This window comes from Dama dama, chromosome 22 (assembly GCF_033118175.1).
Source record: "Dama dama isolate Ldn47 chromosome 22, ASM3311817v1, whole genome shotgun sequence".
NCBI classification, from domain to species: Eukaryota; Metazoa; Chordata; class Mammalia; order Artiodactyla; family Cervidae; genus Dama; species Dama dama.
In genome coordinates, this window is record NC_083702.1 from 20,570,219 (window position 1) to 20,642,307 (window position 72,089).

General features: G+C 36.2%; 3 protein-coding genes across 12 annotated transcripts in view; all 3 read right to left on the minus strand.

Annotated features, from left to right (window-relative positions):
* Positions 1 to 5,707: 5,707 nt before the first annotated feature.
* On the minus strand, positions 5,708 to 19,731 carry LOC133043764 (killer cell lectin-like receptor subfamily I member 1). 4 transcript variants are annotated; one of them, XM_061124980.1, is made up of 7 exons: positions 19,713 to 19,731; positions 14,696 to 14,968; positions 11,499 to 11,597; positions 11,280 to 11,348; positions 7,161 to 7,312; positions 6,682 to 6,785; positions 5,708 to 5,882 (listed from the first exon to the last, which is right to left on the minus strand). In XM_061124980.1, the coding sequence occupies exons 2-7, from the start codon at positions 14,898 to 14,900 to the stop codon at positions 5,771 to 5,773; spliced, it is 741 nt and encodes a 246-aa protein (XP_060980963.1). In that variant the 5' UTR covers positions 14,901 to 14,968; positions 19,713 to 19,731; the 3' UTR covers positions 5,708 to 5,770. The 4 variants fall into 4 exon arrangements, with proteins under 4 accessions (XP_060980963.1, XP_060980962.1, XP_060980961.1 ...); XM_061124979.1 differs by lacking the exon at positions 19,713 to 19,731 and adding an exon at positions 19,236 to 19,363; XM_061124978.1 differs by lacking the exon at positions 19,713 to 19,731 and adding an exon at positions 17,075 to 17,251.
* Positions 19,732 to 28,384: 8,653 nt separating this feature from the next.
* LOC133043765 (killer cell lectin-like receptor subfamily I member 1) lies at positions 28,385 to 50,537 on the minus strand. 7 transcript variants are annotated; one of them, XM_061124985.1, is made up of 10 exons: positions 50,404 to 50,537; positions 48,945 to 49,011; positions 47,762 to 48,044; positions 44,498 to 44,596; positions 44,284 to 44,352; positions 43,011 to 43,124; positions 35,054 to 35,205; positions 34,593 to 34,696; positions 34,050 to 34,081; positions 28,385 to 28,894 (listed from the first exon to the last, which is right to left on the minus strand). In XM_061124985.1, coding segments are annotated over exons 3-10 (777 nt in total). In that variant the 5' UTR covers positions 47,967 to 48,044; positions 48,945 to 49,011; positions 50,404 to 50,537; the 3' UTR covers positions 28,385 to 28,892. The 7 variants fall into 7 exon arrangements, 5 of the variants coding, with proteins under 5 accessions (XP_060980968.1, XP_060980966.1, XP_060980967.1 ...); XM_061124983.1 differs by lacking the exon at positions 28,385 to 28,894 and having other exon boundaries at positions 33,850 to 34,081; XM_061124984.1 differs by lacking the exon at positions 28,385 to 28,894 and having other exon boundaries at positions 33,850 to 34,081; positions 50,408 to 50,528.
* An 18,011-nt stretch (positions 50,538 to 68,548) lies between these two features.
* LOC133043766 (C-type lectin domain family 1 member A-like) overlaps positions 68,549 to 72,089 on the minus strand; it is a 10,636-nt gene continuing 7,095 nt past the window's right edge. The window contains exons 7-9 of the mRNA XM_061124988.1: positions 71,770 to 71,876; positions 68,781 to 68,946; positions 68,549 to 68,686 (exon numbers count right to left, since the gene is read on the minus strand). Coding sequence (XP_060980971.1) covers positions 68,817 to 68,946; positions 71,770 to 71,876 — 237 coding nt within the window. The 3' untranslated portion in view covers positions 68,549 to 68,686; positions 68,781 to 68,816. The remainder of the gene's footprint in view (positions 68,687 to 68,780; positions 68,947 to 71,769; positions 71,877 to 72,089) is intronic.

Here is a 72,089-nt window from a genome sequence, read left to right on the forward strand (position 1 = left end):
ATGAAAGGTGTGAAATAATGGACAAAGTCTTTTATTTTTCCTAATTTCTTTCTCAGAACAAATATTATATTTGTCTAGATGTTATTCCAGAGATATTGTAGGAACATAAAATTATATACATGCTATATGCTAAATCAAATGTTATGTAATCATGGAACAACAGACTGGTTTCAAGTACGAAAAAGAGTACATCAAGGCTATATATTGTCACCCTGCTTATTTAACTTATATGCAAAGTATATCATGAGAAATGCTGAGCTGGAAGAAACACAAGCTGGAATCAAGATTGCTGGGAGAAATATCAATAACCTCAGATATGCTGATGACACCACCCTTATGGTAGAAAGTGAAGAAGAACTAAAGAGCCTCTTGATGAAAGTGAAAGAGGAGAGTGAAAAAGTTTGCTTAAAACTCGACATTCAGAAAACTAAGATCATGGCATCTGGTTCCATCACTTCATGGCAAATAGATGGGGAAACAGTGGAAACAGTGTCTGACTTTATTTTTCTGGGCTCCAAAATCACTGTGGATGGTGATTGCAGCCGTGAAATTAAAAGACATTTATTCTTTCAAAGGAAAGTTATGACAAACCTAGACAGCATATTGAAAAACAGAGACATTACTTTGTCAACAGACATCCATCTAGTCAAGGCCATGGTTTTTCCAGTGGTCATGTATGGATGTGAGAGTTGGGCTATAAAGAAAGCTGAGCATAGAAGAATTGATGCTTTTGAACTGTGATGTTGGAGAAGGCTCTTGAGAGTCCCTTGGACTGCAAGGAGATCCAACCAGTCCATCCTAAAGGAGATCAGTCCTGGGTGTTCACTGAAAGTACTGATGTTGAAGCTGAAACTCCAGTACTTTGGCCGCCTGATGTGAAGTACATTGGAAAAGACCCTGATGCTGGGAAAGGTTGAGGGCAGGAGGAAAGGGGACGATGGAGGATGAGATGGTTGGATGGCACCACCGACTCAATGGACATGGATTTGGGTGGACTCCGGGAGTTGGTGATGGACAGGGAGGCCTGGCGTGCTGTGGTTCATGGGGTCACAAAGAGTCGGACACTCCTGAGCGAATGAACTGAACTGAATTATAAACAATAGTCCTGCTTCTTTATTTTTTTATTTAAGTACCTTTCTTGCAAATTGTTCCATGTCAGCATATAAAGAACTAGCTCACTTTTTGTAAACAATTGTAAGTATTATGATAAAATTTAACTGCTTACTTGATAAAATATTCTCAGAGAAATGTTAACTTGTCTCATTGTGATTATATATTTTTTCTTTTCCCTTTTATTCCTTCTGATGTTTGCTTTATATATCTTTGTTTCTTTGCTGTTAAGGTAGCTAATAGTTTATGATGTCTATCTTCTTTGTGAATTGTACCTTTTATCATTAAAAATATTTATCTTTGTTTCATTTAAAATAAATTACTTCTAAAAAATTTAACTGCTTATTTCAATGGATATTTAGTTTCATCCCAGAATTTGGTAATTATAGAAAAATCCTCCAATAAATAGCATGACATACCGTATCATTTGCCATAGAGCTTATCCATAATATAAATCTCCTGCAGTGCAATTTCTGTGTCCAAAAAATATGTAAATTAAGCTTTGATAGATATTTAATGTTTAATAGAGCTTGTGCCCTTACTATCCTCAAATAGCATCATTCAAAAGTGCCTGATTCCCTACATCTTTACCAACAAAGTGTCTTATGAATCTGTTTGATTTTGACGATAAAGCCTTTACCAATGGAAACAGTTGTCTTGAGTCATTTAAATTTACAATTTCCTATTATTTGTGACACCAAGCATCTCTTTTTGGTATTTCTTTTATTTAAACTATCTGTTCATGTCATTGTGGATTAATAACACAAACACAATTTTGAGCAAAAAATAAGACACAAAATAGTTTTTTCTATAAAATTCCATTTATTTATACATAACTCTAATCTCTGCTGTTATAAATTAGGACAGAATTTATTTTAGAAGGAATTTATTTCTAGAAGGTATAATAATGGGAATGAATAATAGTTACCATGGTTAGAAGTCATTGCTAGAGACAAAGTCCAAGAGGCATTTCTCAAGTGCTTGTGATATTGTTTAACACAATTGACCAGGGGATGTTTGCAGATACTGACACCTGTGGTTGGTGATTTGTTACATAAGTGAACACTGAAACATCTTCAGTCACTAAAGTTTCAGTAACAAAAGATGTATCAATATGTTTCTGGTCAAAACCTTGTTAATTATCTGGTGCTGATTACTTGGATGTTGTATTTGTTTCCTAGAGCTTCTATAACAAAGTAGCACAACTTGAGTGTCTTAAAAGAACAGAATTTTTTTTTTCACAGCTCTGGAATATAGAAGTTCAAAATAAAGTGGTCAGCAGGTCCTACATATGAGCATATTTGATTAGGCTTCTCTCTAAAGAGAGAACTAACTTTAACTTGATTGTATCCACCAAGACCTATTTCAAATAAGTCCATATTCTCAGGTACTGGGGGATTAGGACCTTGACATATATTTTGGGTTAGGAACTTAACATATATTTATATGTTAGGATCTCAACATATAAATATACAAGTATATTTATTTTGTGAAAATTAGACAAGCTCTACATTAATAGTCTGTGCAGTTTTTCTGTGTGTTTTATTTACACTATGAATTTGTTTAATATAATAGATGATTTCATTTACATTAGGAAAAAAATTAAATACCTAGAAGTATCTGGAGTAAATATCAGAAGATATTCATTATTTCTATGTAGAAAATTATGAAGTTTACTGAAAATTATTAAAGAAGATGTAAATTACTAGTGATATCTCTTGCCAATTCATTGAAATATTTACTTACATTGTAAATATGCAAACTCTACCCAAAGTAATCTAAACACTTAGTGTAACTAAAACAAACACCCTATCATTCATTAGACCTTAATCAATTATTTCGAAAAATTTATATTAGGGCAAAGAGCCTAGAATAGATATTTTATTTCTAAAACTGAAGAATGGTAGGAAAGAATTTGGCATGGTAAATACAAAGCTACATATTATAAAGCAACCTTAATTTAGATACTTGATAATGAAATAAGTCAGAGACAAATAAATATTACATGATATCACATACATATGGAATCTGAAAAAGCCAAATTCAGAAAACAGAGAGGAAGTGATTGTCACCAGGAACTGTGAGTGGACTGTGGAAATACTAATCAAATGATATAAATTTCCAGTTATAAGATTAACAAGTTATAGGGATCTAATGTACAGTATGATGAATAAGGCAATAATATTGTAGTATATACTTGGAAGTTGCTAATAAACTAGATCTTCAAAGTTTTCATCACAAAAAAGAAATATATGTCTGTGATAAGAGAGATGTGCTAGTTAACGCAATGATGATAGTCATTTTGCAATACAAATGTATCAAATCAACATGCTTGACTTACACAATGTTGGACGTTGATTATATCTCAGTAAAACTTTGGAATAAAGTCTTTGGGTCTATCAGGAAGATACTACTTAAAAAGTAGAAAAAAAAAGTGACAACATGGAAAAATGTTTGCTGCAAATATAACCAACAATATGGGGACAACCCCACCTAACAGTGTCCCCAAAGTAGTCATCCTATGCTGTCCAGAGTCACCCCTAGAACATATGGCTCTGGTGACCAGAAGAGTCTGCTGCTGGCCCCATAGGACATCTCCTACATAAGACCACTTCTCCAAGAACAAGAAATAAGACCAAACTACCTAATACAGAGAAATAAACACAGAGAATTAGAGGAAATGATAGAGACAAAATGTTCTAAATGAAAGAGCAAGGTAAAATCACAGAAAAAGAAGTAAAATGGATATAATCAATCTACCTGACAGAGTTCAAGGAAATGATCATAGAGATACTCAATGAACTCAGGAGAAGAAAGGATAAGCACAGTATTTTTAACAAAGAGAAAATAACAGAAGAAACACACAGAGCTGGAGAATTCAATAACTAAAATTTTAAAATACACATGAAGGAATCAACAACAGATTAGATTACACAGATGAATAGTTCAGTAGTCTGGAAGAGAGAGTAGAGAAAATCACTTAAGTTGAAGAGAAAAAGAAAAAAAGAGAAAAGACTTTCAAAAATCGCGGACAGTTTAAGACACACATTATGCAATATCAAGTGCACAAACAACTGTATCATACAGATCCCCAGTAAGATCAGAAAACTCATATGAAGAAATAGGAGCAGAAAAGTTCCCTAACCCAAGAAACAAGTAGCCCTGTCTGGGAGGACAGATGGTGCAAAAACATATGAACCCAAAGTGGTCCACAAAGAAATACATTATAAAGATAGTGGCAAAAATTACAAATAAAAAGAATATTATTAATAAAATCATCAAGGGAAAAGCAACTGGTAATGTACAAGGGAGAGGCTTCCCTGGTAGTTCAGCTGATAAAGAATCTGCCTGCAATGCAGGAGACCTGGGTTCAGTCCCTGGGTTGGGAATATCCCCTGGAGAAGGGAAAGGCTACCCACTCCAATATTCTGGCCTGGAGAATCCCCATGGACAGAGGAGCCTGGCAGGCTACAGTTCATGGGATCGCAAAGAGTCAGACAAGACTGAGTGACTAAGCATAGCACAGCAAAGTACAATGTATAAGGGAACTCCTGCAAGACTATCATTTGGCTTTTCAGCAGAAACTTTACAGATCGAAAGACAGGGATGCTATATGCAAACTGACTAAAGGAAGTTCAGATCAATATGATGGAGTAAAAGGGCATAAAGCTCACCTACTCCTTCACAACATGTCAAAAATATATCCACATGTGGTACAATTCTCACTGAAACCTAACTGCTGCTGCTGCTGCTGCTAAGTCGCTTCAGTCATGTCTAACTCTGTGCGACCCCATAGACGGCAGCCCACCAGGCTCCACCATCCCTGGGATTCTCCAGGCAAGAACACTGGAGTGGGTTGCCATTTCCTTCTCCTAACTGGAAACTGGCAAGAGGACTCCTGTTTAACCAAGACTGTAAGAAAGATACACAAATAATCAGGTAGGAAGGAAAGAGAAGTGGTTGGGTCAGGACTGGTGCATCTTGGAATGGACTCAGAGGAAAAGGGAGATTATACTGTTGGAGACCCACTCTTGGGATTGAGCGGGTCAAGCCATGAATGGGGTGTCACAGTCTGGAGTCCTATGTGGGGGGGACAAATACCTGTGACTGATTGTAAGACTGCTGAAACAGATGGAAGGGCTGTGGGAAGCCTGGACTTTGTTCTTAAGGAGTGTGCATGAACATGAGCACACTGGTTTGCCTCCAAGACTGGACAGACAAAGGTTTATAAATCTTGCTATTTTCTGTTTTTCCATTAAACCTCACCCATTTGGTTTACCACTGCAAACCTCTCGAACAGTCTTAAATGTCTGTTTCATGCCAGAACCCTAACTGATATAGGTAGAAGCCCTTTTTATTTTTATATCCCTATTTTACAAATTTTTTAGTTCACAAAGGATGTTTGCTAACTTTATTAAATAAATAATTACTAATATGAGCTCTCATAAGGAGACTACTCACTCCCAAGGAATTTATGGGTGGTAAATTTTCCTCACTTTGAGTACATTTAAAATTTGGAAATGTAACTGAAGTATTCTGCATGCAGTAAAAAAAAAATTTTTAAGTCATAACTAATAAAATTTTATAAAAGCAGCAACATATTTTATGCTCTTTAATTAATTAGGATTCACTAACAACTTGTATTAGCAAAATTGAGCTGCTATACAGTAAACTCACACACGTAACTTTTTCCAGATGAACAGTTAGCAGGATAAACATAATTTCCTTCAATATATGCACAACCATCTTTCTCCATTTTCAGGAATCCAAATCTGTAAAAAAAATTAAAGCAATAAAATCTTCAAATGCCAATTTTATCTCAAGCTTAAAATTAACAAAACAAACAAAATGAGAAAGAGTAAAAGAACAAACTAAACAAATAAAATAAGAACAAAACCCTGAAGATTGACAGTCTTTAAGCCAAGTTTAGCAGATAATACTAAACATTATCTAATCCTGTTTGTTTAAATAGAATTATAAGCCAAATGACAATTTATAAACCAAACGAAATCAATCCTGAATATTCTTTGGAAGAAGCTGAAGCTCCAATACTTTGGCAACCTGATGTGAAGAGCTGACTCATTGGAAAAGACCCTGATGTAGGGAGAGAGTAAGGGCAAGAGGAGAAGAGGGTGATAGAGGATGAGATGTTTGGATGGCATCCCTGACCCAATGGACATGACTTTGAGCAAACTCAGGGAGTTAGTCAAGGACAGGGAAGACAGTCCAGTGGGTCACAGAATTGGAAATGACTTAGCGGCTGGACAACAACAAAATCAAATCACAAAAGATAAAACTATGATAGACACATATAGATTTACAAACTTGGCTAAAACTATGCCCAAATTTCTTCTAAGAGTCCAGTAATGTTAACAATGTAAAGGTTCTAAAGCTGAGATTATTTAGAAAGAACTGACACTTCTTTTCCAATTAAATCACATAGACTGATCCTCAAAACACATAATGATTTCCTTTATCTTGGTTGCTCTTTCTGTTCCTTACACACATAACACACACACACACAACCACATATAATCTAGAAAAGTTCAGTTATCAAAACACCATACTTACAGGTTTTCAATTACTGTGGTGCCATCTTCCCATAACCAGGATTCACTGGTTTCATTGATTTTGAGACCTATCCATCCTTTTACTTCAAGCATTGATAAAAGTTCCTATTTGGAAACAGTCATAAACCATAAATGTGAACATATTATAATTCACTTCTTTCTGATTCAAAGACTATTGGTTAAATTTCTCCCAAGGGCTTGCACACATCTACTTAGTATTAATAAGATTTTTTTCTAAAGATATCTCATTTATTAATGTGTTTTTTTTTCCTAGCATTAAATGTTCAAAAAGTGGAGTTTCTCCAACTTCTCCCTAATAAAACAGAGTCAAAGAAAGAAAATATCATAGACTTTTGAGAACTTCAGTTTTCCCAAATTATAGCATCAATCACTAATATTTTCAAACCAAATACAGTTACAGTATAACAACAACAACAACAAAAACAAACAAATAAACAAAAGCAGAAGTGTCTCCCCTACCAGCTCTGCCTTGATATCAATCTTTAGAAGGTGAGTGTTAAGCTCTTCACAGGCAGCATGGCTCTCCACCCAGGTTTTGGCTTTACAGGAAAGATAATAAGAACTACTTCCAAATCCAATCCAGTGAGTTGAACAACGGTCACAGGAACATTCTAGAAAGTAAAAATATATTTAATGTGTACTCTGTACAACAAGTCACTACTACTAACACAATTCCCATATCTTCCTGTTTGTTATACAGATGGATATTAGGTAGAAAGCAAAACAAACATTTTTTGGTAACATTTCTGGGCAAGTTTTAAACAAAACCATAGCTAACAATAATTAAGATTTAGCTCATGTTTTTAATTTTTCTACTTAAAATCTGTTATAAAATTTTATCTATAGGGAAAACACATTTCAAATATAAGTTTTTTGATGTGATCAAAACTATACATGCATATTTAAAAGGCTAGGGTCTCCCCTCGTACTCCGGTGACTAAGACTCCGAGCCCCCATGCAGGAGGCCCAGGCTTGATCCCTGGTCAGGGAACTGGATCTTACATGTTGCAACTAAGAGTTTGCATGTGGCAACTAGAACTATCCCACATACCACAAAGAAGATGGACAATCCCGTGTGCTGCAACTAAGACTCAGCACAGTCAAATAAATAAGTGAATAAATAAATGTCATAAATATAAAGCTAATCAATATATAATCATATGGACACAAAAAGCAACTAATGAGCTATTTCACTTTTGTCAAAATTTTTGCTATTAATTTAAATATTCCTTGCCATTTCCTTCTCCAGGAGATCTACCCTACCAAGGGATTGAACCTCAGTCTCTGGCATTGCAGGCAGTTTCTTTACCAACTTAGCCACCAGGGAAGCGATTTAAATCCACAGAATAAAATTCAGTAAGTAATTTTTAAAAACTTATACTTTAACAATTTAATAATCATGTAATTTGTGTATTTTAATAATTTTTTATAATCATAAAAAATGTAGACTTAGGGAGGGGAAACAAGATGGTGGAGTAGGAGGACAAGGAACTCATCTTCCTACAGGCACATCAAAAAAACATCTACATGTGTAACAATGCTCATGAAAAACTAACTGGAAGCTGGCAGGACTGCTATAAAACCAAACAGCAGGAAACGTGTAACTCGGTACGAGGGGGACAAAAGGCATCGTTTCAGGTCCTGCTCCCCCGGGAGGGGTCTGATACGAGGAGAAGGACCTTCACCCTAAAGAGCGAGCAGGGTGAGCCACAATCTGGGCTTTCCGGTCCTGAGTCCTGTGCTCCGGAGACAAACCCCCTCGTCTGCTGAGACAACTGCTGGGACAGATAGAAGTGCTGGAGAAGCCTAAATAGACTCTACTTATGAGGGGTGTGCATGGGCTGGTTTGCCAACAATCCAGGTGGAGAGAGCCTTGGGCTTGTGGCTACTGCATCAACACACTTTTTAATCCAAAAGGGTGATCACCCCACCCCTGCTCACTCCTCGTCACAACCTGGTGTGATATCTGGGACAACCAGACCCTGGGAAAAGACTGTCTAGCTACACAGAGAGAGACTGGGAGGCCTAGGGAGTGATGGGCGAAGAGAGGGGGTAGTGATCCCTGTCAGCGTACACACAGGTGACAGATGGGGCAGCTATGAATATAACTGCTACAGGGGTAGCACCCCAGGAGTCTAATGGCCCAATGCTGAGTCTCAGGCAGACAGGTGTTGGGAGAGGACTTGATGCAGCAACGCAGAGACTGCCTGGGGGGCTGAGCTGTGTTTTGGGTGGGGCAGCAGCAGCCATTCTCAGCACCCAGAGGAGTACCTAGTGGTTCCTCTCCCAGGGAGAGCATCTCAGCTCCACCCACTCTGTACCACATCTTAGAGGTCCATCCGCGACAGACTGGCCTTGGGGGGAGAATGCCACAGAGACTGTCCACATCTCTGTCAGCTGCACTTCCTGCGGCCACGATGCCCTGACCCCCAAACCCAGCCTTCTGCACTATAGCCTTGCGCTAGATCAGGGATGAACACAACAGAGGAAGGGATGCAAGCCCAGGTTGCCTCTGAGCCTGGGAAATCCCATGGACAGAGGAACCTGGCAGGCTACAGTCCACAGAGTTATCATTTACCCATAATAAAAGACAGTTTTGAAATACACAATTTGATAAGTTTTGATAAATGAATATACCTCTGTAATTTCTCCTGCAATTAAATTTTAGAATATTTCCATCAACACAGAAGTTAATTTATGTTACTTCCCAACTAATGTTCCACACCCCTACTTCACCCGAACAATCATGGATCTGATTTATATCACTGCAAATTATTTTTTTTACCTTTTTAAGAAGCTCGTATAAACATAATCCTTCAAGATCAATTCTTTTGCATCTTTTCCCACTCAGTATGTTTTTGAATCTTATCTATTGTGTGTATAGAGATTTCATTGCTTTTCATTATTGAGTAGTCCATTATTTACTAACCCACAATTTGTAATCCATTCATCTGGAGGTTTATATTTGGATTGCTTATAATTTTTAGTTATTACATATAAAGTGTCTCTACTAGATATTTTTGTACATGTCTTATGTGGACATATGCCTTCATGTCTCTTTTTTAAATGTCTAAGAGTAGGCTTGTTAAGGGCTTGTGTCAGTACAGTTAACTCCACATCCTTACTAAAGCTTGTTACTGTCAGTCTTTTCAAATTCTAACCATATTGGTGGTTGTGTAATGCTAACTCACTGGGGTTATAATTTTCATTTCCTTAATTTCCTGTTTGATTGCTTTTTATTTTCAAATTAGGTGAATGAAAGGAAAACAAAAACACAAGCAATGTGAATGGCTAATATTTGACATTGATTTTTTTTTTTTCCTGAGAGACAACAAGCAGTTTCTCAAGTCAATCACTAATTTAAACAAAAAATTAACAACTGATGTGTCTAGTCTCTGTTTATTGCATCTGTTAAGATTTTCTCTTTTTAACTCAAAGAATTTATTTTTAATTAGACTTGAAATTAGTTCTTTCCATCTTTTTTAATCTTTACTTAGACTTCCTCTTTCATAAATGTTTGGTCCTTTTTAATTTCTTAAGGAGTGTTAAACCAAAATATTTTTATGTCATGCAAAAACTACAGCATTATTTTTATTATTTTCCTTTTTTTTCTTTCTTTATCCCCCCTGCTTATAGGAAATGTTCATCAGGAATACTCATGAGGAATGTCTTTGGCCTCAGTGACAAAGGGACCCTACCCTTTTGGTTTTAGTGTATGGAAAAAGAGGTACCTTTCTTGGCAAATGCATCTGTGCTGAGAATCTAACACTGTTCTTGAAAAAGGAAAGATTTCCATGAAAAAAATCAGAGGGGAACCATCCCAACTTCCTGAAAAAAGAGACAGAAACATTCTCTCCCTTTCTCTCACAGTCTTTCTCTTTCCTTTAAGTGCTGGATTTACTGCTAGGAATTTGAGTAAACTGGCAATAAGTGAAAAAAAAAGACAAAGAATTCAAAACAATAACAGCTTTCTATATGATAGCCATTGTATCAAAGTATAAATAAAATTAATGTATTTTAATAAAATCAAAATGCTTCTAACTTCATAAATGCTAGAGAAATCATCTCCATCAGGGAAAGCTAGAAACAAAACTCCTTTACTTTTCATTTGTTTTCCTTTCCTTTTTGCCCTCTTCACCCATTTCTCTTGCTCCCACCTTAATATAATTTATACTCCATTTTCTCCTAGAAATAATCAAATCACAAACAATACTTATCTATTATACATAATACTTTGGGTCTTCTTGCATTCTCCTATGTCATCTTTCTCATCTTGCCCAATATTAATAGTTCTGTGATAAAAGATTGAACATGCCATAAAAGAGGATTTTTCTATCTGATTCACTGAAGTTTTCTGAATGTTAGGAAAACAAACCTTTTAACCCTAATAATCAATATTGCTGCTGCTACTGCTGCTAAGTCGCTTCAGTCATGTCTGACTCTGTGCGATCCCATAGATGGCAGCCCATCAGGCTCACCCATCCCTGGGATTCTCCAGGCAAGAACACTGGAGTGGATTGCCATTTCCTTCTCCAAATAATCAGTATTAGAAGTAGATAAAACAGAGAGAGTACTCACCATCATTTTTAGAAGATGGAGTGGGAACAGGTGATATTTTTTGGTTTGGGTCTTCTTTGTTGGAAAATACTATGGCAAAAATCATGGTAATAATTAGTTTTGTTTAGGATAAAATAACGAGGACAATAAAAATTCACTCTTGATTACAAGTCATTGAAACATATTATGTTGTTGATATATTGACTGTACCAAGGACAGATTATTTTCTTAATTACTTACAGTTTGCAAGCAAGACACACACTGTTATCAATAAGACCACACACAGGGTCCCCAGACTCCCAGTTATCACTTGCCAGGCTGTAGATTTGTGGTGTAACACTAAAGGAAATAGAAACAATGATGGTTTCATCATTTCCCACAAACCATCAAATATGAAATTTAAATCCATTATGTTTCACTCTCAGAGGGCAGTCATTCATTTCCCAATCCTTGTATGAATTCTTTGATACTCAGATTGCCTCCTTTTTAGCTTTTTCTTGACCTCAATTCTTTCTGATCCTGTTTAAGGCCCCAGAAATGTCACCTGACTCACCAGCATCTTTGAGTATCCCTCGCCTAGTCATCTATAAATTATTAACTCTGAGCAATTTGAAAATATACTCTCAGCTAGGAGACTTAAAAATGAAATACACCTAGAGAAAACAATGTTGTCATGTAAAAAAAATTATTTTCACAATTCTATGTGAATATTAATATTCACTCATTAGCCAACCAATCAGTCAAGGGGGAAATAGCAAAATACATTTTTGCTCTTTGTTGAGATAAGGAATAATTATCATAAATTTTGCAAAGTCATACAAGTATGTTCACCAAGTTTTAACCTGGACACATGAGAACAGGAAATACATTTATCAAAAAAAAAAGACATTTCACTGAAAGCTGGTGGAAAGTAAGAGCTAATTATTTCTTGAAATACGAAAGACATGGAGGAGGTCTTCCAGTTGGGATTGTTGTTTAGGCTCTAAGTCCTGTCTGACTCTTTTGTGACCCTGTGGACTGTAATCCACTAGGCTCCTCGGTCCATGGGATTCCCTAAGCAACAATACTGCAGTGGGTTGCCATTTCCTGCTCCAGAGGATCTTCCTGGCCCAGGGATCAAACTCGAGAAGAGTCATCAATAAATGGTTTTAGATGACAGGAAGTTTGATGTATTCATGGAACTGAAATTATAGTCTGACTGGAATTCAGGGAGCAAAGGGGGAATGGAAGTGGAGAGATAACCTGTAAGACTATAGGATTATTGTTGTTTCTAACTTTAAGAATGGAGAAGGCAATGGCACCCCACTCCAGTACTCTTGCCTGGAAAATCCCACGGACGGAGGAGCCTGGTAGGCTACAGCCCATGGGGTCGAGAAGAGTCGGACACGACTGAGTGACTTCACTTTCACTTTTCACTTTCATGCACTGGAGAAGGAAAGGCAGCCCACTCCAGTATTCTTGCCTGGAGAATCCCAGGGATGGGGGAGCCTGGCGGGCTGCCATCTATGGGGTGGCACAGTGTTGGACATGACTGACGTGCCTTAGCAGCAGCAGTAGCAGCAACTTTAAGAACAGTATGAAATCTTTGCAGACACTGATTTTAAAAAGATATGACCATTTTTATTGAAACATAAGAAAGGATTGAAAAATGTGTAGAGTGGAAGATGAGAAACTTTTAGAGAGTCTGTGTCAGTATCTTCATGAAAGCAGGTAGACATCAATCCAAGAGAGAAGCAGGTTATTTGAACACATGTTCCTTTTCAAGATTGCTTGAATGTGTCATAGATGAAAGAGTGTAAGGAGTCAAATTTCCAAGTTTAGAAATTAAACAGTGTGGTGGATAAATATTAGCATGTCTAATCTTAGTTTTGCTCAACTTCTGCCCAAAGTCCGTCTTTGACTACCAAAAAAAAAAAAAAATTATCAAGCCTCAGTAAGACTCTAACTCAAGCACCAAGAAATTTATTATTTACAAGGAAGTTGAAACCATGAATTTCCTTATCTTGACCACCTTCCTGAATGTATGAATATTCATATATTCTACCTTACTATATGGATATTCATATATTCAACCTTATTATCTTCTTTTCAATTCAGAGGAAAAGCAATTTCTTTTCCCAAATTAAAACCTACTGTATGCCCTAATTACTCCATGCCACCCAGTCTCCTTTAGAACATTTATTTTCTAAGAGAAAGTTTCTCTTTTTTGCCAGCTTCTTCATCATCTCTTTCTATAAATTTTTTCACATCTGTCCACGTATGGGCTCAGACCTCTCAAAATCTAATGTAATTCCTTGTTATTCATACAGGTCTTTCATTTGTTATCATCATTTCTTTTATATTGTTTTTTTCTCAGTGAAAATTGTAAAAATGTTTTCTGGACTAATTTTATTCCCATAATAAATTTCTTTCAACCTCATAACCCTTAGTTGTGGCTTATATGCTTTTCTTGGCACTCAAAGAGAAATCCCAATTTTTTGGACTTTGCCAAACCCCAAATTTTTGGACTTTACTAAGTCCAAAGAAATAATTTTCCACTTGTCATTTATTAGACATAGTTTATTTTCTCCTTCTCTCTGGACATGCATTTCGTATCCTTCTTGAATCTTCCTCTGCTTAAGTCATAAATGTTCTTTTTCTCTGTGATAGACTTTTCACCCATATTGCCTCTGTTTGCAATCTTACCTACTAACATAAGTCTTTCCTACCCTTTTCCATCCTCTTCTGGGACATCTAGCCTTTAAAATCCAATTTCTTTATGGACATTTTCCTCTGAACTGATCAAGAGACAATTCAAATTTCATATATGATCTGCCTTTACTAGATTAAACATATTTTTCTTAATGATGAGTAAGATGATTAACTACTCAGTCACTTAGGTTAGGAACATTGTTATCATATTCTACTCATTTTTCAGCTTTAACTCCAATATCCAATTAATCATTATTATATTTTTCTGTAATCTATTTTTCCTCTAACAAATTCTGTTAGTTTTTTTGAAGCTAAGTGGTTATTGCAGCTTCATCTTTATAGGTATCATAGGTTTGGATCAGGGTCACAGCAAAAATTCAAAAACAGTTGTGGGAGTGAGTTACATTGAACTGAATTGAAGACTAAGAACAAGAATTATTTTTAAAATTATTTTAAAAATAAGCAGTAGAATTTACACAATAATTCTCACAAGTAATACAATTCTGTAGGAATATTTTAGAGAAAATGAACATAGTGAAAGATTATTTAAGAGGCAAAAAATTTCATGGTAATATCTAAAATAACTAAGGAGAGTGCTGAACATAGGTAATCAGTGTAATGAGGCAAATTTATTATACAAAGGTGTTGAAAGAAGTAATTTTCTAAACCCAAGAATCAAGATCTAGCAAATAGCAAAATATAATACATATAAAAATGTACCTTTTCCAAAAAAAAAAAAAATGTACCTTTTCCTTTTTTCTGTTTTCTGTGCTGAAGATGAGAAGATCTGGGAAATTTCAGTTCCATGTAGTCTACTTGCTGTTCTCTTGACTGGACATTACTCTGATTTGTCTCGGATGTTTTTTGCTGTTGAGACTTGGAAAATTTTGGTTCTGTGTAGATTAGCTCTTGCTTGTTTACAATATCTTTGTTTTGCTTACTCTTAAGCATTTTTTCTTTTTTTAAACTTAGACTGCTTCAGCTCAATCTGGGTATCTTTCTGTGTCTCTCTTTAATATCTGTGCAGTAGAGAAAAGTGAGGGAAAAGGTTAAGTGGTGATTACATCAAATCAGACAGTGAAAAATGCATTCATTCTGAAGTACAAGTAAGCTTTTAGGTATAACATTAAAAGGATAAAAAAGGGAAGAAATGAGAGATTAAACTTCCCTCTCACTTTGCAGTCCTTATTCAGAAAAATAGTTTATTCTCCTTTAATAAGATTAGTAAGATACATTTCATTTCCTTTCTGAATCAGGGTTTCAAAGGAGTAGGTTTAAAATAGATATGTTTTCCCTAATCAACATTTTCGATATAATGAATAGTGTCAACAATGTGTGAACTATGGTTAAAACACAGCTATATTAACAAGACAAAAGAAATTAAAAGGTCATGCATAAAATTTTTAAAATTTATTAGCTCATTAATAAAGAAAGAAATAAAAATGAAAATAATAGAGCACATTTCACCTGTGATAACACTAAATAATTAATATTTTGTTGAATTGGCACATGATTGTGAGTACAAAATTATCAATATTTATGAAAGCATAAAGTAAGTAGAATTTTAATCAGCAATTCTATCTTAAGTAATTTATCTTACAAAATATTATTTAAATATTCAAAGTTATGCAGAACCTATCTTTTATTTTTATTTACTAAGAGCTAAATTGGAAAAACAAAGAGCAAAAAGTTATCAACAGAATTCACTATTAAGGAAGGTGTTAAAGCTATGGTACATTTATACCGCAGTATACTATTGTTTAATGTAACAGATATTATTTTTATATATTATTATATTGTATAATGGAATATATATTTTTAAAGCAAAATAATAGATTTCTCAACAGGCTGTATTTTCAGTGGTTACTTGTAGGTAGAGTTTTGGCATACATTGCTCTCTATTTTATTGAAAATAAAAGAATGCATGATACAAGCTATTTATTTTTTTGTTATTTATTTATTTATTTTACACTTTTTAAAAAATTTTGAATATTTAGAAGTATTGAATAACAAACAATTTTATTCATAAAGCTTTTTCCATATCCTATATTTATCCTTCTATAAATTTACTAGGAGTAAATTTTGAAAAAACTGGGATAAACTTATTTTCAAATTAAGAATTTTTCTCACCTCCTCAAATTGTTTTCTGAAAGTTTTGACCAATTCATTTAGCACCAGCAAAAACTTGATATTTAAGAGTATACTGACATTGTAAGAATGTTGCTGTTTAAGTGTTTAGCACAATTAAACTGCCTTTTTCTTTGTACCAAAAAAGAAAGAAAAATGAGTATTGTTTTTGAGAGTTGATAATTAAATAAGTGTGATCTAGGAAATGCTAAAAGTGATAGAATCAGATGGAATATTAGTTCAAATTGAAGCAATACATAGACTTAGATTGCAAATTTCACAACATATACTTGAACAAATTTCAGATAAATCAAAATGTTAAATGCAAACCATGAGATGATAAAATTAATAAAACATTCAAAGAAAGTATAAGTAAATTGTTGTAAGTTTCTAATCACACATAGACAAGAAAGTTAGGTTGAATTATAAAAAATCATTTTATTGCTAATGTAAAGACTTTTTTGTCAATAATAACCACATGAAAGACTTTTTCTTCATCACTTAACAAAGAAATACAGACTAACATATTAATGATATAGATGTTAACCTACAGAATCAGTAAATCAAATTCAACCACACAGAGTTGGACAATGTGCAGGAAAACAGACATTCATTTACACAGACCTTGGATTAATTTAAATCTTTCCCTTCTGGAAAATAATTAGCCAGTATGTATGGAAACCCAATAATGAAAACATCAACTGATCCAACATTTTAAAATAATGAGAAAAATATGGGTTATTTAGTAAAAGAGGCTAAACAGTTGGAGAAAAAAACAACAGGAAAATTCCAAGGCAAAGAATCAAAAAATACAAAAGATAGCTGCATTCATACTCCACACCATTGTTTACAAAATGAGAGTGTAACATAATTTTACAGAAATGATTTTCTTCCTAAACTGCAGTACATTATGAGTTGACTGTTGATATAACTGTCAAAAATTATATACAATTTTAACTTATTGAGAGAAGGAAATAAACAGAAACAATCATACTCACCAACTTGAAGAATAAATTTAAAAATAAACTTTGTAGGAAAATCAAAGATACTAAACAATACAAAGATACTAAACAATATAAAATTGCTATATGCTGAAAATAAAGTTATACAGTAGATAATCTGGTGTAAGAACCTTCAAGGAAGATTCTTGGTTGAAAAATAATCTAATAATGACTTATAATCACTTGCTATTCAAAGCATGTGTGAAAAACTACAAAGGAAGTTTTCATGAAACTACTCATTTGTAGTTTACCTCCCCCACAAAAGACCAATCAGAAAATAAAAAATACCTTTGGTATTTCAAAAAGGATTTCATAAATTACAAATTTTCAACTTAAAATGTATAAGAAAAATATTACTTTTAAAGACTGCTTAATAAAAGTATTTTAATATCAAGCCTGAGGCCTTAAAGGAAAAGAAAAATGGGCCAATTACATATTGTATTAGAGATTACACAAAATAAGAGTACCATGGGATACATGGGAAAGTATGTAGTTGTGACAATAAAAATTATGTTTTAGGCTTTCCTGGTTAAATTATAATAGATAATTCTTAATTCTTGGTTACTACTTAGTGATAGTTGATATCACCACCCAGAAAATGAAGTTTATTTTTACATTGTGTTTATTATAGCATACAATATAGTTTGTCAGCTTAATATCAGCTTCCCTGATGGCTCAGTTGGTAAAGAATCAGCCTTCAATGCAGGAGACCCCAGTTGGATTTCTCAGTGGGGAAGATCCGCTGCAGAAGGGATAGGCTACCCACTCCAGCGTTCTTGGGCTTCCCTTGTGGTTCAGCTGGTAAAGAATCCATCTGCAATGCGGGAGACCTGGATTCAATCCCTGGGTTAGGAAGATATCCTAGAGAAGGGCACAGCAACCCACTCCAGTATTCTGACCTGGAGAATTCCATGGACTCTATAGTCCATGGAGTCCTAAAGAGTTGGGCATGACTGAGTGTCTTTCACTTTCACTTTCATAATATAGTTTAATACAGTCATATAAAGGTCCATCTAGTCAAGGCTATGGTTTTTCCAGTGGTCATGTATGGATGTGAGAGTTGGACAGTGAAGAAAGTTGAGCGCTGAAAAATTGATGGTGTTGAACTGTGGTGTTGGAGAAGACTCTTGAGAATCCCTTGGACTGCAAGGAGATCCAACCAGTCCATCCTAAAGGAAATCAGTTCTGGGTGTTCATTGGAAGGACTGATGCTGAAACTGAAACTCCAATACTTTGGCCGCCTGATGCGAAGAGTTGACTCATTGGACAAGACCCTGATGCTGGGAGGGATTGGGGGCAGGAGAAGGGGGATGACAGAGGATGAGATAGCTGGATGGCATCACCAACTTGATGGACATGAGTCTGAGTAAACTCCGGGAATTTGTGATGGACAGGGAGGCCTGGCGTGCTGTGATTCATGGGGCCACAAAGAATCGGACACGACTGAGCGACTGAACTGAACTGAACTGAACTGTGTGTGTGTGTGTGTGTGTTTGTGTGTGTTAGTTGCTCAGTCGTGTCTGACTCTTTGTGACCCCATGGACTGTAGCCTGTCAGACTCCTCTGTCCATGGGATTATCCAGGCAAGAATACTGGAATGGTTAGCCATTCCCTTTTACAGGAGACCTTCTAAACCCAGGAATCAAACCTGGGTCTCCCAGGCAGGCAGATTCTTTAATGTCTGAGCCACTTGGGAAGACTGGTGTGTTATAATAAATAACTATACATATAATTTGAAAGACTTCCATGATCAGCAGCTTATGGGTAAAAAAGAAAACATTTTAATATAAAATTCCAAATGTGTCTCAGTACCTGATGACTGAGAAACACAGTACAGACACATCTTTTTCAAGTCTCTTCCACTTATTTATGACTCTAACATTCATTTTCCCTCCTCTCATCATGGCTTATGTGCTCCCAGGCATCCTCATTATTGACCAGGCTGATGAATCACAGTATTCTGATCCATCAATGTCCATATGAACCATCCTCTTATATCCCGATTACACAATTTCTCTGTCTCCTCATCTACAGTAACTTCCTCATTCTGCCACAGTCAAGTCCTCCTATGGGAACACATTGGTCTTTGAATATCTTTAAGTATTTCATCTCAAAAAAAGTCTTAAATAAACTTAGCACCCTCCACAAACACTCTTACCTTTCAAGATTGCTCATTTATCTCTCTCCAAAATGAAAATGCTCTGATCTCATTGATGTCTGCAGCCCATTTGACCTCATTCCACTCTATCAGTATACTTTCTTCACCTTCTTTCAGGTCAACCTTGATTCTCTTCTGCCAATCACTAACTTCCTTGAACATTTTCTGGTCCCACTTGTTCAGTAAAATCACCCTATGTATGAGATAAATTATCTGTTCCTCTCCATCAACACCTGAGAAGCCAAGTGCTTTTTAGAAAAGATTAGATTTACTGCAATATAAATTCACAGTCACCAACATGAAATTGCTTTAATGCTGCTGGGAGTCCTGTTGCTTTCTTCAAGTCATCATTCTTTCACATTCTCTGAAACTAATTTTATCACACATTCTCCATTGTTAACAAATGTCTCCTCCACACCCTTTCTTTGTTCTCAGAAGATGACCTATATCACAGTAAAAGAAAAAGTACCAGATTACCTCATCTTTCTCCACGTATATGCACGCATCTTATTTTCTCTCCTGTTCAACAGAGGTGATTTCCTTCCTCTTCAATAAAGCCAATTTCAACTATATTTGAATCTGTCCACTCCACTGCCCGAGAATCACACACTGTTTATCACTCTGCTTTTTTTTTTGAATATTCAATATCTTCTTAGTACTATCCTTCACATAAGTTTAAAATTAAACACAATTTTCACCATCATTAGACCTCAATCCCAATAAAAAATACTATCTTTGCTCTCTACCACACTTAGAAAAATTCTTAAAGTGCCATTGAATTTCATCACCATTTATTATATTTTATTCTCACTACTCAAGCCATTGCATTCTAACTCCTACCTAATGACTCCTCGGCATCAGCACACCGTTAGATCATAAGTGATCTCTGCTTCACTAAATGGATCCTTTATTTCTCTTTTAGTTGAACTTTTAATAGAATTCATTACCATTCACCACTTCTTTCTTCTTAACCATTTCTTCTTTATATTTTCTTGGTCTCTTCATCCACCGTCCTTGTCTCAATTACTACTTATCACATGTTTACACATGTGCACATGCTGAGATTTCTTCTTTAGGTTTCAGCTCACTTATTCTTTGTCAGTTAGCATCTCCTCAAATGTCCAAAATATTAACAACTGAAACTGCACACCTCAAAAATGAAACAAAGTAAACAATATCATCATCCCGCATATGTTCTTATTTTAGTGAAGGTCACCATTTTTCAACTTGTTGAAAGAGCAAGGAATCTGGAATTCCCCCAATTTATTGTTTGTATATCTATGTCAGTTACAAGATTTGACCTATTTTAAATAAGAAATTATTCTCAAATTGCCTGCCTCTGCTCTGGCCTTGTCTTTGAAAGCGTTATACACTTTCTTCTATCTTTTTGCTCTTGCCGCATCATTCCTCTTTAATTAAATGAACTATTTTTCCTAACATCACTGGGTCTTCACACACCCTAATATTCTTGCCTAAATTGTTCTTTGTCCTTTTCTTTACCTAACTAACTGAAATAATTCAGTTTGTAAAATATCTGTACCAATCTATACTCCCTTAGAATTCTTCAGGGAACTCTGACACTAGGTTAGTTACCTGTATATTATTTCTCACAGTATCAGGTTGATAATTTACCTTTTTTGAGGCAATAATCAATACTGAAAGCTAAAAATAATTTCTGTAGTTATTTGACTGATATATATTTTCTCCAACAATTCTAATTTCCGTAAGAATATATCCATTACTATTTATCATTTTAGGTCCTGACATAGTAGACAACCAGACATGTTACTTAAATGGGTGAATCAGAAAATAAATAATAGAACACTCTATAAGTTGTGCTTAAACAGCTAGATATACATATGTATATACGTAATGTATATACATATACATTAAACTTAGCTCCCTATATCAGGCAAATGAAATGCTAAACATAAGTATATGTATAAGGCAATAAAGGGCTTCCCAGGTTACACTAGGAGTAAAGAACCTGCCTGCCTAGGCCGGAGACCTAAGAGATGAAGGTTTGATCCCTGGGTCAGGCAGATCCCCTGGAGGAGGGAATGGCAACCCACTTCAGTATTATTGCCTGGAAAATCCCATGGGTTTTTCTACAGTCCATAGGGTCTCAAAGAGTTGGACACAACTGAAGTGACTTAGCATGTACACATATAAGGGAATAAAACATAGAAAATGTATTTTTAATCTTTGAGAAAGGTAAAAAAAATAAAATGAAGACAAATTTTTTTAAATGACATGCTTGTCCAGAAAAAAGGGAAAAAATATTTTAATTTATATACAACTATTTATTAAATATGAAAAATATATAACCTATATATATTACATAATATTGTTGTTGTGTTACTAAGTCATGCCTGACCCTTTGGCCATCCCATGAACTGTAGCCTAACAGGCTCCTCTGTCCATGGGGTTTCCCAGGGAAGCATTCTAGAGTGGGCTGCCATTTCCTTCCACATGGGATTTTCCCAACTCAGGGGTCAAACTCATGTTTCCTGCATTGCAGGCTGATTCTTTACATCTGAGCTACCTGGGAAATCCATATTATATAACATTTATATATATATATATATCTAAATACAACATGATGAAGTCTGATAAAAATACAATATCTTCTTAAAATGACTAATCAGAAGTTTCTTCTACCATGGACAATACCACAGACAATATCAATTCAGTTTTGAAACAATGTTTGCTATTTTCTGACAAAAGCTTTGATTTAGTTCTTATGCATGCATGCCTGCTCAGTTGCTTTAGTCATGTCTGACTCTGTGAGACCCCATGGACTACTGTAGCCCGCCAGGCTCTATCCATGTGATTTTCCAGGCAAGAATACTGGAGTGGGTTGCTGTGCCCTCCTCCAGGGGCTCTTCCCAACCTAGGGACAACCTTCAGATAAAGATGTGAAAATCTTTTTGACTGCGGCCTGGCGTCTTTTCTGTTCAGAAGATCTGCTTTTAAGTATAAAAGATACACCTGTGTTTCTTATTTCCTATGTCTACCTCAAAACAGGGAATAAGTTAGAATCTTGTGAAATACATCAATATAAACCAAATTAATTAAATAGATCAATTTTCACATTCTTTTCATATATAAGTGGCCCTCTGTATCTATGAGTTCCACATCCATAAATTCAACCAACCACTGATGGAAAATATTTGAAAAATAAAATTTCAGAAAGTTCCAAAAAAACAAAACTTGAATGTACAGCAAACTGGCAACTATTTACAAAGTGCGTACATTGTACTTGGACTTCCCTTGTGGCTCAGATGGTAAAGAATCTGCCTTCAATGTGAGAGACCCAGGTTCAATCCCTGGGTTGGGAAGATTCCCTGGAGAAGGTAATAGCTATCCACTCTAGTATTCTTGCCTGGAGAATTCCATGGACAGAGAAGCCTGGTAAGCTACAGTCCATGGAGTCACAAAGAGTGGGACATGACTGAGTGACTAACACTTTCACTTTCCACATTGTACTTAAACTATTTATACAGCATGTGCATTGAATCAGGTATCATAAGTAATATAGAAATGATTTAAAGTATATGTAGGATGTGCTGAGATTATATGCAAATGCTATACAATTTTATATAAAGGGCTTGAGCATCTGCAGAATTTGGTATCCATAGGGTTCCTGGAACCAATCCCCCAGGGATGCTAAGTGACAACTGTATGCCCCAATTTAAACCTGCTAAAATCCTTGGAATATTTCTTGAGGAAAAGTAGCAAACAGAAAATTCCTAACAAAAGCTACTCGCAATCTGAGCATTTAGATTAATATAATATTTATTTTTAATGGGCTTCACTAGTCACTCAATGGTAAATGATCTTCCTGCCAATGTAGGAGTCTAGGGTTCCATCCCTGGGTTGGGAATATTCTCTGGAAAAGGAAATGGCAACCCACTCCAGTATTCTTTTCTGGAGAATCTCATGGATAGAGGAGCCTGGCAGGCTACAGTCCACAAAAAACAGTCAGACATGGCTTAGTGACTAAACAACAACACAATATTTATTTTTCAGGTCTAAAAATTCTTAGCCCTGTAACAAAATGTATTTTAATAATGAATATTTTCTTTTTCAATAAGCATCTCTAAGTAAATAAATTTCCAGTAATAAGATTCTCTCCAACTGATAAATAAATACAGCTGATTTTCATTAATTAAATCTCCAATTTTACTGGGTTCTAACATAGTAATTAAAAGGCATGCAAAAATTTGCTCTACATTTATGAGAGAATAGAACACTTTGCAATTTTATTCTGAACTTATACTGACATATATTATTCTTTTACATTTTTGAACTTTAGTATTAATCTTTGAAAACTCTAAACTTTTCCCAACTTCCCAAGTTCACACAGTCCTACAAACTGAAATGCCAGTGTCTACAGTAGTGGATCAGAGGTTTGTTCTACATATTTTTAAAACTTAGCTAGTCCAAACTTTCAGGAATGTAGTCTTGTATTTTCTATTTCTTTCTCAGTGAATCTGTAGTTGATTTTGGACTTCTAAGACCTTCACTTACCTAAGGCAACAGGAATTTTGACAAATCTGTTTTCAAAAAATTGGAATCAAAACAAAGATCTAAACATTAAACACAGAATTAAATACAAATATTCAGTAAAGTAAGTTGCTTTTTTATATACTAATATTCCATAAGTCTTATCCTTGTGTGTAAAGTCCAAGTTTATAAAATATAATTCTTTGGTCTATAATTGAAATGCTACTTAAAAACACAAATACTTTTAAAGTGCATCACTTTCAACCAGAAAAAAAATGGGGAGGTAATCCACTCTGTATGGACTAACAGACCTTAGTATACACACACTGTTTACAATGTTTAGTAAAATAATTACAGTTTTAAAGAAGTCATTCCTTGGTGGAATAAGATTTTCAATATTTGCAAGATTCTTAAAGTCACTTTTAGTCATTAACTTGCAATTAGGTTCAAAATTCTTACTGGCATATCTATTTTGTAATACCAAATTTTACATTTGGTAACTCATAATACCAAATTTTACATTTGTGCATGTGAATGTAACCATTAATTCAGGGGTACTAATATTATTTCTAGTATTAATAAAAAAGTAACTGAATTCTGATACAATCAATATTAATATAATTCCTATGCTTTAAATTTGCCTTCACATGTGTATGAATGGATAGGTTTTGTATGCTTTTAAGTATTAAAGTGTAGTCTTTCTCTTTTCTAGAATATCTGTGAATATCTTAAGACCAGTCTCACTTTCTCTACTAATGTCTTCTTCACTTTATTTCCCTGAAAACGTCCTCATTTCACCCACTTTGTAGTATTTCCTTTGTTAAGAGATGTTAATATGTTTACAGGGAAAAGGCCACTGTTTCAGCCACATAGAGAACAGCACCTCCACCCATGTTGACCTCACAGGCTGAGTGCCATCTCCCCTGGAAGCCACAGTGTCCACCACAGCCTCGCCGAGCTAGAGCTTCCTGCGTAGCTACAGGTGTGAGCAGAGTCAACTGCTACACACTTCACCCACTCACACGCAGTCATCTTTCTGTGTTCTGTTACTAGTTTCTTTGTGTATTTAATTCTATCGGTCATATTTCACTTGTACGGTGCTTCCTGAGTGTAGGAGTTACACCACCTCTCAATTCAATTTTTCATAGCATCTAAGAGCCAAGCAATATTATTTTTGGTGTGGTGTTACTTGATAGAGCTTATGAAAAACATTAACAGAAAATAAGTAAGTTCAGTACGTGAAGTCATCCAATCGTGTCTGACTCTTTGCGACCCCATGGACTGTAGCCTACCAGGATCCTCAGTCCATGGGATTTTCCAGGCAAGAATACTGGAGTGGGCTGTCATTTCCTTCTCCAGGGAATCTTCCTGACCCAGGGTTCGAACTGGGTCTCCCGTATTGTAGGCAGACGCTTTACCCAAGTACATGCATGGGATCTTTTGAGGGAGGTCACCATTATCTTCATTACCCCCACCATAATTTGAAAGCAAAAGCGAAAGTGAAAGTGAAGTCGCTCAGTCGTGTCCAACTCTTTGCGACCCAGTGGACTGTAGCCCACCAGGCTCCTCCGTCCATGGGATTCTCCAGGCAAGAATACTGGAGTGGGTTGCCATTTCCTTCTCCAGGGGATCTTCCCAACCCAGGGATCGAAGCTAGGTCTCCCACATTGCAGGCAGACGCCTTAAGCTCTGAGCCACCAACAGAATATCTTTAAACCTGTCCTGTCTTATCAGAAATATACTTAATCTTCTTTCATTTGTTTAACCTTAAGTATCACACACACACACAAACATTTCCACACATGCTACATTTTTGTCAGGGCTATTTTATATACTCTTAATGCACCCCAGGTTCCCCTTACCCTTCTTTCTACCCTTCATTGTAATGTTTTTTTTTTTTTTTTTTTCCTATCCTTTGATAGCATCAGTAAGCTATCTAGCTTTTTTAATACAGAAATTACAGTCCTGCCAATCTATTATGCATTTGATTGATAAAGAGTAATTATACTGTGGAAAAGGCATTTTATAACAGTAAGGATGGAGAAACACCTTCAACCAAGAGAATGAGAACAGTTAGATCATTAAGTTGATTCTCAAAGCAAAAATATAATGATGTCAGAATGAGCCAAGGCCTTTCATGATTTCTTTATTTAGATATCCAATTCTTTGACACTGCATAATAGCCTTCACTGCTTTATTTTGCTTATTATCATCATGATCACTTATTGTATATAATTTACTTCTTCACTGTCTTTGTCATTTTTCCACTTTAACGTCAGTCCGTGTGGACAGTGACTTTTCTTTGTTTTGTCCATTTATGCAGCCTCAGGCCCTCGAAGAGTGACAGACACAAAGGAGAGGCTCAAGAAATATTTGTTGCTATGCTGTGCCAAGTTGATTCTGTCATGTCCGACTCTTTGCAACCCTCCAGACTGTAGTAAATCAATGAATAAAAACTATAATCTTCCTTAAATTTGGTGAAGCTTGCAAGAAAGAGTATAGTTTGTCCCATCTGTTTGGACATTTGCTCCAGTACAGCTCTTATTAATACTTCATTAAAATGACTGTAGAGAAATTAGGGAAATGCAGAGAAGTAATCCCTAATACAAGGCTTCCCTGGTGGTTCAGTGGTACAGAATCCACTTGACAATGCAGGAGATGTGGATGTGATTCTTAGGTTGGGAAGATCCCCTGGAAAAGGAAATGGCGATCCACTCCTGGGCTCTTGCCTGGAAAATCCCATGGATAGAGGAGCCTGGCAGGCTACAGTCTATGGGGCCATAGAGAGTTGGACATGACTTAGCAACTAAACAACAGTTACTCATACAAGCAGCCAATGCTGCCTTCTTCCATCTGGGTTTCCCTGATAGCTGAGTTGGTTAAAAAAAAAAAAAAAAAGAATCTGCCTGCAAATGCAGGAGACCCCAGTTCGATTCCTGAGTGGGGAAGATCCCCTGGAGAAGGGGCAGGCTACCCACTCCAGTATTCTTGGGCTTCCCTTATGGCTCAGCTGGTAAAGAATCCACCTGCAATGTGGGAGACCTGGGTTCAACTCCTGGCTTGGGACGATCCCCTGGAAAATGGAAAGGCTACCCACTCCAACATTCTGACCTAAGAATTCAATGAACTGTATAGTTCATGAGGTTGCAAAGAGTCAGACATGCATGAGCGACTTAAACTTTTATTTACATCTGCCAAATACTCAGCTCCTAGAGCGAGATGGTCACATAAGAGGAACACGTCATGCACTCACTCCCAGCATCAGAGCAGTGCTCAGAGAATTTGCCCAGGGAGAGAAACAGGCCATAATGTAGAATTCCAAATTCCTCCTTCAAGGAATGGAAGACTGTGGGAGATAGTGTATAAAGGGCCCTCAAAGACGTTCACATCCTCATCCCTGAACCTGTGAATATGTTACCTTGTATGTCATGTCCCTGGTGACTCAGTTGGTAAAGAATCTGCCTGCAGTGGGGAGACCTAGGTTTGATTCCTGGGTCAGGAAGATATTCTGAAGAAGGGAATGGCTATCTATTCCAGTATTCTTGCTGGGAAAATCTTATGGACAGAGGAGTCTGGCAGGCTACAGTCCATGATGTCACAAGAGTCAGACACGACTGAGTGACTAACTCATATCATATTCCAAGTGAGATATTTACTTGTTTAAACCTATTACATGTGCCAGGATTCAGAGAATCTCCACTCATTTTTATCTTCCTTGTGGTGGTGGTTTGGGGCTTCTCAGGTGGCTCAAATGGTGAAGAATCTTACTGCAGTATAGGAGACCAGGATTCAATCCCTGGGTCAGGAAAATGCCCTGGAGAAGGAAATGGCAACCCACTCCAGTATTTGTGCCTGGCCATGGACAGAGGAATAATTAGAATCAATCAGTGTATTGCATTCCCTGGTCTCCATTACTGTTTTGGTGCCTGCCTCTTAATCTGGTTAAGCTTCGGTCTTTACAGGAACTATTGAATTTGAGTTATTATTTTTATTGGCACTAAAACTATGAGAATACAATATTCATGCCATCCATAGCCATCTTGTGATCTCAACCAGGCAATCTACCAAAAAGTGAAGTCAATCAATACTGTATAATAAATTTTAAACTATTTTTAAATTTGGGGAAATTTTTTCATGACAAACTGAACCTTCAGAGCATCTCTAGTGGTGAAGATTATTTAAAAAAAAAAAAACAGATTCTTTTAAAAACCTTAGATTATATCTCAATACCGATTTCTTATCCAGTTTTAAGTCCTCTGGATCTATTTTTTTTTTTTTTTTTTAATTTAGTGTGTGCTAGTGAATAAGAAGGGCTTTCCTAGGGGCTCATTTGAAATGTGACCCTTCCCTCATCTTTATTGTTGCCCTATGAATGCTTCTTGAATATAACCACTCAAAACAGATATGCATAAAATTACTAGTTTCATTGTAGTAGATTTCTCCTTTGCAAATAAAGCATCAGATTAAGCTTAATTTCGAAAAGTATATGCAACTTGAATTTTCTCAAAACATTGCCACTACAGCAGAATGAAATAAATCTTACCTCTCTTATATCTTTACAAATTACTTGCTATTCCTTTTGAAAACAATATCTGTTTGGCACTCAAACAAATTTGAAGAAACGAAAACTAGGGTAAGAACTACAACCTAGCTATTTATTTTTAACAAAAGGTCAAGATAATAGTTCATCATCTTAGTTTAAGGATGTAAGAGATATCTTACCAATAAAGCCTTCACCAACAGAAAGGATTTTCTTGAATTATTTAAATTTACATTTTCCTAGTCTTTCTGAGGCTGAATATCTCTTTATGGTATCTCTTTTATTTAAACTGTTCATGTCATTGTAGATTAATATCACAAACAATTTTGAGGGGAAAAAGTGACACAAATAGTTTAGTCTATAAGATTCCATTTATTCATACAGTCTAAAACCAGGTAAATCTAATCTCTGCTATTATAAATTAGGACAAAATGTACTGTAGTGGGGATTTATTCCCAAAAAGAATAATGATGTGGAATGGATAGCTGTTAATGAAGATGAGGAGTTATTCCTGGAGACAATGTCCAAGAGGCATTTCTCAGGTACTTGGAATATCATTCAATTATCTGGGTGCTGGTTACATCAATGTAGTACTTGTTTCCTAGGGCTTCTGTAACAAAGTAGCACAATTTGAATATCTTGAAAAAACAGATTTTGTTTTTCACAGGTCTGGAAGGTAGAAGTTCAAAATAAGGTTGTGAGCAGGGCTGACACCTGAGCACAATTTTCTAGGCTTATCTCTAAAAAAAGAACTAGCTTTAACTAGATCACATATCAAGATCTATTTCCAAATGAGGTCACATTTGGAAATATGGAGTTAACACTTCAAATTATATTCTGGGGGCAACACAATGTATCCCACAACAGGTATATTTATTTTGTGAAAATTAGACAAGTTATACATTAATTGTCTGTTCTATTTTCTTTATAAGTGTTGCACTTCCAGTATAAATTTAACAAATGATGTCATTTACATTAAGGAAAAAATTAAATACCTAGGATAAATCTTATGAAAGACAAACACAATTACTATGTAAAGAATTATGAAGTTTTATTGAAAATGACTGAAGAAGACCTAAATTGATGGTGAAATATCTTACCAATTCTCTGAAATATTTACTTACATTACTAATTGGCAAACTCTGCCCAAAGTGTTATAAACATTTAGTATAACTAAAATAACATCCTATTATTAATTTTTTTCAAGAACTAAACCAGGTATTTCTAAAAATTGTATAGTAGGGCAAAGAGCCAAGAATGGGCATTTTACTTATAAAGCTGAAGAATGGTAAGAGAGAATTTGGCATGGTAAATACAAAACTATACATTCTGAAAGCAACACTAGACAGTTTGATATTGAAATTAGTCAGAAAGACATAGACAAATATTACATGATATCAAATATGTGTGGAATCTGGAGAAGTCAAATTCTGAGAAACAGAGAGAGAAGTGATAGTTACCAGTGACTTGGAGTGAGGTAGGGAGATATTAGTCAAAGGTAATGAAATGCTGGGCTGGGTGAAGCACAAGCTGGAATCAAGATTGCTGGAAGAAATATCAATAACCTCAGATACACAGATGACCTGCCTCTTGAGAAATCTGTATGCAGGTCAGGAAGCAACAGTTAGAACTGGACATGGAACAACAGACAGGTTCCAAATAGGAAAAGGAGCACGTCAAGGCTGTATATTGTCACCCTATTTAACTTATATACAGAGTACATCATGAGAAACCCTGGGCTGGAGGAAGCACAAGCTGGAATCAAGATTGCCGGGACAAATATCAATAACCTCAGATATGGAGAAGACACCACCATTATGGCAGAAGGTGAAGAAGAACTAAAGAACCTCTTGATGAAAATGAAAGAGGAGAGTGAAAAAGTTGGCTTAAAGCTCAACATTCAGAAAACTAAAATGATGGCATCCAGTCCCATCACTTCATGGCAGATAGATGGGGAAACAGTGGAAACAGTGGCTGACTTTATTTTTCTGGGCTTCAAAATCACTGTGGATGGTGATTGCAGCCATGAAATTAAAAGACACTTACTCCTTGGAAGGAAAGTTATGACCAACCTAGACAGCATATTAAAAAGCAGAGACATTACTTTGTCAACAAAGGTCCATCTAGTCAAGGCTATGGTTTTTCCAGTAGTCATGAATGGATGTGAGAGTTGGACTATAAAGAAAGCTGAGTGCAGAAGAATTGATGCTTTTGAACTATAATGTTGGTAAAGACTCTTGAGAGTCCCTTGGACTGCAAGGAGATCCAACCAGTCCATCCTAAAGGAGATCAGTCCTGGGTGTTCATTGGAAGGACTGATGTTGAAGCTGAAACTCCAATACTTTGGCCACCTGATGTGGAGAGCTGACTCATTTGAAAACACCCTGATGCTGGGGAAACTTGAGAGCAGGAGGAGAAGGGGTCGACAGAGAATGAGATGGTTGGATGGCATCACTGACACAATGGACATGGGTTTGGGTGAACTCCGGGAGTTGGTGATGGACAGGGAGGCCTGGTGTGCATGGTTCATTGGGTCACAAAGAGTCGGACACACCTGAGCGACTGAATTGACTGACTGACTGACACAGATGACAGCACCCTTATGGCAGAAAGTGAAGAACTAAAGAGCCTCTTGATGAAACTGAAAGAGGAGAGTTAAAAAATTGGCTTAAAACTCCACATTTAGAAAGCTAAAATCATGGCATTCAGTCCCATCACTTCATGGCAAATAGATAGGGAAACAGTGGAAACAGTGAGAGACTTTATTTTCTTGTGCTCCAAAATCACTGAAGATGATGACTGCAGCCATGAAATTAAAAGATGCTTACTCCTTGGAAAAAAAGCTATGACAAATCTAGACAGCATATTAAAAAGTAGAGACATTACTTTGCCAACAAAGTTCTGTCTAGTCAAAGCTATGGTTTTTCCAGTAGTCTTGAATGGATGTGAGAGTTGGACTATAAGAAAGCTGAAGGCCGAGGAATTAATGCTTTTGAACTGTGGTGTTGGAGAAGACTCTTGAGAGTCCCTTGGACTGCAAGGAGATCCAACCAGTGCATTCTAAAGGAAATCAGCCCTGAATATTCATTGGAAAGACTGATGCTGAAGCTGAAACTCCAATACTTTGGCCACCTAACTCAAAGAACTAACTCATTTGAAAAGACCCTGATGCTGGGAAAGATTGAAGGCAAGAAGAGAAGGGAATAACAGAGGATGAGATGGTTGGATGGCATCACTGACTCAATGGACATGAGTTTGAGCAGGCTCCAGGAGCTGGCAATGGACAGGGAAGACTGGCATGCTGCAGTCCATGGGGTCCAAAGAGTTGGACATCACCAAGTGGCTGAACTGAACTGAATGAACTTTCAGTGGTAAGATTAACAAATTCTAGAGATCTAATGTACAGCATGATGAATAAAGTAATAATATTGTAATATATTCTTGGAAGTTGCTAATAAAATAGATCTTGAAAATTTTTACCATGAAAAAGAAAGATACCTCTGTGATAGGACAGAGGTACTAGTCAATGCAATGATGGCAGTCATTCTGCAGTATATAAATCTATCAAATCAAAATGTTTGACTTAACATTATATTTTGATTATATCTCAATAAATCTGGGGAATAAAGTCTTTGTGTCTATCAAAAAGATACTATTGGAAAAGTGAAAAAAAATATGACAACATGAAAAATGTTTTCTGCAAACATAACCAACAAGACAGGGACTAACCACATCTACCAGTGTCCCCATAGTAGTTAGTTGGCCTATGCATCTCACACAGAGTCACTCCTAGAGCATATGGCTCTGTAACCAGAGAAGTCTTCTGTTGGGTCCCATAAGACATCTCCTACATAAGACCACTTCTCCAAGAACCAGAAACATGTCCAAACTACCTAACACTGAGAAGCAAATATAGAGAATTAGAGAGAATGATGGAGACAGGATGTTTCAAATGAAGGAACAAGGTAAAATCACAGAAGAAGAAGAAACAAAGTGAAGGTAACTGATCTATCTGACAGAATTCAAGGAAATGATCATGGAGATGCTCAGTGAACTTGGGAGAAGAGTGGGTGAGCACAGATTTTAGCAAAGAGTTAGAAAATATCAGAAGAAACACAGAGCTGGAGATTTCAATAATTAAAATTTTAAAATACACGTGGGGGAATCAGCAACGGATTAGATGACCCCAGTGAACAGATGAGCAAACTGGCAGAGAATGGCGGAAATTGCTTGACTTGAACAGAATAAAGAAAAAAGAATTTTAAAAATTGAGGACAGTTTAAGACACGTATGGGACAATATCAAATACACAAACAATTGCATCATAGAGACCCAGAAGGAAATGGAAGATAGAAAGGGGCAGATAACTCATTTGAAGAAATAAGAGCATAAAACTTCCCTAACCTGGAAAAGGGAGCAAATATCCCTGTCCAGGAGCACAGAAGATCAAAGACAATAGGAACTCAAAGGGATTCACAAAAAACACATCATGATAGTGGCAAAAATTAAAAGTAAAGAGAGAATACTAAATGCAGCAAGAGGAAAGCAACTGGTTATATACAAGAGAACTCTCATAACATTATCATTTGGCTTTTCAGCAGAAATTTTATAGTTCAAAAGGGAGGCATGCTGTATTCCAAGTAAATAAAGTAGGTTCAGATCAAGACCTGGAGAAGGGAATGGCAACCCACTCCAGTATTCTTGCCTGGAGAATCCCATGGACAGAGGAGCCTGGTGGACTAGAGTCCATGGGGTTGCAAAGAGTTGGACACAACTGAGTGACTAACACTTTTCAGATTAAGATGGAGGAGTAAGAGGCCATAAAGTTCATCTGCCCCCTCACTAATGTGTCAAAAATACATCCACATGTGGAACAATTCTCACTGAAACCTAACTGGAAACTGGCAAAAGGACTCCTGCATAACCAAACAGTGGAAAGAAACAAGTAATCAAGTAGGAAGGGAAGAGAAGTGTTTGGGTCAGGACTGGTGCACCTTGGAGGGGACTCAGAGGAAAAGGGAAATTATACTGACAGAGACCCACTCTTGGGATTGAATGGGTCAGGCCACAGATTGGGTGTGACAGTCTTGGAGTCTTTTGTGGGGGAAACAAGCCCCTGTGGCTAATGGTAGAATTACTGGGACAGATGGAAGGACTGTGGGAAACCTGGACTCTGCTCTTCAGGAGTGTGTTTGAACACAAGCACTCTGGCTTGCCCCCAAGACTTGCCCCCAAGGAGAGGTCTATAGATCTTGCTATTTCTTGTTTTTCCATTAAATCTCACCAATATGGTGAGTGTCCTCATCACTGTAAACCTCTTGAACAATCTTAAGTGATGTCTATTTCATGCCAGAACCCTAACTGATATAGAAGCCCTTTTTATTTTTGTATCCTTAATTTTTACAATTTTTTTTAGTTCATAAAAGGTGCTTGTTAATTTTTTAAACAAAAAAATATTAATATGAGTTCTCATAGGGAAAATACTTACTCCCAAGGAATTTGGGTGATAAATTGTCTTCACTTCAAATACATTTAAATTAAAAAATTTAGCTAAAGTATTCTGTGTACAGTAAAAAAAAAAAAGCTTTAGTAATAATTTATAACATTTTATAAAAGCAACTACATATTTTGTACTTTTTAATAAATTAAAATTCACTAAAAATATGTATTAGCAAAATTCGGCTGCTATATGGTAAGCTCACAGATGTAAGATTTCCCAGATGAACAGTTAGCAACATAAGCATAATTTCCTTCAATATACGCACAACTGCCATGATCCATTTTCAGGAATTCTAATCTGCAAAAAAAAAATTGTAAAGCAAGGTGTGACATCTACAAATGCCAACTTGCATGCTTAAAATCAGCAAAAACAAAATGAGAAACAGTAAAGGAACAAACTAAACAAATCAAAGCAAGAACAAAACTCTGAATATTAATAGTCTTTAATTACAAAATATTAAAATGTAACCAAAAATATTAGATAATATCTAATCCTATCCTGTTTAAGTAGAATTATAAGTCAAATGACAAATAATAAAAATACGACAGAAGTCTATAGATTTATAAGCTTGCCTAAAACTATGCACAAATTTCTCCTGAGTCCAGTAAAGTTAAAAATGTAAAGTCCCTAAAGGTGAGATTTTTTTAGAAGGAACTGGCAATTTTCCCCCAAGTAAATCTCACAGGATGATTTTCAAAAAACATAATAACTTCATTTTTCTTGGCTGATCTTTCTGTGCCCTACACACATAACATGCAAACATCCCTATATACACAAAAAAGTTCAGTTATCAAACTACTGTACTTACAGGCTTTCATTTACTGTGGTGCCATCTTCCCATAACCAGGATTCACTGCTTTCATTGATTTGAAGACCTATCCATCCTTTTGCTTCTAGCAGTGATAAAATTTCCTATTAGGAAAAAAGTTATAAACCAGAAAAATATGCATATTATAATCCACTCCTTTCAAAGGTTATTGGTTAAAGTTCTCCCAAGGGGTGGCATACATTTACTTAGTTTTAAAAAGATTTTTTTTTCTCAAGATATTTCATTTGTTAATGTGATTTTCTTCTAGTATTAAACATTCAAAAAGTAGTTTCTCTAATCTCTCCCTAAGAAAATTGAGTCAAAGAAAGAAAATATCATATACTTTTGAGAATCTCCAGTTTTCCCAAATTATGGTGTCAATCACTAATGCTTTCAAACCAAATATGGTTACAGTATAACACCACCAACAACAAAAACAAAGACAGAAGTGTCTATCCTACCAGCTCTTCCTTATTATCAGTCTTTAGAAGGTGGGAATTCAGCTCTGCACAGGCAGCATGGCTTTCCACCCAGGTTCCGGCTTTACTGGAAAGATGGTAAAAACTATTTCCAAATCCAATCCAGTGAGAGGAACAAAGGTCACAGGAACATTCTAGAAAATATAAACACATTTAATGTGTACTATGAATCACTACTACTAACACAATTCCTATACCTTTGTGTTTGTTATACAGATGAATATTAGGTAGAAAGCAAAACGAGCATTTTTTGTAACATTCCTGGGCAAATTTTATACAAACCATAGCTAACAACAATATTTAGCTCATGTATTGAATTTTTACTTAAAATTTGCTATCAAATTTTACCTATAAGGAAAATGCATTCCAAATAATATTACAAGATTGTTTGATGTAATTAAAGTTATACATGCATATTTAAAAGACCAGGGACTTCTTTGGTCCTCCAATGGCTAATACTCCTTGCTCCCCATGCAAGGGGCCTGGGTTTCATCCGACTCACTGCAACTAAAACCTGATGCAACCAAATAAATAAATATTAAAAATAAAATAAGAGGTTAAACAATGTATAAAGATACAAATACAGAAAGTAACTGATGAGTTACTCCACTTTTGTCAAAAATGGTTATTATTAATGATTTTAAATATACAGAATAAAATTCAGCAAGTAATTTTTAAAAACATATTTCAACTATTTAATAAACATATAATTTGCATTTTCAATAATCTCTTTAAAATCATCAAAAACATATACTTGAGGGAGGATAAGATGATAGAGGAGCAGGACATGAAATTCATCTACCCACACAAACACATCAAAAACACACCTACATATGGAGCAATTTTCATGAAAAACTGAATGGAAACTGGCAGAAGAACTCCCATAAAACCAAAATGGCAAGAAAACTGTAACCTGGTAGGATGGGGAAAAAAGGGGGGCATCAGTTCAGGACCTTGCACCCCTGGGAGGGATCTGAAAGGGAAGAGAAGAACCCTCAGCCTGTGGAATAAGCAGGATAAGCCATAGTCTGGGCATCCCAGTCCTGGATCCTGTGTGGAGGAGACAAGCCGTATTGCCTGATCGGAAAACTCCTGGGACAGACAGAGGGCTTTAAAAGCCTAGACTCTACTTATGAGGACAGTGTGTGTGCTGGTTGGCTAACAGTCAGGGTGGGGAGAGTCTTGCATTGGTGACTGCTGCATCGCCACACATTTCAATACAAAGTAGTAATCACCCCAGTTCTGCTCACTCCACACCATAGTTTGGTGTGGTATCCAGCCAAACAGGCCCTGGGAAAAGACTCTGTCTAGCTCTGCAGGGACAGACTGGGAGGCCTAGAGAGTGATCTGGGTGGGGTGATGCTAGCCACTGTCAGCAAACCTGCCGGGCAGTACTGCAGGAGTGTTCAGTGGCTTCAGACTGAGTCTCCTTAGACAGGTAGTGACAGAGGATTGATAACTACACAGAGGCAATCTGGATGAGCCTGAGGTGTGTTTCGGGTGGGCGCAGTGACAGCCATTCTCAGCACCCACAGGAGCACTCAGCGGTTCCTCTCCCGGCTGAGAGCACCCCAGCTCCACCCACTTCATACCTCAGTTCAGAGCTGGATCTGTGGCAGGCAGGGCCTGGAAGAAGAATGCCACAGAGACAGCCCAGATCTAGCAGCACAGCCAACTCACTTCCTGCAGCCACAGTGCCCTGACCCCTAGCCTCAGCATTCTCCACACTATAGCCTTGCACTAGATCTGGGATGAACATAACAGGGGAAGGAATGCAAGCCCAGGCTGCTTCTGAGTGGAGCCATGGACACCTCCATAGGTCGTGCATAGGTCTTCTGTAAGTACATGGGTCACACTTGCTTCAGCAAGCACCCCGCTTTGTGTCAGGGCATGCACTCAAGGGCGATGGAGGCTGATTGAGCCTGTCCCTCAGGGTTTTTACTCTACTTGGAGCAGATCCAGCACCCGACAGATAGCAACAGCCACTGAGTAGAGAGGAAGTCCCGCCTCACACCACTAATGTCAATCACGTACCCTAGCAAAGTGATAGTGGCCAGTATACCCTGAGGATAGAAGTAGCTGGCTTCCATATCAAAATCAGCCCTCACACCAAAGACACTGGACAAAGACAGTTTTTACAGGATTGCTCTCATATGAAAACCAACCTTCAAGACCACAATACACAACTGTTTCTCCTAAATTCAATACAGTCAGAGAAATTTCAATAAAAAGAAATGACAAAGAAACTACTCTCAATTAAAAGAACAAGAGAAATCCACTGAAAGAACAAATAGTAAAACAGAACTCACCAGACCCTGAGTTCCAGAAGGTGATAGTAAAAATACTAACTGAATTAAGAAAGGTTATCAACAGAAATGTAGATCATTATAAAAAGGAACTAGAAACTATAAAGAAGAACCAATCAAAAGTAGATAACTCAATTACTGAGCTAAAAAGCAATCTAGAAGCAACGGATAACTAACTAAATGACACAAAGAATGAATAAATGACCCAGAACATAGAAAAAATGGAAATAATTCAATCAGAACAGCAGATATAAGGACAAATAAAGCAAAACAAAAGCAACATATGAGATCTATAGGATACTATAAAGCATGCCAACCCACACAGAAAAGGGCTTCCAGAAGGAGAAGAGAGAGAGAAGGGGATCAAAAATGTTTTGAAGAAGTTATAGCTGAAAACTTTCCAAATCTAAAAAAAGAAAGAGGAAGCACAGAGGGTCCCAAACACGATCAAACCAAACACATCATCAAGAAATACCAAATTAAAATGCAAAAGTTAAAAGAAAGGATTCTAAAGGCAGAAGGAAAAATACAAAGAGGTAGTTACAAGGGGCCTCCCATGAGGCTGTCAGCTGCTTTCTCTGCAGTAATTTATCAACAGTAAATGAGAGGGAAGTGGCAAGATATATTCAAAGACCAGAAAGGGAAAAAAACTTGAAACCCAGGATACTCTATTCAGCAAAATGATCATTTAGAACAGAAGGAAAGATAATGAATTTCTCCAATAAGCAAAGACCAAAAGAATCAGCGATACTAAACCTATACAAAAAAAAAAAAAATATTGAAGGGCAGTCTCTAAATAGAAAAGAAACAAGAACCTATAGGAAAAGAAAAAGCACAATAGGAAAAGCAAATATATAAAAGAATCTAAGATCACTTAAGTCTGATTATAGATTAAAAAAGAATCAAAAAAATGCAAAAGTGATTGCAACTACCAGAAACAGTGAAAGGATAATCATGAAACTATAAAGTAGGACATCAAAATGTGGGAGAGGTAAATATAAAAATGTATATCTTTTATAATGTGTTTGAACTTGAATACCTATCCTTTTAAAGCAAGTAGATATAGCTGTAAGTTAACAGACTTGAACTGCATGGTAACCACAGATCCAAAACATACAACAGATTCACAAAAACTAAAAAGAAGATAAATCAGGTATACTAAAAGAGAAAATCAGCAAACCACAAAAGGAGAAACAAAAGAAGAAATGAACATAAAAGAACTACAACCACCAGAAAACAAAGATGTAAATGGTTATTAGTACATATCTATCAACATGCTTAGTCATTCAGTCATGTCTGACTCTTTGTGAGACCATGGACTATATAGCCTTCTAGGGTCCTCTGTCCATGGAGATTCTGCAAGCAAGAAAACTGAAGGGGGTTGCCACTTTCTCCTCCAGGGAATCTTCTCAACCCAAGGATCAAACGCAGGTCTCGTATTGCAGGCTGATTCTTTACCATTTGAGCTACCTGGGTGATTATTACTTACATGTCAATGAACTAAATGCTCTGATCAAAAGTAAGCATTTGGATAAAAAAAAAAAAAAAAACTGTGATATGCTACCTACAAGAGATTCATTTCAGGGTGAAAGATACACAAACTGAAAGTGAGGGGATGGAAAAAGATATTTCCAAAAATACAAACATAAACAATAAGAATATGGGGAAAGCAATACTTCTATCAGACAAAATGGACTTTAAGGCAAAATTATGGTGACAAAGAAAGGCATTGTGCCTCCATGTTTGGTCGTATCCCACTTGCCAGGCTCCTCTGTCCATGAGATTTCCCAGGTAAGAATACTAGAGTGGGTTGCCATTTCTTCCTGCAGGGATTTTCCCAACCTAGGGATAGAAACTTCTTCTCCTAGGAAGCCCTGAAGAAAGGCATTATGTAATACCAAAGGAACCACTAGGGCTTCTCGGGATGGTTACCCTAATAATAATAACAATCTGCCTGCAGTGCCTGATCTCTGGGTCCCATCCCTGGGTCGGGAAGATACCCTAGAGAAGGGCACAGTAACCCACTGGAATTTTCTTGCCTGCAGAATCCTATGGACAGAGGAGTCTGGTAGGCTAAGTTCATAGTGTCACAAATAGTCGGACATGACTGAAGCAATTTAGTACACAGGCATGTGCTATTTTTAAGTCAACTTGAGTTGTAATTGACACACAATAAAATAAACTGTTTTAAAGTATACAATTTGATTAGTTTTGAAAAACGAATATACTTCTGTAACTTCCTCCCCAATTAAAATTTAGAATATTTCCATCACATCAAAAGCTAACTCCTGTCACTTTTCAACTAATGCCCCACAGGGTTATTCACCCAAGCAACCCGGGATCTGATATGCTGCTGCTGCTGCTGCTAAGTCACTTCAGTCGTGTCTGACTCTGTGCGACCCCATAGACGGCAGCCCACCAGGCTCCCCCGTCCCTGGGATCCTCCAGGCAAGAACACTGGAGTGGGTTGCTATTTCCTTCTCCAATGCATGAAAGTGAAAAGTGAAAGTGAAGTCGCTCAGTCGTGTCCGACTCCTAGCGACCCCATGGACTGCAGCCTACCAGGCCCCTCTGTCCATGGGATTTCCCAGGCAAGAATACAGGAGTGGGTTGCCATTGCCTTCTCCGGGATCTGATACACATAACTGTAAATTATTTTTTACAAATTACCTTTTTAGCAATTCATATAAGCAGAATCATTCAGTATCAATTCTTTCTTACCTTACTCAGCACAGTGTTTCTGAGTTTTACTCGGGTGGTGAGTATAGAGATTTCATTCCTTTTCATTACTAAATAGTCCATTCTATAACTAACCTACAATTTGGCAGTTCATTCATCTGGTGATTTACATTTGGATTGCTTTTAACTTTCAGTTATAAGAAAAGTGTCTAGAAATATTTTTTCACATGACTTATGTGGCCATAAGTCTTCATTTCTCTTTTCTAAATGTCTAAGAGTAGACTTACTGGGGATTTGTGCCTGTACAGTTAACTCCACATCCTTTCTAAAGCTTGTTACTCTCAGTCTTTTCAAATTCAATCCATTTTAGTGGTTGTGTAATGGTAACCCATCGGGGTCATAATTTGCATTTCCTTAATTATTTTTATTTGATTGCTTTTAATTTTCAAACTCTGCATTCAAATGGGTATATCTTTCCTTTTCTCCGTTGCTTTTTGCTTCTCTTCTTTTCACAGCTATTTGTAAGGCCTCCTCAGACAACCTTTTTGCATTTCTTTTTATTGGGAATGGTCTTCTTGTAAAATGTCACAAACTTCCAACCATAGGTCTTCAGGCACTCTGTCTATCAGATCTAATCCCCTGAATCTATTTCTCAATTCCACTGTATAATCATAAGGGATTTAATTTAGGTCATACCTGAATGGTCTAGTGGTTTTCCCTACTTTTGTCAATTTAAGTCTGAATTTGGCAATAAGGAGATCATGATCTGAGCCACAGTCAGCTCACGGTCTTGTTTTTGCTGACTGTATAGAACTTCTCCAACTTTGGTTGCAAAGAATATAATCATTCTGATTTCAGTATTGACCATCTGGTGATGTCTATGTGTAGAGTCATTTCTTGTGTTGTTGGAAGAGGGTATTTGCGATGAACAGTGGGTTCTCTTGGCAAAACTATATTAGCCTTTGCCCTGTTTCACTCTGTACTCCAAGGACAAATTTGCCTGCTACTCCAGGTATTTCTTGACTTCCTACTTTTTCATTCCAGTCCCCTATAATAAAAAAGACATCTTTTTTGGATATTAGTTCTAGAAGGTCCTGTAGGTCTTCATAGAGCTGTTTAGATTCAGCTTCTTCAGCATTACTGGTCAGGGCATAGACTTAGATTACTGTGATATTGAATGGTTTGCCTTGGAAATGAACAGAGATCATTCTGTCATTTTTGGGAAAATGAAGAGAAAAGGAGAAAAGGAAAGATATACCCATTTGAATGCAGAGTTCCAAAGAATAGCAAGGAGAGATAAGAAAGCTTTCCTCAGTGATCAATGCAAAGAAATAGAGGAAAACAATAAAATGAGAAAGACTAGAGATCTCTTCAAGAAAATTAGAGATACCAAGAGAACATTTCATGCAAAGGTAGGCACAATAAAGCACAGAAATGGTATGGACCTAACAGAAGCAGAAGCTACTAAGAAGAGGTGGCAAGAATACACAGAAGAACTATACAAAAAAGATCTTCATGACCCAGATAACCACAATGGTGTGATCAATCACCTAGAGCCAGACATTCTGGAATGTGAAGTCAAATGGGCCTTAGGAAGCATCACTACAAACAAAGTTTGTGGAGGTGATGGAATTCCAGCAGAGCTCTTTCAAATCCTAAAAGATGATGCTGTGAAAGTGCTGTACTCAATATGTCAGCAAATCTGGAAAACTCAGCAGTGGCCACAGGACTGAAAAAGGTCAGTTTTCATTCCAGTCCCAAAGAAAGGAAATGCCAAATGCTCAAACTACTGCACAATTGCACTCATCTCACACCCATAGTAAAATAATGCTCAAAATTCTCCAAGCCAGGCTTCAACAGTACATGAACTGTGAACTTCCAGATGTTCAAGCAGGATTTAGAAAAGGCAGAGGAACCAGAGATCAAATTGCCAACATCTGTTGGATCATCAAAAATGCAAGAGAGTTCCAGAAAAATATCTACTTCTACTTTATTGACTATGCCAAAGCCTTTGACTGTGTGGATCACAACAAACTGTGAAAAATTCTGAAAGAGATAGGCTTACCAGACCACCTGACCTGCGTCTTGAGAAATCTGTATGCAGATCAGGAAGCAACAGTTAGAACTGGACATGGAACAACAGACTGGTTCCAAATAGGCAAAGGAGTATGTGAAGGCTGTATATTGCCATCCTGCTTATTTAACTTATATGCAGAGTACATCATGAGAAATGCTGGGCTGGAAGAAGCACAAGCTGGAATCAAGATCACTCTGAGAATTATCAATAACCTCAGATATGCATATGACACCACACTTATGGCAGAATGTGAAGAACTAAAGAGCCTGTTGATGAATGTGAAAGAGGAGCATGAAAAAGTTGGCTTAAAACTCAACATGCATAAAACTAAAATCATGGCATCTGGTCCCATCACTTGATGACAAATAGATGGGAAAACAGTGAAAACAGTGAGAGGCTTTATCTTTTGGGACTCCAAAATCACTGCAGATGGTGATTGCAGCCATGAAATTAGAAGGTGCTTGCTCCTTGAAAGAAAAGTTGTGGCCAACCTAGACAGCATATTAAAAAGCAGAGACATTACTTTGCTGACAAAGGTCTGTCTAGTCAAAGCTATGGTTTTTCCAGTAGTCTTGTATGGATGTGAGAGTTGGACTATAAAGAAAGCTGAGGGCTGAAGAATTGATGCTTTGAACTGTGCTATTGGAGAAGGCTCTTGAGAGTCACTTGGACTTCAGGGAGATCCAACCAGTCCATCCTAAGGGAAATTAGTCCTGAATATTCATTGGAAGGACTGATGCTGAAGCTGAAGCTCCAATACTTTGGCCACCTGGTGCGAAGAACTGACTAATTTGCAAAGACCCTAGTGCTGGGAAAGATTGAAGGCAGGAGGAGACGGGGACAACAGAGGATGAGATGGTTGGATGGCATTACTTACTCAATGGACATGAGTTTGAGTAAACTCCGGGAATTGGTGATGGACAGGGAAGACTGGTGTCCTGCTGTCCATGGGGTCGCAAAGAGTCGGACACGACTGAGCCACTGAACTGAACTGAATTTTCAAATTAGGTAAATGAAAGGAAAATAAAAACACAAGCCATATGAATGGCTAATATTTGGCATTTATAGATTTTATTTTTTCTAAATGCCATCAAGCAGGTTCTAAAACAATAATTTACTTTAATAAAAACTAACAGCTATGTTGTTTAGTCTCCTGTTTATTGAATCTATTGGGATGTTCCCTTTTTATTCAGACAATTTATTTTTAATAAAACTTGAAATTTGTTCTTTCTTCCATCTTTTTCATACTTAAACTTTCTCCTTTCATAAATGTTTGTCTTTAATTTCTTGGAGAATGCTAAGCCAAATTATTTTCATGTAATGCATAAATTACCCCATTATTGTCATAATTTTTCTTTTCTTTTTAACTGCTTTGAAGGAATGTTCATGGATAATACTCATGGGGAATGCTTTTGGTTGATATAGGAGCCCTATCCTTCTGTTTTTGTGTGTGTGTGGAAAGATACTTTGTTTCTTGGCAAATACATCGTTCCTGAAAATCCAACTCTGTTCATTAAAATGCAATGATTTCCCCAAAAGGATAACAGAGGGGAAAAATCCCAACTTCCTGGAAAGACGGGCTCAATTAGGAATAGATATATCTTTTTCTTTATGAGTGCTGAATTTACTGATAAGGATTGGAGTAAACTTGCAATATGCGAAAAAGAGAGAAAACTAAAAACAACTTTCTATATCATGGCCACTGAATCTGGATGTACAATAAATATTAATGTAAAATATATATGCTTGTAATTTCAAAAATGCTAAATCATCTCCATCAGAGAAAGCGAGAAAGAAAAATTGCTAGAGAGGCACAACTCCCTGGCTTTTCCCTTGTTTTCTTTCTACATTTTAGACATTCTTCACCCATTTCTCACACCCTCACCTCAATATGGTTTAAATCCCTTTTTTCTCCTAATAAGAACCAAATCACAAACAATACTTACACACATAATACTTGAGTATTTTCACATTTTCCTTTATCATCTTTCTTTTTTTGCCCAATGTTAATTTTTCCTTAATGAAAAACAACATTCTATAACATGATATTTTTCTATCAGATTGATTAAAGTTTTGTGGATGTCAGGAAAATAAACTCTTTAGCCCCAGTAATCAGTATTAGAATTAGACTGAACAGAGAGAATACTCACCACCATTTTTAGAAGATAGAGTGGGAATAGTTGATATTTTTTGGTTCTGGTCTTCTCTGCCAGAAAATACTATGGCAAAAATCATGATAGTAATTAGTTCTCTTTAGGATAAAATGTTAAGACAATGTAAAAATTCAGTCCTGATTTCAAATCATTGAAACATGTTGCTGATATACTGATTGTAATAAGAACAGATATTTTCTCAATTACTTACAGTTTGCAAGCAAGACACGCAGTGTTATTATCAGGACCACACACAAGATCCCTAGACTCCAAGCTATCACTTGCCACTTTGTAGATCGGTGGTGTGAAACTAAAGGAAACATAAACAATGATGAAGCTTCATCATTTCCCAGAAAACATCAAATATAAAACTGAACACCAGTATGTTTCACTCTCAGAGGGAATTATCCATTTTTTAAATTCTTGAATGTGTTCATGCTGAATAAAACCATTTCTTAGCACATGGGGGACTCTAATTTCTCCATACTCATATTTCATCCCTAATAGCTTCTACTTGATCTCACTTCTTATCCTGTTTGAGGCTCCAGGCATGTCACCTGAACCACCTCCACCATCATCTTTGAGCCTCCTTTGCCTATGATTTTATAAATTATTAACTCTGAGCACTCCACAAATATACTTTCTTCTAGCAAACTCAGAAATGAAATACATCTAGATAGAGAAAATAATGTCCTGTGCTTAGTCATGTCCAACTCTTTGGGACCCCATGGACTGTAGCCTGCCAGGCTCCTCTGTCCATGGGAATTCTCCAGGCAAGAATATTGGAGTGAGTTGCCATTCCCTTCTCCAAGGGGTCTTCCAGGGATCAAACCCAGGTCTCCTGCATTGCAGGCAGATTCTTTACTGTCTGAGGCACCAGGGAAGCCCAAGAATACTGAAGTGGGTAGACTATCCCTTCTCCAGGAGAACTTGCAGCCAGAAATTGAACCAGGGTATCCTGCATTGCAGGTGGATTCTTTACCAGCTGAGCTACCAGGGAGCATATTGTCATGCAAATAAAAATATTAATTATAAATTCCATTGAGCATTAACATTCTTTTATTAGCCAATCAGTCATTCAGTGTATCAGTCAAAGGGGAAATAACAAAACACACTATTGTTTTTTGTCAAGAAAGAAATAGCTGTTGTTATATTTACAAAGATATATGGGCATGTTCACCAAGATCTGGCTTCCCTTATGGCTCAGACAGTAAAGAATCCCCCTACAATGTATGAGACCTAGGTTCGATACCCTGGTTGGGAAGATCCCCTGGAGGAGGGCCTGGCAACCCACTCCATGGCAATACTTGCTTGGAGAATCCCCATGGACAGAGGAGCCTGGTGGGCTGCAGTCCATGGGTTAGCAAAAAGTCGGACACAACTGAGCAACTAGGCACGCACCAAGTTTCAGCATAATGATAGAAAATGTTTCTGTCAAAAAACAGCATCGTACTTAAAATTGGAGGAAAATAAAAATTCATTATTCCTTAAAGTAGGAGAAGCATGGGAGATGGTGAGAGGGTGTCTTCAACTTGGAGAGGCAATCTCTGTAAATACTTTTAAATGACAGGAAGCTTGGAACTGAAATACAATCTAGTGGAGCTCAGTAAAAGAGGGAATGGAGATGGAGGGATAGTCTGTAGAACTATAGGATTATCATTATTTTTTAACTTTAAGAACAATAGAAAATTTTGTAGGAACTTTGTTTAAAAAGTCATGATCATTTTGCTTGAAATATAAGGAAAGGATTGAAAAGTGGAAGATGTGAGACTTTTGAGAGTCTGTCTCTGTAATCTCAATGAAAACATATGAATCTCAATCCAAGAGAAGCAGGTTCAGCTTGAACACACTACTTGAGCGGAGGGGTCAAACTTAAACTTTCAGGTTTTGAGATTAAGCAATGAGGGAGCTAAATACTAAATTCAATCCTCTTAGTTTTGGTCAACTTCTGCCCAAAGTCCTCCAGATAGCTAAAAAAAAAAAAAAAAAAATCAAGTCTGGGAGAAGCTCTATCCAAACACCAAGATATTTCTCTCATTTTACCAAAATAGTTGAGGCTATGAATTTCTTTAACTTGTCCGCTCCTATATCTCTATGTACATATGCATGTGTGTATATATTCATATATTCATACCCTGTTGTCATTGTCTTCTTTTTATTTCAGAAGATGAGAAATTTCTCTATGACTCAAGTTAAAACCTTTTACACATCCTATTTATTCCATGCCACCCAGTCTCCCTTAGAGCATTTATTATCTAAGAGAAAATTATCTTTTCGTGCCCCTTCTTCATCATCTCTTTTTTATAAACTTTGTCTGCTTAGTCTATACATGGGCTCAAATTTCTCAAAATCTAATATTTTGAGACAAGGGATTCTTTGCCTTGGCTCAGGTCTTCCACTTTTCATTGTCATTTCTCTTATGTTGTTATTATCAGTGAAAATTGTAAAAATGCTTTCTGGACTCTTTTTATTCCTATACTAAACTTCTTTCGATCCCTTAACTTTCAGTTGTAGCTTGTAAGCTTTTCTCCATAATCAAACAAAAACCCCAACTGAAAAATCTAAGGAAATAATTTTCCACTTACACTTTATTAAACATAGTTTATTTTCTCCTCTCTGGACATGCATTTCATAAGTACCTTTCTTGAGTCTTCCTCTCCTTAATTCTTACATGTTGCCTTTTTGTATGGTAGACTTTTCATTCACATCATCTCTATTTGCAGTCCTATCTACTCACATAAGTCTTTCCTGCCCATTTCCATCTTCTTTTTAGAGATTCAACCTTTCAAATCCCATTTCATTATGGATATTGTCCTCTGAACTGATTAAGAAATGATTCAAATGCCATACATGATCTGACTTTTACTGAATTAAATATTTTTCTTAATGATTAGGATGATTAACTACTCAGTCACTTAAATTAGGAACCTTGCTATCTTATTCTACTAATTTCTCACTTTTACCTCCAATATCCAAATGATTGTAGAGTCTTAAAAAATTTAACCTCCAAAACATTCTTTTTCTTTCTGTAGTCTGTCTCTCTGCTAACAGACTCTTGTTATTTTTTTGAAATTAAGTGATTACTGCTTCCTAACCTTTATAGGAACCATTTTGTCCAGAGCAGGCCCACAGTACAAATTCAAAAAAATAATTGTGAAACTATTAGACTGAACTGAATTGAAGACTGGCATCAAGAATTATTTTTAAAATAACACACGAAAGAAGCAATAGAATTCATATAATAGTTCTTACAAGTAATGCAATTGTGTTGGAATTTGGATCAGTACTATTTTAGAGGAAATGAACATAGTGAAGGACTATTTAAGAGACAATTCCACAGTAATCTCCTAAAATAATCAAGGACAGTCCTTAAGATAAATAAATAGTGTAATGTGGCAATTTAATAAAGATTTTGAGAAAAGTAATCTAAATGCAAGAACTGAGATCTAGTGAATAACAAAATGTAATATTATACCTTTTCTTTTTTCCCTAAACAACCATTTTCTATACTGAAAGAGAGAAAATCTGGGTGATTTCAGTTCCATGTGTCTTGCTTGCTGCTCATTTGATACAACATTTCTCTCATTTGTTTTGGGTCTTTTTTGCTTCCGTTGAGATCTGGGAAATTTCAGTTCTGTGTGGGTTACCTCTTGCTTGTCTACAATAACTTTGTTTTGCATATTCTTAAGCTTTTTTTTTTTTTTCCTGAAAAGACTTGGATTCCTTTAGCTCAATCTTGATATCTTTCTCTTTAGTATCTATGCAATAGACAAATGTGAGGAAAAGAGTTAAGTGGTCATTGTTATCAGACCAAACAGTGAAAAAGTTATTTCATTCTGATGTATAAGTAAACATTTAGGGTAAGAAACATTAAAAGGGTAAGAAATATTAAAAGGGTAAGAAAGGGACCAAATGAGAGACTAAATCTCTCTCCCAATGTTGCAATCCTTATTTAGAAGAATGATTCCATTTTCCTTCAATATGATTATACATTTCATTTCTTCTTTTAATCATTTTTTGAAATGAGTAAAGTATATATATATTTGCTTCTCAATAATTTTTATGTAATGAATAATGTTAACCATGTGTAGACTATGATTAAAACACAAGGACATTAACAAAGAACTTATTATTTAAATTTAATATTAAAGCTTTTTAATCTAAAATCAAGTTGACATAAAGATTGTTGTATCGCCAAAATAATCCATTATTCAGAAGATTCTTAATATAGGAAAAACTCTCTCAGGAACTGGGTAAATCTTACATTTGTAAAATATCAATGAATCTCTCAATCTGCCTGCCTACCATCTTTTTCCTACTTAACCAGGTCATATTTACCTATCCACTTACACACACAAGCAGAAGCAAGCACATGGACCATCTAAATTAATGAGACAATGCCAATGAACCACCAAAAATGAACAAAAGAAATAAAAAGGTAAAATATAAAATTTAAAAAATATTGTCTTCAAATTCATTAATAAATAAAAAATGCTAATTGAAAGAATAAAATAACTTTTACCTGTGAAAACACTAGATAACTTAACAGATATTTTTTTATTAGCAAATGATTGTGAATACAAAATTATTTATCAATATTTACAAAACATAAATTATGCAAGCTTTGAAACAATTCTACTTTTAGCAATTTATCTTACAATTTTTTAAACATCCAAAGTTATACAGCACAGATTTTTTTTCCCGTATACTTTACTAAGAGTTAAGCTGGAAAACAGAAAACAAAAAACAGTTATTAGCAGACATGCTTGTAATAAAGTGAGTTGTGAGATAAGTTAATATTTCACATTAATATATTGATACTCTAGTACACCTTTAACTATTTAATGTAACAAATATTGATACCTAAAGCAAAGTAATAGATTTGCATTGATTACTTTTAGGTACAGTTTTGGCAGGTTTGCATTGTTTTCATTTTACTGAAAATTAAAGAACATGTGATAAAAGCAACTTAAAGGTGAAATTTTGAGAATTTAAAAATGTTAAAAAACAAATAACTTTATACTTAGGATATTTTCTACATCCTTGGCTATTTTAAGAGTAAATTTCAGAAAAAAAAATGGGGTACAATTTTTTAATTAAAAATTTTTATACTTCCTTAAATTGTTTCCTGAAAGCTTTGCTCAATGATAGCAAAAATGATATTTAATTGAAGAATATATTGGTGTTGTAAGAATGTAGCTGTTTAAATATTTGGTGCAATTAAACTACATTTTTGTACCATAGGAGGAAGAAAAATGACTATTGTTATTAAGAAAAAGTAATTAAATAAGCACAGTCTAAGAAAAGTTTAAAAGTGGTATAATCACTGGAAGGATGGACTATTGGTTAACACTGAAGCATTACATAGACTTAGATCACTAATTTCACTACAATACTGAAACAAATTTCAGATAAATCAAAATGTTAAATGTAAGACATGAGACGATAAAGCTAATAATGAAAGGATAAGTAAATAGTTACAACTTTCTAATCTCACACAGACGAGGAAAATAATTAAGTTGAATTATAGAAATGCCATTTTTATTACTAAAGTTTTTTGTCACCAATAATCACACTAAAAGATTTTTATTTCACCACTAACCAAAGAAATATGAACTGACATACTAATGATACACATTTTTACCAATAAAATCACTAAATTTAAGTCAAATGCAGTCACATAGAGTTGCACAATGTGCAAGAAAACAGACATTTACGAGGACTTCAGGTTAATCTAAATCTTACCCTTTGGAAATTAATTTGTTGTTATGTACCACACCAAATAATGAAAACATCTACTGATCCAATAATTCAAAATAATGAGAAAATTATAGCTTTTTAAATAAATTTACTGGAGAAAAGAGCCTAGGTAGTTGAAAAAATGAAAAAACAGGAAAATTTCAAGACAAAGAAACAAAAAATAAATAGAAGAGATAGCTGGAATCATACTCCATGCCATTGTTTATGAAATAAGCATGCAACTTAATTTTACAAAAGCTATTTTTTCCTAAACTATCATTTAATACATTCTGAGTTACTAGTTCAAATTAATGCTAATCATTATATACATTTTTAACTTCTTGAGAGAAGGAAATAAATGGAAGCAATCATACTCACTGACTTGAAGATAAATTTGTAAGAAAATCAGAGACAAAATAATGTAAAATTGTTGTAGGTTGGAATTAGTTATGTAGTAGATAATCTGGTATAAGAACATCTAGAGAAGACTCTAGGTTAAAAACCATTCTAATACTGACATAAATTTTTGATGTTCAAAACATATGTGAGAAACTACACAGGAAGTTTTCATGTAACTGCCAATTTGTAGTTTTAACTCTCCCACAAAACACTGACCAAGAAGTGAAAATGTTGCTTCAATACATCATGACTTTTGGTACTCTGAGAACTGTATCATGAATTACAGACTTTTTAGTTTAAAAGGTCTGAAAAAATATTAATTTAATGGCTGTTTAATAAGAATATCCCTTCATCAAAGCTGAAGCTTAATGGAAAAGGAAAATGGGCCAAATTACATATTTTATTAGATGTTACATGGAACAAGAGTACCATGGGATATATAGAAAAGTATACAGATGTGTCAGAAAAGAAAGTATATTTTAGGCTTTACTGGCTAAATTAAAATAGATAATTCTGAGTAACTACTTAGTGGTAGTTGCTATTACCACCCAGAACATGAAGTTTACATTGTATTTATTATAACATGTAATATAGTGTAGTAGAGTTTGGCATGTTATAATTAATAACTATGTAATTTGAAAGACTTCCATAGTCACCAACTTGTGGGTTAAAAAGACAGCATATTATGATAAATTTCCAAATGTGTCTCTGTTGTTAGATTGTACCAGATGACTGAGAATCACAGTACTGATACCATTTTGCTTAAGTCACTCCCACTTACTTATGACTCTAATATTCATTTTCCCTCCTCTCATCATGGTTTATGTGCTCCCAGGCGTTCTCGACATTGACTCGTGATGATGGATTACAGTCTTCTGATTCATCAATGTCCATGTGAACCATCCACTTACACCCTGCCCACTCAGTTTTTCTTTCTCCCCATCCCCAAGTGACTGCTCCACTCTGCCTCAGCCAAGCCCTCCCATGGGAACATCTCACTCCTTGTCATACCTTTAAGTGTTTCATATCCAAAAATGCTTTATTAAAACTTTCCACCCTCTACAAACACTCTTACCTTTCGAGATTGCTTATTTATCTTTCTCCAACATGAAAAGGCTCTGATCTCATTGACATCTCCAGCCCTGTCTCCAACTTGACCTCATTCCACTCCATCAGTATATTTCTTTCTTCACCTTCTTTCAGGTCAACCTTGATTCTCTTCTGCCAATCACTAACTTTCTTGAACATACTTTGGTCCCACTTGTTCAATAAAATCATTATCCTATGTTTGAGATAAATTATCTGTTTCTGTCTGTCAACACCTGAGAAGCCAAGTGCTTTTAGAAGAAGTCAGATTTACTGCAATATAAATTCATTGTCACCAGCACCAAATTGCTTTAAGGCTGCTAGGCGTCCTATTGCTTTCTTCAGGTCATAATTCTTTCACATTTGCTGCAACTGATTTTATTACACATCCTCCATTCTTAACAAATCTCTCTTCCACATCCTCTCTTTGTTCTCAGAAGATGACCTATATCACAGAAAAAGAAAATCTAACAGATTACCTCATCTTTCTCCCTAAATATGCATGCATCTTATCTTCTCTCCTGTTCAACAGAGGTGTTTTCCGTCCTCTTTAATAAAGCCAATTTTAACTATATTTGAGTCTATCCACTCTGCCACCCAAGAATCACACAGTTTATTACTACACTTTCTTTTTGAATATTCAATATTTTCTTAATATTATCCTTCACATCAGTTTAAAATTACATGCAATTTTTAATGTCATTAGACCTCAAGCTCAATAAAAATACTATTTTTGCTCTCTATCACTCTTAGAAAAAGTCTCAAAGTGCCATTGTGTTTCATTACTATTTATTATATTTTATTCTCACTACTCAAGCCATTGCATTCTGACTCCTTACTAATGACTGCTTGGCATCAGCACACCTTTAGATCATAAGTGATCTGTGCTTCACTAAGTGGATCCTTTATTTCTCTTTTAGTTGCACTTTTAATAGAATTCAACATCATTCACCATTCCTTTCTTCTTAACCATTTCTTCTTTAGCCTATAGTTTCTTGGTCTCTTCACCCACCGTCATTGTCTCAGTTACATGTGCACATGCTGAGAAGATTTCTTCTTTAGGTTTCAGCTCACTTACTCCTTGCCAATTAGCGTCTCCCCAAATGCCCCTAATATTAAACACTAGAACTCCACACCTCAAAAATGAAAACAAAGTAAACATATCATCACCCCACAGATGTTCCTACATTAGTAAAAGTCACCATTTTTCAACTTGTTGAAAGAGTAAGGAGTCTGGAGTGCCCCTACTTATTCTCTGTATATCTAAGTCAGTTACAAGATTTGACCTTTTTAAATAAGAAATTATTCTCAAATTGTCTGCCTCTGCTATGGCCTTGTCTTTGAAAGCTTCAAACACTTCTATCTTTTTGCCCTTGTTACATCATTCCACTTTAATTAAATGAAACAATTAATGTGAGGAAATTTCCTCACATCACTGGGTCTTCACACAACCTAATATTCTTGCCTAAATCGTTCTTTGTCCTTTTCTTTACCTAACTAACTGAAATAATCCAGTTTGTAAAATACCTGTTTCAATCTATATTCCCTTAGAGTTCTTCGGGGAACTCGCACTAGGTCAGTTACCTCTATAATATTTCTCATAGCTTGATAATTTACATTTTTAAGGCAATAATCAACACTGAAGCTTATAATAACTTCTATACTTATTTGGCTGATATATATTTTCTCCAACAATTCTAATTTCCACAGGGATATGTCCATTATTGTTTATCATTTTGGACCTTGACGTATGGTAGACACCCAGACATGTCACTTAAATGGGTGAATCAGAAAATAAATTATAGAATACTCAACAAATTGTGCTTGAAGAACTAGATATACTTTTGGTAAAATTAAACTTAGCTCCCAATATCAGGCAAATGAAGTGCTAAACATAGGTAATATGTATAAAGGAATAAAGGGCTTCCCAGGTGTCACTAATGGTAAAGAACCTGCCAGTCATTGCAAAAGACCTAAGAGATGTGGGTTTGATCCCTGGGTCTGGAAAATCCCCTGGAGGAGGAAATAGCAACCCACTCCAGTATTTTTGCCTAGAAAATCTCATGGACAGAAGAGCTTGGCAGCTACAGTCCATAGGGTCTCAAAGAGTCAGTCATGACTGAAGCAATTTAGCATGCCCACACGTAAGGGAATAAAACACATAAAATGCATTTTTAATCTTTGAGAAAGGTCAAGAAAAAATAAAATGAAGACAAATTTTTTAGATAATGTATCTGTCCAGTAAAAAAGGAAAAACAAAATATTTTAAATATATAACACTTTATTAAAATATGAAAAATATACAAACTATGTATATGACATTGTCATTGTTATTGTATTGCTAAGTGATGTCTGACTCTTTTTGCAACCCCATCGACTTTAGCTCACCAAGTTCCCCTATCCATAGGATTTTTAGGCAGGATACTGCAGTGGGTTGCCATTTCCTCCCATAGGGGATCTTCCCAACCCAGGGATCAAGCCTATGTTTCCTGCATTGCAAGCTAATTCTTTACCTCTCAGTCACCTGGGAAATCCATATTATATAACACATGGTGAAGTCTGATAAAAATATAATCAGTTTCTTCATAAAATGGTTAATCAAAAGTTTCTCCCACCATAGACAATACGAGTTCATTTTTAAACTATTAATTTCCAACTATGGGGTGGAAGGTGGGGCTTCCCCAGTGAGGCAGTGGTCAAAAGTCTCCCTGCAAATGCAAGAGATAAAGAGATCCCTGAGTCGGGAAGATCCCCTGGAAAAAGAAATGGCTACCAGCTCCAGTATTCTCGCCTGGAAAATTCCATGAACAGAGGAGTCTGGAGGGCTGCAGTCCATGGGGGTGGCAAAGAGTTGGACACAGCTGAGCACACAAAACATACACTTGCTTTTTTTTTATTTCCTGTTTTCTCAGAAATAGAGCCCCAAAGATATGAAATAGCAATCTAAAATGATGAGCCCTAGCCATGAGGAAAGAAAGCAAGAATTGGGACTGGGGTGGAGTGAGAAGGGAGAAGGTGGGGTAAGGGGACAGGGGTGGTAGCAGAAGGAGGGGAAGACCATAGGAGCCCGAGCCTAAGACTAGGAGCTTGATGGCACATTTTATCCTGTAACAGAAGCTACACTTCCCTCCTCCACTTTTCTTCCTCAGTGGGTCAATGGGGTTTGAGTCAGGTAGAAGTCAGTGGCCAGAGATCTTAAGAGAAAACCCAAAAAGGAAAGGCATCAGTAAAACTTAAATAAGAAGGGGAGTTGAGTCAATGCAAACGTTTTAAGTAGATAGTAAGTATTTAAATTTAGTTTAGGTTCAGAAAGTAGAAGAGTTTGCAGACCTTTAAAAGCAAGTTTATTTGCATGTCAAAAAAGATAATTCGTAAGTCTTCACTTTCCACTGTTTCCCTGGTGGATCAGTCAGTAAAGAATCTGCCTACAATGCAGGAGACCCAGGTTTGATCCCTGGGTTGGGAAAATCCCCTGGAGGAGGGCATGGCAACCCACTCTAGTATTCTTGCCTGGAGAATTCCATGGACAGAGGAGGTTGGTGGGCTACAGTTGATGAAATCGCAAAGAGTCAGAAATGACTGAGTGACTTTCACACACACACACACACACACACACACACCTTCCACTGATGGGGTGCAGGTTTGATCCCTGGTCAGCGAGCTAAGATCCCACATGCTTTGCTTTGTGGCCAAAAAACGAAATCATAAAACAGAAGTAATATTGTAACCAATTCAATAAAGACTTTTAAAAAGGCCGCATCAGGAAATAGAACTGCCATATGACCCAGCAATCCCACTCCTGGGCATACACACTGAGGAAACCAGATCTGAAAGAGACACGTGCACCCCAATGTTCATCACAGCACTGTTTATAATAGCCAGGACATGGAAGCAACCTAGATGCCCATCAGCAGACGAATGGATAAGGAAGCTGTGGTACATATACACCATGGAATATTACTCAGCCATTAAAAAGAATTCATTTGAATCAGTTCTAATAAGATGGATGAAACTGGAGCCCATTTATACAGAGTGAAGTAAGCCAGAAAGATAAAGACCAATACAGCATACTAACACATATATATGGAATTTAGGAAGATGGTAACGATAACCCTATATGCAAAACAGAAAAAGAGACACAGATGTACAGAACAGAATTTTAGACTTTGTGGGAGAAGGTGAGGGTGGGATGTTTCGAGAGAAAAGCATCGAAACATGTATGTTATCTAGGGTGAAACAGATCACCAGCCCAGGCTAGATGCAGGAGACAAGTGCTCAGGCCTGGTGCACTGGGAAGACCCAGAGGAATCGGGTGGAGAGGGAGGTGGTAGGGGGGATCGGGATGAGGAATACATGTAAATCCATGGCTGATTCATGTCAATGTATGACAAAAACCACTACAATATTGTAAAGTAATTAGCCTCCAACTAATAAAAATAAATGACAAAAAGAAAAAGGCCGCATCAAAACAAATCTAAGAAAAACAAAAAAAGAGACTTTAAATTGGAGCTCTAAATTGGAGAAGAGAAGGCAGAGCACGGACCAGTTGCTGATTTAGTTTCAATACAATCAGGAGACTTTTCTGATAAATTTTTTTTCACTTTTTCTCTTCTCCATCCTCATATTATTTTCTTACCTGAGATATAATTTCCTGGGTCTTCCCATCTCTTTTACTTCAGTTGTTGGATTAATGCCATAAGTACAAATTCAATCATGCTGCTTTATAAATTATTCAATCAATGAAGTGAATCCTTTTTGAAGCATGTGCATAAAATCAGATGGGTAATAAATCCTTAATCCTAAATTAGGACTTGAAAATTTGAGAAGGTGGCTTTGTGATATACACTTTGAATACGTATCAGAAACCACCTTTATTTAAATTTCCATCCTATCCTAATTTGTTTGAGATTCAGTAGCAATATTTATCTCTCCTTTTATTTAAGTTTTGACAGTGAATCTTTAATGGTGCTCATGGCTTGTGATACATATGGTACACATTTTACTTTATGTGTATTATGTATTAGTGCACACATTATCATTTATACCAAATTTTTCTTCCTGACTTACAGACAGTCTATCCTGACATTTTCAGGTTGTTTTGTACAAGAAGTAAAAATACTCAAACTTAAATGAATATATATTGTTTATTGTTGTTCAGTCATTCAGTTTTGTCTGACCCTTTGCGACCCCATGGACTGCAGCATGCCAGGTTCCCTGTCCTCCATCTCCCAGAGCTTTCTCAAACTCATGTGCATTGAGTTGGTGAAGCCATTCAACTTTCCTCTGTATGTTGCTTGATCCCCACTAATTTCATTCATTAAACTAATAATTACTGAGTGTATAATGTAACTAGATCTCTGCTATACACTGAAGATGGACAGTTACTGAGACCCAGGTGTTTAGTCTGTTTGAGAAAATTATAGAAATGATTATAGGTAATTGCATAGGGGGCAGTGATACGAGTGTGCAGCCTGAAAAGAAAAACACAAAATCAAATCCTGGTACAGGTTGAAGTAGGGTGGATGGGAAAAACAGATTTTTAGAGGTAGTAATTGATTGGAGTCCTAAAGAATTACAATGAAGGTAACAAAGTTATGGACAGAACAAGCAGTCTTTGTGGCAACATAAAGCATTGCATTAGGAGGGCAGTGAGAGGAAATGAAACTGAAAATGTGGCAGGAGTGAGGAAGAGTTTTGTGTCTCTGTAAGTAACCTTATTGTCCCTTCATAGACAACAGAAGCTTATTGGGTTATATAAGAATATGAGATTGACTGATTTCCCTTTTAAATATATAACTGACAGTTGTGCAGAAACGGAATTGGCTTTTCACTTCAGTTCAATCACTAGTTGTGTCCAACTCTTTGCGACTCACTGAGCTGCAGCACGCCAGGCCTCCCTGTCCATCACCAACTCCTGGAGTCCACCCAAACTCATGTCCACTGAGTCGGTGATGCCATCCAACCATCTCATCCTCTGTCCTCCCCTTCTTCTCCTGCCCTCAAACTTTCCCAGCATCAGGGTCTTTTCAAATGAGTCAGCTTTCTGCATCAGGTGGCCAAAATGTTGGAGTTTCAGCTTCAGCATCAGTCCCTCCAATGAACACCCAGGACTAATCTCCTTTAGGATGGACTGGTTGGATCTCCTTGCAGTCCAAGGGACTCTCAAGAGTCTTCTCCAACACCACAGTTCAAAAGCATCAAATCTTCAGTGCTCAGCTTTTTTTTATAGTCCAACTCTCACATCCATACATGACTACTGGAAAAACCATATCCTTGACTAGATGGACCTTTGTTGGCAAAGTAATGTCTCTGCTTTTTAATATGCTATCTAGGTTGGTCATAACTTTCCTTCCAAAGAGTAAGCGTCTTTTAATTTCATGGCTGCAGTCACCGTCTGCAGTGATTTTGAAGCCCCAAAAAATAAAGTCTCTCACTGTTTCCACTGTTTCCCCATCTATTTGCCATGAAGTGATGGGACCGGATGCCATGATCTTAGTTTTCTGAATGTTAAGCTTTAAGCCAACTTTTTCACTCTCCTCTTTCACTTTCATCAAGAGGTTCTTTAGTTCTTCTTCACTTTCTACCATAAGGGTGGTGTCATCAGCGTATCTGAGGTTATTGATATTTCTCTCGGCAATCTTGATTCCAGCCTGTGCTTCTTTCAGCCCAGGGATTCTCATGATGTACTCTGCATATAAGTTAAATAAGCAGGGTGACAACATACAGCCTTGATGTACTCCTTTTCCTATTTGGAACCAGTCTGCTGTTCCATGTCCAGTTCCAACTGTTGCTTCCTGACCTGCACACAGGTTTCTCAAGAGGCAGGTCAGGTGGTCTGGTATTCCCATCTCTTTCAGAATTCTCCACAGTTTATTGTGATCCACACAGTCAAAGGCTTTGGCATAGCCAATAAAGCAGAAATAGATGTTTTTCTGGAACTCTCTTGCTTTTTCGATGATCCAGCGGATATTGGCAATTTGATCTCTGGTTCCTCTGCCTTTTCTAAATCCAGCTTGAACATCTGGAAGTTCACGGTTCACGTATTGCTGAAGCCTGGCTTGGAGAATTTTGAGCATTACTTTACTAGGGTGTGAGATGAGTGCAATTGTGCCGCAGTTTGAGCATTTTTTGGCATTTCCTTTCTTTGGGATTGGAATGAAAACTGACCTTTCCAGTCCCGTGGCCACTGCTGAGTTTCCCAAATTTGCTGGCATATTGAGTGCAGCACTTTCACAGCATCTTTTCTCTTCTAAAACTCTGCCTTTAAATATGAAAGACAAACCTCTGTTTTTTCTTGTTATCCATGTCTACCTCAGAACAGAAACATAGGTTGTTTAGAATCATTGCTAAATACATCAGTATAAATTAAAGTGACTATATAGATCAATGTTCACATTAATTTCATATTCAAGTGGCTCTCTGCATCCATGAGTTCCACATCCATAAATTCAACCAACCACTGGTAGCAAGTATTGAAAAACAAAATTTCAGAAAGTTCCAAAAAGCAAACCTTGAATGTGCTGCACACTGGCAACAATTTACGTAGTTTTTATATTGTACTTAAACTATTTGTACAACATTAGCTTTGAATCAGGTATCATAAGTAATGTAGAAATGATTTAAAGTATATGGAGGATGTGCTGAGATTACATGCAAATTCTAAAGATTTTGGTATCCATGGGGCATCCTGGAACCAATTTACCAGGGATGCTGAAGGACAAATGTATACCAGCAACTTTAACCTTGCTAAAATCCTTGGAATATTTCTTGAGGGAAAATAGCAAAAAGAAAATTCCAACAAAAACTATGTGCAATCTGAGTATTTCGATTAATATAATATTTATTTATCAGTCCTGTAACAAAATATATTTTAGCAATGAATATTTTGTTTTTCAGTAAGAATCATTAAGTAATAAATTTTCCAGTAATAAGACTATCTTCAATTGAACTAACAATATAGCACTAATGAACATATTTCATTAATTAAATCTTCCACTTTACTCAGTTCTAAGAGACTAATTCCAAGATATGCAAAAGTTTAGTCTTCATTTATGAGAGAAAGGACATTTTCCAATTTTATTCCAAACTTAAAATGGCATATATCCATTCTTTTATATTTTTTACTGTATTATTTATTAACCCTTTTAAAATTCTAAACTTTTCCCAGACTTTCTAATTTCACACACTCCCAAGACTAAAATGCCAATCTCCACAACCTTAGATCAGGGGATCTTTCTAGAATTTAGCTAGAATTTAAATATGTATTTCTATAAATTTTGCCAGCCAGAATATTTAGGAATATAATCTTGTATATCCTCTTTCTTTCTCAGTGAAGCTGTAGTTGATTTTGTACCTCAAAGACCTTCACTTACCTAAGGATACAGACATCTTTACAAATCTATTTTCTAAAAATAGGAATCAAAACAAAGAGTTTAACATTTAAACAGAATTAAATACAAATATTCAAAATATTTGTAGAGTGAGTAGCTTTTTTTTACATGAATCTCCCATAAATTTTACCTTTGTGTGCAAATTTCAAGTTTGTAAAATATAATTCTTTGGTTCTATAATTGAAATGTTAATCAAGAAGACAAATTGCTTTTACTTTTTATGTTTTTATTTTTTATTGGCGTATAATTGCTTTAGAATGTTGTGTTAGTTTCTCTTATACAGTGAAGTGAATCAGCTATATGTGTACATATATTTTCACCCTCTTGAGACTCCCTTGTACCCAACCCCATTCCACCCCTTTAGTCATCACAGAGCACCAAGCTGAGCTCCCTGAGCTATACAGCAACTTCCCACTAACTATTTTATACTTGGTAGTGTATATGTCAATGCTACTCTCTCAGTCTGACAAATTATTTTTAAAACACAGCACTTTCAACCAGAAAAAAACAGGAAATGGGGGTGGGTGAGTGAAATCCATAATGTGTGTACAAATAGACCTTATTTTTTTGTTGTTGTTGTTTTTCTCAGAAGCTTTTTTTTTTTTCATTTATTTTTATTCCTTGGAGGCTAATTACTTTATAATATACTATCAAGGGTGAAACAGACCACCAGCCCAGGCTGGATGCATGAAACAAGTGCTCAGGGCTGGTGCACTGGGAAGACCTAGAGGGATGGGATGGGGAGGGAGGCAGGAAGAGGGGTTGGGATGGGGAACACAAATCCATGGCAGATTTATATATGACAAATAGACCTTATTATACACACATTATTTTGTGTTTATGTTCAGTTACTCAGTCCTGTTTGCTCTTTGCAAGACCATAGACTGCAGCACACCAGGAGGTTGTTCTTCCTTGTCCTTCACAATCTCCCAGTTTTTGCTCAAACTCATGTCCATTGAGTTGATGATGCCATCCAACCATTTCATTCTCTGTCACCCCCTTCACCTCCTGTTCTCAATCTTTCCCAGTATCAGGGTCTTTTCCAAAGAGTTGGCTCTTCCCATTAGGAAGCCAAAGTATTGGAACTGCAGCAACAGTCCTTCCAATGAATATTCATGGTTGACTTCCTTTAGGATTGCCTGGTTTGATCTCTTTGAAGTCCAAGGGACTCTCAAGAGTCTTCTCCCGACCAGAGTTGGAAAGCATAAATTCTTCAGCACTCAGCCTTCTTTACAGTCCAAGTCTCACATCCATACATGACTACTGGAAAAACCATAGCTTTGACTATAGGGACCTTTGTAGGCAAAGTGATGTCTCTGCTTTCTAGTATGCTGTCTAGGTTTGTCATAGCTTTTTTTCCAAGGAGCAACCGTCTTTTAATTTCATGGCTGTAGTCACCATCTGCAGTGATTTTGGAGCCCCAAAAAATAAACTCTTTCAGTGCTTCCATTGTTTCCCCATCTACTTGCTATGAAGTGATGGGACTGGAAGGCAACACCTTCATTTTTTGAATGTTGAGTTTTAAACCAGCTTTTTCTCTCTCCTCTTTCACCTTCATCAAGAGGCTCTTTGGTTCCTTTTCACTTTCTGCCTTAAGGGTGGTATCATCTGCATATCTGATGTTATTTATATTTCTCCCAGCAATTTTGATTCCAACTTGAATTTCCTCCATTCTGGCATTTCGCATGATGTATTCTGCACATAAGTGAAATAAATAGGGTGACAACATACAGCCTTGACATACTGTTTTCCCAATTTGGAACCAGTCCATTGTTCCATGTCTGGTTCTAACTGTTGCTTCTTCATCTGCATATAAGTTTCTCAGAAGGCAGATAAGGTTGTCTGGTATTCCCATCTCTTTAAGAATTTTCCACAGTTTGTTGCAATCCACACAGTCAAAGGCTTTAGCATAGTCAGTGAAGTAGATGTTTTTCTGGAATTCTCTTGCTTTTTCCATGATCCAGCAGAAGTTGGCAATTTGATCCCTGATTCCTCTGCCTTTTCTAAATCCAGCTTGTACATATGGAAATTCTTGGTTCACATATTGCTGAAGCTTAGCTTCAAGGATTTTGAGTATTACCTTGTCAGCATGTGCAATGAGTGAATGGTGAGGTAGTTTAAACAGTCTTTGGCATTGCCCTTCTTTGGGAGTGGAATGAAAATTGACCTTTTCCAGTCCTGTTGCCACTGTTGAGTTTTCCAAATTTGCTGGCATATTCAATACAGCACTTTCACAGCATCATCTTTTAGGATTTAAAATAGCTCAGCTGGAATTTGATCACCTCCACTAGCTGTTTAATTAAATAATTAAATGGTTTTAAAGAACCATTCCTGAGTGGATTAAGGTATTCAAAACTTTTTTTGTAAAGTCCCTTTACAAAAGGTACATTTACATTGTAAAGTCCCTTTTAGTCATTAACTTGCAATAATAGATTCAAAATTCTTATTTTTATTTCCATTTCATAACACCAAGTTTTATATTTGTATTACTGTGCTAGTAAATGTAATCCATTAATTCATGGGTATTAATATTACTTCTAATAAGAAGGTATCTGAATTTTAATACAAACCATATCAACATAATCCCTGTGTTTAAATTTACCTTCACATGTGTATCAGTGGACAGGTTTTGTATGCTGTTCTGTATGAGAGCATAGTCTTCCTCTTTTCCAGTGTGTCTGTGAATATCTTGAGACCAGTCTCACTTTCTCTGCTAGTGTCTTCTTCACTTTATTCCCCTGAAAATGTCTTCATTTCACCCACTTAATACTATTTCTGTTGTCAAGAAATGTTAACATGTTTGCAGGGAAAAGGTCATTGTTTCAGCCACATTGTTTCAGCATCTCCACTCATGTTGTGGAGTCGCCACAGGCTTAGTAACATCTCCCCTGGAAGCCACAGTGTCCACCACAGCCTCGGCTGAGCTAGGGCTTTCTGCGCAGCTACAGATGTGAGCAGAGTTGCCTGGTGCACACTTCAGCCACTCACACGCAGTCATCCTCCTGTGTTCTGTTATCAGTTTTTATGCGCATTTAATTCTATTGGTCATATTTCACTTGTACGTGCTTCCTGAGTGAAGGAGTTACACCACCTCTCATTTCAGTTCCTTATAGCCCCTAAGTTCAGTTCAATTCAACCATCTCATCCTCCATCGTCCCCTTCTCCTCTTATAATTTCATGACTGCAGTCACCATCTGCAGTGATTTTAGCCAACTGATATGAGGAGCCGACTCATATGACATTGGAAAGATTGAAAGCAAAAGGAGAAGGGGACGATAAAGGCCGATATGGTTAGATAGCATCACCAACTCAGTGGACATGAATCTTAGCAAACTCTGGGAGATAGTGGAGGACAGCGGAGCCTGGTTTACTAAAGTTCATCAGGTTGCAAAGAGTTGGACATGACTTAGCAAGTGAACAACAAGTGCGTGAGAAGCTTGAAATGTGGCCCTTCCCTCATCTTTGCTGTTGCCCTATGGATGCTTCTTGAATATTACCTCTCAAAACTAATATGAATAAAATTACTAATTTCCCTGTAGAGGATTTCTCCTCTGCAAATTGAAACAATAACAGATTAAAGTCATTTTCAGAGCATATAGAGCTTGAAATCTTTCAAGACATTGCCACTACAACAGGATGATATAAATCTTACTTCTCTCACAAATTCTTTGAAATTACTTGCCATTCTTTCTCTAAAACAAACACTGTTCAGCCTGCAAACAAAATTTAAACTAATAAAGTGAAGATAAGAACCACAACCTAGGTATTTATTCTGAATAAAAATCAAGATAATAGTGATTCGTCTTCTCAGTTAAGGATGTAAGAAAAATCTGTAGTGCAAAATTCTTAACTGTGTGGTTTGGTTTGTGTCTTCCTAGAAATAGAACAGCAGGCTTTTTATCTAATATTTATTTTCCTGTAAATGGATTGTAAAACTCCATTTAAAAATATTTATCTGCAGTCAATAAAAAAAAAAAAAGCTTTTATCATGTTCCAGGGATAAGTAATCAAACTTCTCATCAGTCCTGTAGCATTTTGATAATACATTTATGGATACTATCGCCAACCTAAAGGAGCACTAATTCCCACATGTACTGTTGCAAATATATAACAATTAAGAGAATAAATTTGGATAATCAATTTTTTTCTGTGAATGGATGACAAATTAACACTTTTGTGCTTTTTAAAGTTATGAATCAACAAATCCCTCAAACTTAGGATTTATGTACAAAATGTTTTGTGTTCAGTGGGTACATCAATTCTTAGAAAAGTTGTTAAAAACAAAAGTCACCTGAGAATGGTCAAGTAAAGTGTGAACTTCTTCAAAATATCTAATACTTAAGTAAGCTAATATTATATAGTACTTATCCTCCTCACTACTTTCTACTTTTTTCTTCAAATAAATATACTTATTAAGTGTTTGTTACAAGTAAAGAATGCTCTGAACTTTATTGGTATACAGTACCCATTCTAGAATATAAAGCAGCAGGCCCCAACCTTCTTGGCACCAGAGACGAGTTTTGTGGAAGACAATTTTTCACTACTTTTTTTCTTGAGTGTTGGGGAACAGATAACTTGCTTTTAATATACAGATCACTGGACTGAAAAGGCCTGCCTGTGAATCTGATCCCAGTGAACATAACTTAATGATTCTTATTCACAACTTGACTTTATTGAAATGATGAGATCCTAGACTTCAAGATAAGCACATTTTGAATGTGGGAAAGATGTGAGTTGTGTTCACGTCTTTCCCACATTGTGTTTCCAAAGTTAGCCACAAAAATCTCTCCTTTTCTCATATGTTCTCTGCTATGTATCTATGCTTTATCTTCATCAAAGCATGTAGTTTATTTCCCTTCTGCTTGAACTGGCCTTATGGTTTGTGTTAACCGATAACCAAACCTTAAAACTATTTAAATCTTGAGCTATATACACCATAGAAAAATAAAGACACTTCTGTGACCATATTGGTTTAGAAGTCTACTGACTAAAAGGGATGTTGGGTAAGCAACAAATTAACCCTTCCTGGACAGGGTGGCCTGGTGTGCCGTAGTCCACGGGGTCACAAAGAATTGGACACGACTGAGCGACCGAACTGAACTGAACTGAACCCCATCTCAGTTGTAGGTTTATCACAGCTCATTCTGTTCAATATTATTTTCTTTCTCTTCCACTAAGAGCCCCTTTGACACAATAATCTCTGTCTCAGATACAATTTCCTTGGAAGCCTGACATAACATATTTAAAAAAAATGAGATTTGGGGGATATAGTGACATATTTTTCTACATATAAAATCCACTAGGATTCCGCTCCTGATTTATTCTTAAATTTGAGTGGCACCCCTTACGTGTACTCCCCAGAGAACTTGTTCTTATTCTAACACTGCTATTCTACTGCAAAACTGCAAAAGCCATATAGTCTTCTGAGTTCACCACTGTTTTTTTTGAACACAGAATCATTATTCAGGATTTTCTAAAGTTACCAGCATAATGTCACCTGCCCTTAATCAATATACTATGCTTCTGCCAATGCTTCTTTGAGTAGGTATATGAGAAGATATATATATATATATATATATATATATATATATATATATATGTATATGTATATGTATATGTATATATATATAGCTATGTGTTTCAGGGCATGAGTTGTGGCATTAAGATGTGTGCATTTTGGAGCTCAGCTCGGTGCTCTGTGGTGACCTAGAGAGGTGGGATTAGGGGCAAAGAGAAGGCTCAAAAGGGAGGGTGTATATGTATCAGTTTAGTCACTCAGTCGTGTCTGACTCTTTGCGACCCCATGGACTGCAGCATGCCAGAATGCCAGACCTCCCTGTCCATCACCAACTCCCAGAGCTTACTCAAACTCATGTCCATCTAGTCAGTGACGCCATCCAACTGTCTCATCCTCTGTCATCCCCTTCTCCTCCTGCCTTCAATCTTAAATGTGTATATATGTATACCTATAGCTGATTCACTTTCCTGTATAGCAGAAACACAACACCATAAAGCAATTATACTCCAGTAATAAAATTTAAAAAAAATTAGAAAAAATCATGTCTGCATTCCAATTCTAGACCTGTTACTAACTTGTTCTACAACCTTGGAAAGTTAACCATTTCTCTTTTCTATAAAATATTGCAATCTACTTCAATGGGTTATCTTGAGAATAAAATTGACTAATGCATGTAAATACTTAGCACTTGACACATAGTAAGTTTTAAATATATGCTCAGCCTTATTACTTTATCTTAAAATCTCTAGACTATCAAGGAATGTATTTAACTTGGGGTAATTTTTGTTTGTACAGGAAAAATTAGTGCATAATTATAGGAGTTTCTTGCAATTATCAGCCAGCATACACTTCTTCTCCTGAGAACCTACCACCCTCCAATACATAGAGCTATGGCCAAGGTGATGTGATTTTTGGGCTTAGCTTTTCCTTAATGTGACATTATTTACTATTTTTTTTTTTCCTGTTGAAAATAAATGAGAAGATGCTCTCTCATAATACTCATAATAGAAGCTATAAAATAGGGGGCCTGAGAATAGATATTATCCATGTTTTCTATTATATGGAAGACATCTATATTCATGAAAGCAATTTTTTTAAAAACCCACCCCAAGATAGGCAGAGAATCATGCTGGATTCTCTGATCCATGGATTCTCTGATCCAGCCATGGATCACGCTGGTAGAGTTCAAGTTCCAGCTCCTGTTTCCTCTGTGGCTAAGCTACTCCATCTCCTTGCTTATGGTTTGTTTATTCAAACTTTCCTTCAATGATATGGGCTAAGCAAGTATATTTCGAAAAATTCTCCCTTTTTGCCCACACCAGGTTAAATTCTGTTTCTGTCACTTGTAATTAATGAACTCTACCTGAAATATAACAAGTAAAAGGAAAGGAAGACAGTAAACAAAGAAAAGAGTGTAGGTAATTGAATGAAAAAATAAGGGGAGAGGAAGGAGTTCTAGATATAAAAAAAGGGGAGGTAGATTTAAAAAGGTTAAAAAGTTTACGTGAAGTGTATGAAGAGTATGCATTCAACCACCATAATTTCTACATTTGCCATCATTATTTATAACAAAAATACCTTTAAATCTTACAATGTTTCACTGTTTATAAGAAACTTCAAATTTTCCTTCTCATCTGAAATAGTAGCTAACATCTACTGGACACACTCTTGTCATTCTTCTAAATGCCTCAAACAGATGATCCTGCCTAATCCTCAAACAACTATGAGCTTCAGCTATTATCCCCATCTTGTAAATTAGGAAACTGAGACTCATAGAATAACTGGCAGAATCTTAGGTATACTGATGGTGCAGTAGAAATATTTGAGTCCAGGTGGCTCAGACGGTAAAGCGTCTGCCTGCAATGTGGGAGACCTGGGTTCAGTCCCTGGGTTGGGAAGATTCCCCTGGGGAAGGCAATGGCAACCCACTCCAGTACTCTTGCCTGGAAAATTTCATGGATGGAGGAGCTAGTAGGCTACAGTCCATGGGGTCGCAAAGAGTCAGACACGACTGAGTGACTTCACTTTCTTTTCTGGTCTATTACCTCTTACAGCAAAAGCCTCTCTACTGTACCTGTGACAATAAACCATATGTTATCCTAAATAAAATGAATATTCCTTGATAAAAACTTCAAGCATCAACATTAGGAAGCAAATGAAAACTCCATAAAGAAGACTAAGTGCACGGGACCAGAGTAGTAAGAAGAAAACTAAGAAAGAACAAAAGCTGTTAAAAGTAAAATAATATTGTGTCCAAAGATAACAATGCTGACGATGATGATAAAGTGTTAAGAAGAATGAAATAAGTACCCCGTAAAATTCTATTGATAGATCAAATAGCATGAGATAAAATATTTTATCTCAGAAATAGCATTTTGAAATAAATTGAATTTATGAGTTAAACTTACTGCCTAAAAGAGACACATAAAAAGATTCAAAGTGGGTGAATGAGTGAATAACAGATAGTGTCAAACAAAAGCAGTACCAATAAAAAGGAGAAAAGAGAAGATGAATAATAACATTCTAAGATGATTGAGAAGTGAGAAAGTACATAATCAGTGTAGAAGTTTTGCTCAAGTATAGTTACTGTGAAAAGAAACCTACAGAAGGAGTGATTAGAAGACATTAATATAACAAATAGATAGAGATGTATGGGTATATTTATGGGTTGAAGTAATGCTCTTTAAGTGGAAGTGGTTGCATGTAGGCAATGGAGGAATTAATGACATAACAACTTGAAACTGTGGGGTTTAGGGGAGAACTGACCCAGGTTCTATTCAAAAATAGCCTTTGGCAGAAAGTTTAACTTTTCCACTAAGATGAGAAGCAAGAAATTAAAGATGCTAAATGAAACTGATATATTGAAAATCTGCTAGGAAGACTATTGTAAGCAGTTTTGAGAAACAGATAACTTTAGCAATTTGTTTTAATTTTTTAAATTTTTCTGTCTTTTATTATTATTATTCATATTTCTTTGTATTTTTTACATTTTTGTATGCTATGTTGTAAACCTTTTATCACTTATATTCCCCACTATATTTGTTTTACAGACTTATTTCCATAGGTCACAATTGAAAATAAATAAGTAGATTTTTAAATATAAAAAGACTCCAAAGACCAAGTATTTATGACAAATATGTTTATTAATTCATTTGTATAATTCTCAAAAAATCGAAAGGTTCTGAGTGTCTATGCTTTCTGTGCCACTCTGATATTTTTGCTTTAACTCTAGACTAGATTCTTCTTTCATGAAGTCATTTTTCAGTTTCTGCAAAAAAAGAAAAAGAGTTATGAATAATGTAAAGTGACAGTAGAATAGACAGGCAGATTGTGAATCTGGAATGTTACTGAGATGTGCAAACCTCATCAGTTTTCTTTTAACCTCCTTCTTCTGAGTTTTAAGTACAGACAGGCTTCTCACACAGGCATGAGGAAGACACAGTGCAGTTATCTATTCCGACAGTGTGCATGCCTGCATACACACATTTCCCCTGGAAATCCATACTTGGCTTTGGTAGACGCCACTCCCTGTGTTAAAATAAGGTAACATTACTTTAGAACATGAGGTGTGAAATTTATTATACCTGGCACTGTAGGGAACTCAGGGGGGTAAAGGCACTCACTCTCCCTCTTTTCAAAGAACTCATACGTTGGTATATACAAAAAGAGATAGGCATATGATAAGTAAGTATCACAAAATGTGGTAATTATTTGTAAGAGTTGGCTTCCCTGATAGCTTAGTTGGTAAAGAATCCGCCTGTAATGCAGGAGACCCGGGTTCGATTCCTGGGTCAGGAAGATCCCCTGCAGAAGGGATAGGCTACCCACTCCAGTGTTCTTGGGCTTCCCTTGTGGCTCAGCTGGTAAAAAATCCACCTGCAATGTGGGAGACCTGGATTCGATCCCCGGGTTGGGAAGATCCCCTGAAGAATGGCATGGCAACCCACTCCAATATTGTGGCCTGGAGAATTCTGTGGACAGTCCATGGGGTCGCAAACAGTCGGACAGGACTGAGCGACTTTCATTTTTACTTATTGTCCAAAATGGTTGCTCTTTTTTTTCTGTAACAGTTTATGGAAAAATCCGAGCAAACTTTTGGCCAACCCAATATTTTATATGTGGGAAAATGTACAATACACCTATATAAAGAAGAAGAGACTGGTCCAGTTTGGAAAATTATGGCAATAGCAGGAAAGACAGGACATATGATCTGGGATACAGAATTAAGTTTAAGAATAGATCAGCACAACTACAATATTGTAAAGTAATTAACCTCCAATTAATTAATTAATTTAAAAAAGAAGAAAATGCATGCATGTACAATTGCAGCTGGAATGGGAATATTTTACTTGTAAATATGTTAGATATAAAGCTAGCCAGAATTACTAACAAAATTCAGAATATATATATATATACTATGCATGCATGCATGCTAAGTCGCTTCAGTCGCGTCCAATTCTGTGTGACCCCATAGATGGCAGCCCACCAGGCTCCTCTGTCCACGGGATTCTCCAGGCAAGAATACTGGAGTGGGCTGTCATTTCCTATATTTGTGTGTGAGAGAGAGTATGTGCATGTATGCGTCTATGGATCCTTGAACAACGTGGATTTCAACTACTCTGTTCTACTATATGAAGATATTTTTCAATAGCAAATACTACAGTATTACAGGATCCATGGCTAGTTTAACATGTAGTTTTAAAGGGCCAATTAAAACTTCTAAGCAGATTTTCTTCTACATGGAGGAGTTGGTGCCCCTAACCCCCACCCCTGCTCTACATTGTTCAAGGATCAGCTGTGTATGTACTATGCTGGGACAGTTGCCTCTGCTCTGATACATTCATCTTACTTCAATTTATAAAATCACAACTGGTAGAAATGCTAGTGGGAAGATGCTACCAAACATTCTGGTTGAATTTAATCCTTTACTAAAGGTCTAGATTATAAAGAATATTTTAGTTCAATGTCAATAAAATGACTTTTCATCCACTCTAGAGCAAAACTGTTTGTTTAGTACTATCTGAAAAAAAAGGCAAAGCTTATTTACTGAATTGCTAAAGGCATAGTACATTTCTTTTAAAAATACCAAAGGAACTAGAAAGAAATGCTGAACTGTGTGGGGAAAATTAAATTGCCAAAATAGTTCATACATTATTTCATTTACTAATTCAACATATCTATTGAATGTTCTATGTTCCAAACATTGTACAAGGTTTGAAGTAGAGGGAGCCTTTCAACTCACAAAATTCCAATAACTAAAATGATCAACCATAAAAGTTAAAATAGATTAAAAATTTGATGCATTAGTACAACAATTTCAGGAAAATATTCACATATGTTTACACACAAAATATTCATAAAAACTGTGAAATATTTAAGGGGCATATATGATGACTAAAATTATTTAAATATTAAATTTTAGTATATGATGAATGATATTAAAACCAGTGATAAAAAAATAAATCATGTAAGCAGTGCTGTGACAATTGATTGCCTAATTGAAATACATATAGAGAGACAGGTATAATTACATCTACATTTGAACACACATGTATCTGCCCCAACTTTCTCCTTCACGCCTTTATGTGTTAAGATAAATTTCAAATAAATAAAACAATCTCATTTTATTTAAATGTTAACCCTCTGCTCATATGATAAAAGCAAATAAACTTAAAGAACACATTATTAAAGGAAAAAACTGGAATGCTGCACCTGCAAGAGAAGATACAAACAATATACAAGAAATCTTAAAAGAAATAAAAAGATAAATTGGATAAAACTGTCAAAAGTATTGATATTATAAGTTAGAAGAAAAACAGCCTTACTAAACATCAGAATAATATAACCTAATGGAACAAAAAATTATTGGCACTCAAGATTATCAATCTTATTCTCTAAGATTGGCACATGGTGATGAAAGAGCTTGAAATATTTTTTCCTGACATAGTTGTGTAATGCAGTGTTTCTGAATAACAACTGAAAAATATGCATTTAAAACCAAATATAGGCCCAAATTATTTGGATGAGAAATGACAATTCTATACTTGTTCCCAATAAAAATACCAGAGAGGTACTCAGATTCATACTTATGATATTCTTTCCCATAATTATATTTCTTATCTGAAATTATAATCATTCAGGTCATCTAATAATAAGGATATACTTACACTAATTATAAAATATCTAAATGACTTAATGATATACAAAATTGCTGACAATATAATAGGAAATAACAAAAGCGAGAAGTAAAGAGGACTAAATTTGGTCCCTAATAATCTCTATTTCCTCAAAACTCTTTGGGCCAGACATTGGAAAAGGAGTAAGGCATTGGATTATGTAGCAGAAACTTACAGGCCAGAAGAAGGAAGAGAACCATCCTCCCACTTCCATTTATTGTCCTCTTCCTTATAAGACAGGCCAAGCCAAGTGTGGTTTACTGCAAGTAACTTCAGAATACACTGCATGGAAACAGAATGCACAAAGCTATTAACACTAAAAGTCCATTAGACATAAAAATACAGAACTTGTGTCTCAGTTCAGTTCAGTTCAGTCACTCAGTTGTGTCTGACTCTGCGACCCCATGGACTGCAGCATGCCAGGCTTCCCTGTCCTCTGTCTAAAGAATCATAAAAAAAGAATCTACTTGTGTCTAAAGAATCATAAAAAAATGC

Bases quoted from the DNA above. Each gene is read 5' to 3' on its own strand.
- LOC133043764 (XM_061124980.1), bottom strand. From the start codon at position 14,900: ATGCTTAAGAGTAAGCAAAACAAAGATATTGTAAACAAGCAAGAGCTA. The intron at 7,313-11,279 runs GTGAGTACTCTC...TTTACTTTCTAG, and splicing joins TCCATCTTCTAAAAATGATG to AATGTTCCTGTGACCGTTGT. The intron at 6,786-7,160 runs GTAGGGGAGACA...GTTTCCAAATAG, and splicing joins TTGATATCAAGGCAGAGCTG to GAACTTTTATCAATGCTTGA.
- LOC133043765 (XM_061124983.1), bottom strand. From the start codon at position 47,966: ATGCAAAACAAAGTTATTGTAGACAAGCAAGAGGTAACCCACACAGAA. The intron at 35,206-43,010 runs GTAAGTAATGCC...TATATTTTCTAG, and splicing joins CTCAAACTCATGTCCATTGA to AATGTTCCTGTGACCTTTGT. The intron at 34,697-35,053 runs GTAGGATAGACA...TTTTCCTAATAG, and splicing joins CTGATAATAAGGAAGAGCTG to GAAATTTTATCACTGCTAGA.